The following is a 70,584-nucleotide window of genomic DNA, read 5'->3' on the forward strand; positions in this document are numbered from 1 at the left end:
TGACAATATAGTCAGAAAACTCCGACTACGCATATCACCTACAATTACAAACATACTAACATATATCCATGATTATCATGTTAATCATTAATTAATTTAAATAATAGTCAGTAAGTGACGAAAGCAACACATCATTATAATTAAGGACCCTCTTCCGTTAATACAAGAGTTTTCACTTCACTTAAGAATTAAGAAACATTAATTAATACTAATATGCAAAATCAAGAAACGTCTCTTCTAATTAATTGATGAATTAACTATACATAAAAAGTATTTCAATTTTTTTTTTATAATGATTGCATTGAGATTTAAATATATGATCTTATGTATTCAACACACTACACCAATCCTAATGGGTTGGAAGTATTGCTAAATGTCGAAGAGAATGAATTTTTTTTTTCCGCAAAAAAGTGATATTATTTTTTTAATAACACGCATAAGTAGATATTATGAACTTGAATTTTTTCAACTGATATTTTTAACAAAATTAATAAATTAATATTTATTGATAAAAAAAAACATACATAAGTGTTGTTTGAGTTATTGTCATAAAATTAATTGACTGAGATAGAACTAAAGAAGTGGACTAACAGAAACAAATTAATGAATGCACAACAAAATGGTGTTTCTTTCACGTTTCTCATGCCTTTCTTGAACGTTTTTAAGTCGTCTTGAGATCCACGTACATCTTAAATTATTTCCCATGAGTTTTTTCTTTGGAGATTACTTAAATCATTAATTAGTTTGTTTCTTGGGAAGGTAGTAGTGGTACAATATTGAAGAAACTGACTTATGCTGCTTTTCCATTCTAAAAAGGCAAAGCAAACGCAAGAAAGAGCTAATTCATCCATATTTACCTCCCGTACGCAAAGGACACAAATTCCTTTGATCTTATCGAAGCCTCTGCATCTTTCTTGAGTTTCTTCCCCTCAGATTTTGTAAAGGTGTACGTGGATCATGCCTTGTAGTTAACGTGGCTTCACACAATGGGAAAGCAGTTTAATTTATTTATACTCAAATCATGATTTAAGACTTAATTAAAATCATTTTCAAATGCAAATTAACTTGACTTTGTCAAATATGTTATTTATGCAAGAAACTCGGTTTTTATTCCCCAAAATAATTTCAGGATATGCAAATTATATATAATATTCAAATTAACATGCGCTACTTAATCCATGCAACAAGGTTATCCTTCAAGTTTTGTCATGTTCATGTATACCCTCTGGTATATCCACTATGATAAGGAATATTATACATGTTGCTTTTGAAACTTTCTTCCTTTAAATACATTGGCAGCCTTTATAATGATCCTATATATTATTTATTTACTCTTTCATTCTAAAACAAAAGAAAAGAAACGAAATAAGAAAAAGAAAGCAACCTTTTAAAAAATTTCGTCACAAAGAGATTGCTCCGTTTTCCTGAATTTTATTTTCAATTGCTATTTGGATGAGATTTAATTTATTTAGGATTTTTGAAGGGTTATGTCAACCCTTAAAAGTCTTCTCCCATTCCAATTGGAAGGGTATAAATTAATTAAGAGAACGTGTTTATTTTAAATTAAAATTTGCAAGTTATATTTATAAGCATTATAAAATTACAATAGATAAAACAATTAATTATTGTAAGGATTTAATTTTGTGATTTTTTTCTTAATTACTTTTCTATTTTATTTTTACATTATTTTGATTAACAGGAGCATAATTCTGTAGCTCTATATTTTTAAAATTTCGATTAAAACAATTAATCTCTCAATCTCCTTTCCTTCGTTCAAAAGCTTTCAGAACAATAAAATAAAATAAAAATTGAGTGTCAAAAGCAGTACTACTAATGTGCACTCAAGCTTCTTCGCATAAACGATTAAGGACATTCTACTTCAATTAATTTGCATGCAAATTTACTTATGGAAGGCTCAATAACGTATGTGTCTGGACTAGCATACAGTATAAAATATGTTAGAGAAAGAAGACCGTGTTTGGAGGAACCGACCTTGACAACACGACACGCATGGCATAGGATTCACACTCCTTCAAGTCACAAACTTCTTAATGTTAGTTTTTTCACAATTTTATAAGTATCCCATGTCTTCAGAATAAGCATATGTAATTTATTATCTGAATATTTAGTTTAGTTAAGATACTGAGTTGTTATCATGTGATTCATATTCTATTCAAGTTTAACTCTAATATTTGAAAACTGTTATAACTATGAAAAATCTGTTTCTGATTGTTTAAACCTTTTTTATTATACTTTATATTCTTAATTGAAGCCCATCATATTCATCTGGCTTGTAATATATCCACATATAGAATAACGCATAAGGCTACTTTCTCATCCAAAAAAGCTTTGGAAAATTATATATATACTTGCTCACAACTCAATTAACGTAGCTTAGTTGAATGCATTATTAGTACACTGTACCACACGCGCGTTGTTGAAGCATTCCCCACACGTCTTGCCAGATACAACTCGGTCATGAGATAACTACTTACAATTTAGCTAGAAGAGCTTATTGTACTCATTCCTTCGTAAAGTGTTAATTAATAACGTACCCACCCGGCCAAACAGATTAAGAGTGGTGATCTGGCTACATTTGGTTGAATATTAGGATTACTTTTTAGTTAATTAATACATTATTACTAGCACTAAATTATATTTAAGAATGAAAGAAAAGTTACGGACCTGTAAAAAACTGAGAAAGATTTGGGATTTTTGCATTGACTTTAAAAAAAAAAAAAAAAAGTAAAGGAGTATTTGGATCCACCCTAACTTTGATATCTCAAACCTTATAGTATTAATTATAAAAGAATTAGAAAGTAGAGTTTAGGGGTAAGTACTTTTCCCTGTTACTTACAAGGCTGTGGTAAAAATTAACATCTCTTGTCTAATACAAGATTCTGGATAGTGGATACGTACAAAGACTTGTTATTAATTAGTGGGTAGATAGATTTGCCAACCCAATAACAAGTGTCCTTAGCCACAAAATAAAGCGGTTGCAAATTTGGTATAATGATACCAACATGTGCATTAAAGGCAGGAACCACATGGCAAGGATTTCGGTTCAACCCACCTTAATTACCCATTGCCCTAACATGACATTGCACAACTAATTGTGTGTAGCCTTTCATTAGCACTTTTTTTTTTCTCTCATTTAAATTCTAGATCTTTATGCGAGATATAGTGGACTTGCAACGGATTAATTATCAAAAATTAAAAATAACAATCAGTGGGACTTTCAAATATGCTGAAATTTTTTTAATAAACTCCATTAATGAATACAGTTCATTTAAGCTGTCAAAAAATAACCTAATTAAACAATAATAATTAAGCAAGCAAATTTTGTTCCTGCTGTCCCTGCGTTGTTCACGCGGCATGCAGTGGATGTTTTTGGGCCCAAGTAAAACCCCACCATGCTGATTATTTTTATTGGAGAAAGACCTTGACTTAATCCATCCTTAAGTGGTCAATTAATTTGGGTCTCAGTATACCACCCACCATTATTAATAGACTTCTCATATATTAATTATATGTTTTATGATGGTGGGTTATTTGGTAGTATTAGATTCGACTCTCTTTTAAGGTGCAAATTGGTAATATAATCATAATCCATTCTAAATATATGAATTGGAAAAACAAAAATTGTGTAGAAGATGTCAAAATTTTAAATTCAGACACGTGTCTTTTACCACATTTAACGTGGTCTAAATTCAGTTTTCCATTTGTTTTTTTTTTGCTTTCTCTCATTTCCTTCGGAATTGTATGTATTCTGCAACTTGTACTTGAATCTGACCACTAGAAAGCGAAACCAATTTAATGAAGAATCTTATTAATTTTCTTATTACTCAAAGTAACATACATATGACCAGTAAAAGAGAGACAGTCAAGTTCAATTGAGTAAAAAATAGATTAATAATTTTCCTTGTAATTAATACAAGAAATAAAAAGTATTTAATTTCAGATATACTTTCCTTTTCACGTAAAAAAAATCATTAGTTAAATCAGAAACCATAAATCAGTAAATTTTAATGATCAATATTTGAATGGTTGATAAAAAAAAACAATTTAAATTTAAAGATAATATATAAATTAAATTCACGCACCAAGTTCTGAACAAGCCAAGAAATAAATTTATATAGGAATCTGTATATGATGGGAATTAACTTATATTTATCTTTGGCATAAACATTACTGATGAAAGCAATTGTTAGATTGAATCAATGACAAAGAAGAGTCCAAAAGCAATGAACAAAATTTGTCTGTACAGAGTAGCAGAAACAAAATCCCAATCCCACCTATATACTAAAAAAAAACATAAAATGAAAATTAAACTAACTGGTTTGAATTCATAATCATATTCGCGATATACCAGCAACAAATTCAATTTCAATCAATTTAAAATAAAATTCTGCAAACAAATCTACGCGGTTTCATCATCTTCCCCTGTAAACAAACGCGGCCTCTTGGCGGTTACCGGCAACGGGCTTTCCACCTCTTGTTCACCGCCTACCTTCTTCTTCCCGAAATCAAACCCCATCGGCGACCAGAACTCCGTCAGCGGCGCCGGAAGGTTCAGGTCAAACCCACGGAGCGTGTGGGAGGAGGAGGCAGCGCCGCCGTCGGAGGTAGTGGCGCCGCTGCTGTTGTTTCCGTTGGCGTTGCTGTTATTGTGGTTGTTCCCGCCGTCGTAGTGGCAGCGCTTGTGGCCACCCAGGGCCTGACCGGTAGGGAAACTCTTGTGACAGATGGAACACTCGTGCATCCTTCCGCCGCCGACGGTGGAAGCAGAAACGCTGTCGTTGGCTAGGGCAGAGACGGAGGCGGTGGGGTTGGATTCCGACGAGGCCTTGCGGTGGCTGGCCTTGTGTCCACCGAGTGCTTGATAAGAACCAAAGGCCTTGTTGCAAACGGTGCACCTGTGTGTTAGTTTCACCGGCGGCGACGCTTCTTTGTCTGACAGTGAAGAAGACGGTAATTGGGTGTTGTTGTTGTGGATGTTTCTGGTGGTACCGCTTTGTGCGAGCATGATGAGGCAAAGAGCGAGGTACTCTTCCTCCGTCTCAAAACGCGGTCGTTTGGAGCGTTTCCTTTTAGCCCAAGGCTCACGTAAGTGAAGGTCAGCCTCCTCCTCCTCCTCCTCTTCTTGGTAGCCACGGAACGGAGTGGTGGCTGCTGTTGGTGAATTCAAAGCCTCCAAAGCCATTCAAAGAGAATTGAGCCAACTAGTTTGGTGTTTGGTGTTTGGTGTGTTTGCCTAACTAGGTGTACACTATGACCATGTAATTTGAGTGTCTTGTGTGGAGTTAGTGGATGTGAGCATAGAGCCTTTATATAGGGATGTTATGATGAAAAGAGTGAAGTCGGTCAACTAAAGAGCGAGTGAATGAAATGGATGACTTAGAAAAAGTCAAAACTACGTTACGTAAGTACGTCTGCCCTATCTTTACCCTTTTTTTTCTCTCTCTCTCTCTCTATATATGTATGTACATCAATTAACCCCACACCACACCTAGGTAATGGTTGTGGTTATGAAGACTGAAATTGAGGGAATCTAAATCATCGTGTGTGTGGGTGTGGGTGTGGTTGTGCCAGTCATAGTTTTCTCGTTGCCCTGCGTGTAAAACACGATATTCATTTTTATTATGAGATGCTGTAATGTAACTCGAATTTTCTTCCCTCAATTTGGATTATAATTTATAAAACGTGTCAATCTTGGGGCGTGCTCTTTTACCCTTCTTTAGATTGGAGCTTTGGATTGGAATTAGTACCTTTTTTTTTCTTATTAAAAAAAAACCAAGTTGTCCGGGATTATAATGCCAGCTTGGTCTTTTGAATGTCAACCAAATGCGCCATGACTTATTCAGAAGAAGAATACTAGTTAGTGATTTAGTATTTACTTCTTTTAACATATTATTATTATTATTTGCACATAAATGGTAACGCGGCCATGTTTAATCTTGTTAAAAATAAATTTGTTGTTTTTTTAAACCTCTTTAGACATTTTATTCGTGCAATATCTTTCTTTATTCACAATAATGTTTTTGGTCAATTGTGAATCATTTAAGATTTTAATTATTCTGGTAAGTGGTAACCGTCAGTAAAATTATTTATTTTATATTCAATTTTCAATAACTAAGAAAACGTTTAAAATATTTATTAAATTGATGTATGAATTCTCTTTACGCATGAGTTTTGCATCCTTATATCCTATTTGATGTAGGTAGAACATTATAAAGGAACCATGCTAAATTAGATATTTAACTGTTTGTTTTTGAAAAAGAAAAATTGAAGATGTGAACTGGGAGGTAGATTTAGACGCCTCGTGGCGATAAATGGAAAGGTCTCCTTCCCTTGGGCCTTGGCGTCATGGCTTTGATCACTGTGGTGCCTTTAGACTTTCGTGGTTTAGGCAACCACTTCCACTGCTATGCTAATGCTATCAGTGATCGTTTATACGTTAGTTGGCACACTACAACTACAACTAAGCAAACAACTACACCACCACCACGTGCCACCTCTATCTATGACTTTTCAAGTACTTTTATTTCCGTGATCGCTTGAATTTAATACTCTCTTGTTTCATTATAATTATTAACGTAATAATTTATCTTACAAATAATTATCATTTTAATTTTTTAATATAATATAAATCATTTTTTATTTATATCTCTTATAATTTTAATGATAAAAAACAAAATTTATAAATAAATTATTAATAATATAAAATTAATTTTATAAAATTATCATTCTCTTTTATTTATTTATTGTATGATGAAATGTCAATTATTTTGTGATGGAAGAAATATTTATCAATTCTTTTTTTTATTGACTAAGAATGAGAATAAGAAACATATTTTTTATATATAGAATATTTTTTTTCGGAAGTATTCAAAAATTAAAATTTTGAAGGTATCTGAAATATTTTAATCTAAAAATTATAAAATACCGGAACATTTTACAATAACAGTATATTCCAATAAACTCATAAAAAATATCAAAATTGTTATTAACAGATGAGAAGATCAATTAGAAGACGTATTTAAAGTAATTTTAGAATAATAGAACCTTAATTCTTTCTTTGCTAGTTTTCTTAATTATTTAATCTATTATCTCATTTAATTTGAGGTTAATTGTAAATATTAAATAATTAAAGTCAAATTAAAAAAGATATACAACACTTCCTAATAATGAACTACTATGGACGAGGAGAATCATAAATGTTGTGAAACCGATTTTGTCAAAATGAGATCAACGTGATTCTGCCAAATCACAATTTTATATTTTAGATTTTTAATTAATAACTTTTTTATAAAAATATTTACAGTTGACACACATTTTATGCATATTAATTTGTGCAACTCCTTTTCATGACAAACAGAAGTGCCGTTTGAGTGAAAATAAAATCAGATAAAAGAGAGGGGAAAAAATGTCTTCAGAAACACTCCAAGAAGGTAAATATTGATTTACGTGGAAAAAAACATAATTAGACTTTTTATTAATGACTCTTGTTTTAAAATTTAAACTTCAATGGAAGTTTAGTTTTTAAATTTTTTTACTAACGATGGAGTTTTCGTTTTAAAAACGTTTTTCATTTTTTTATAAAATGAAAATATATATTCAACTGATAAAAAACTTGAAACAAATGGTAAGTATTAATATTTTAAAAGTTAGAATGATCATTAAAATAATAAATACAGATTTTATAAGGTATTAATTTTAACATGATTACTAGTAACAATTAAATATATCTTATATATTATATAACGTGTTATATTTAGTTTCATGTCATATATATATATAGATATAGATATATCTAATTAGAGGAGTATTTTATTATAAAAAATAAAAGGATTAAATAATAATTTTTAAATGTATTTATAATTTAATATTAAGAATGAAAGAATTAATATTAAATACACTTGTCCATATATATATATATATATATATATATATATATATATATATATATATATAAAAGTTTACTTTAACAAAAACTCGTGTCTATATGAACTGCATCGGTTAAATTCTCAGTTCTCACCAGTAACTAATGACTACATATGATTAAACAATTATCACATCATGAGGTTGGAAAAGAAAAATATCACATCATATATATTTTCCATTATTAGAATTTACGTACATTATAAAATTGATTGTGTGCATTCTAGAACGATAACGGAAAAATATGGAAAGGCGTGTGTGTGTGTGATTTATTTTAACGTGTCAAGCGAGAGAGTGAGTGAAGACTGGAGTGTGGCATATGGTGAGAGAGAGAGTAGCTGCTTCACCGACGCAACAAAAAAGCGTTTGGTATATTGACACGCAACGCATATAAGTTCTTCCAATTGGTGACACGTTGCACCTTCAAGTCTCAATAGCTTGCTTCCACGTGTTCTGGATAACCGACAAACATCATCATATCATTCATACTAATCACCAAATACTAAGCACTGTCGTTGTTTAATGTATTTCAACTGCGCCCATAGAAGAGTGAGCTAATATAGAATAAATAAAAAAATAATACCATTTATTTATAACTAACTGATTAGATTTTGTTTTTGGTTACACATAATATATTAATATTAATGTTGTACTTGTTATTGGGGTGTTACAGTTTACGATTTTTAAAGATTAGATTGAATATATGCATTGTCGTGAGTGGGGATGGATGAATGGTTACTACTTGCATTGGCATACTGTTTTCCTTTTGTTGCATTGCATATGTATCGCATCAATACTGTTCTTTTACACTTGGCATCGTTCACTGACAAGAGCTGCTGAAAGCTCTCCTAAACCCCACGGATATGAACCACTGAGTACTGAAAACAGGTGGAAGTGGGATGAAGAAGAATTGACTATACCATGCCTAACACAACACCAAACCAAACACTTGTATTATCACGATCGAAAAAGAAATGTACTACATCATATTTTTTATTTTAATATTTAAACTTAAACATTTTTTAGTCTCTATAAAATAAACTAGCTATAAATTTAATCATAGTCTTTATAAATTATAAAAAATTAAAAATAATTATTCTATTTCTCTACTATTATGTGGCATTTGTTATATAACTACTTCCGTGTTTGATAGAAAGTTAAGTGAACATTCCAAAAATGATACCTATTAATATCTAACACTTGTTAACTACTTATTTAGCAGTGAACTCTCACAACGATAATAAGACTCATGGCAATTGAGGGGTGGGGGGTTCTATATGTGTAGGAAGGGGACGAGGAAAGAGGAAAAAAGACACAAAGAATGTGAGAGAAGAAGAGAAACACAAAGAATGAGAGAGACAAAGAGGATTATATGTAGTAATGGAATTAATAATAAGATATCATGACGACAATATTTTGTACACAAAAAGATGAGGGTCGAGGAAAGAAATAAAAAAAATTGGAAAAACTTGACACGGGAAACATAATATTCAAACTTAGTGTCAGTCTAGCTAATGCTAATTAACTATAATTAACTCAAAAAGATTAATATTAAGCAAAATGTTTTGTTAGAGTCAACTTAGTGTGAATCTCTCTAGCATTAACCTCAATATTCTTTACTATTTTTAATGCATTTTATTGTACCATTAAAATTAGCATGATGAACAAGACCAACACTAACTTAAATACCTTGATTAGATTCAACATGGGCTTTGAGCTGGCACTATTTTCAAATTTAATGTCGGCCTAGTTAATGCTATGTATTTTAATATTAGAAAATTAAATAAAATGAGATTTAAAAGTTTGCATCCACTTAGCGTCAGCTAGAACGACATTAGTATAATCAATGTTGTGGTAAACCCTAACCTTTTGACTCTAATATGCACATTTCTCGTAGTGTCACATAAAAAAAAACAATTAAAGCATAAATATATAATTTTACAAATTTTGACAAAATATTTTAAAGTATATGAAGTTAGTAAAAAAGGCTAAAATAAAATATAATATTTGAATAGGCCGGTTAAAATAAATAAAAAATATGTCACTGTATAGCAAATAATAATAGATTATAACAATAGTTTTTTAACATACACTAATTTGTACTAAAGTAATATCAAATAATTGATATACATAATATATATTAAGCACATATGAATATTAAATATACAAGTTTTAACACCTTTTATCTGAAGAAAATATGAGAATAAAAATGCAAAATTACATCACTTGGTAAGAAATAATAGTTAAAATTTAAATAATTCTATAATTTATTATACATATATAGATTTTGTTACTTAATTATTTATAATTTATATTTTAATTTTCTCCTTAAAATATATTTATTATTTTACAAGATTTAAATTACTCATGCATCAATTAGGGAAAAAAATTCTAGATGGGCTTGCAAACTTAGACTCCCTATCCCATTGGGCTTCCTTTGATATGTAACCCAACATTGGTGATTCCTACCAACCAAAAATAAGATAGGTAAAATTGTATTTTTGGTCTCCAAATTTGTCTCCATTTTTTATTTTGGTCCCCTTTTAGAATTATTGACGAATTTTATCCACGTGCTAGTCATGTTCTGATAATTGACACGTGTCATATTCTGATTGACGAATGACAACAACAATCCATTTCATCTTCAATGGATTCAATATTCAATCAGAACATGACGCGTATTCAATAAGAACATGACACGTGATAATCAACATTCTTTTATAATAGTCCACGTCCAATTCTGGACTGGAGAACCAAGATTGCGTGATTGGATAAAATAGGAGGACAAAATTCGTCAATGATTTTTAAAAGGGGACCAAAATTAAAATTGGAGACAAATTGAGAAACAAAATATGTAATTTTGCCAATAAGATAAGACAAACATTGGTGGACTTCTGCGAGAGACTGAGATAGAGATTTTTTTTTTGGATAAAATTGAGATAGAGATTTTGTGTCTGTATTTGGTTAAAAGAGTAAATCTACATCTGACTTTAAAATATTTTAGTTTGTTTAGTTTGCAAACTAAATTTCAATTGAATTTGAGTTTGAAAGTTACGTACGTTTTTCACTTATAATAAATTAAGGAAAATGTTAAGAGGTATTATAAGGACATTGATTAAAAAACTTAAAATATAAATGTTTTTATTGGGAGATAAAAAGTTATACTGCCTTGTGATCTTTTTTATATTTTTTTATGATTTATATAATAAATATTTTCTCAATTTAATTTTATAACTAATGTTCCAAGAATGCTTATTAACAAGATATATAAATTAATAATTAAATGCTCAAAAGTTATATTCTTTTATTCATAGTTAAATGCGCTTTTAAGAAGAAACAAAAACTTTGAAATAAGCCAGCATTAGCTAAGCAAGATATCGATAGTAAATAGTAATTTTTTTTTGGTAGAGTAGTAAATAGTAATTTGAAATCTTCTTATTTTTCTTTTTACTTACTGAATGGAAAAAGAATAAATCTATTTTATATTTTTAAGATATAAAAAGTGCTAGTGGTAGAGAATTTGCTTATGAATGAGGTAATGTCCTATATTGTCTTGTATAGACTAGTTTGAACAAGTGTGTGCACAGGTGGAACTATCAGCGGTGGGGTCTGAAAGGTTTGGTTACACTTGGCAGGTTATGTGCCTTGAATTGACATGAAGGTTGGCCACGAGCCCTGAGTGTTATTGTCCCAACGGAAATGCAACCAAGGAATATTTGATTTGGTATTTTATTTTCATTGAAAAAGAAAAGATGAAGATTAACGAATGTAACTCAATTAGTAATATACGTTTAAGTTTGTGACAAGAATTTTTTATTTTCACATGTAGATTCTTTGAAGATTCTCTGAGAGATGAAGAGTTATTTAAGTATAATTCAATTCCGAATCGAGTGATTATGATTTTTGTTAATAAAAGTTAACAATAATATTGATGATATATCATATTTCAGTCTTGGCCTTTAAAACACGCATGCAGAAGATATTTGCAGAATGAAGATTGGGAACACGTGTAAATTATGTCTTTTGAACAGAATGCATGGCTTTGGCAGTACCAAGGTTTGGAAAGAAAGAAAGGGTTTTTCACATGCTTCAGACTCTTCTTTATTCGAGTGGATGATTATCATTTATCGGTCAACCTGGCCTATCCCTCTTTTCTATTGTTCGTCACTACTAATCATCAGCCCTATCACAAAATTTAAAATAGAAAGAAAAACAAGCATACCAGTAGATATTTTAGAACATATATATATATATATATATATATATATATATATATATTTTTTTTTTTTTTGGAGTGAGAATATGAGAATAATTAATATTATATTGATGAAATGGTCATGTATGCAACTGTGTCTTTGATGGCCAATGTTGTGCAATTTATGTTGGTTTTATCTCTACTCTAGCATTCTTGGTGAAATGTAATTTCATTGTATTATAAAGTTTAATTTAAGCATTTATACAACTCTAGAACGGTTTTGCACATAGACTTTGGGCATGTGTAACAACTCAAGACTAGGTGTAGCGGATACAGTACTGATTTTTTTTAAAAGTAAAAATACATGTTCATATATGAATTCTAAGTTTCTAACAAATTACAATTCCTCACAAACTTAGCCTTGAGGTGTATTTTATTTTAAAAAAAATATTTTAGGATATAAAACAAAAAAATACAATAATAAAAATTAGATATAAACATAGTTTCAAACTAACTATATTAATAAGCTTATAAAAGTAAAAGAATAAGATGTAATTTAAATATTAAGATTATAAAAAATAGTATAGCACCTTTTAAATATTTAGTGAAATAAATATGATTAGTATAATGATTTCATAAATTACATATACGTACATATGAATTTATTTCAGATTATTTTGAATTTATTTCATAATTATATATAAAATCATCAGAAAAAAGTTTATCTTTTTGCTGCATGATAAAAATAGTTTACTCACTCACAATACAAAGAGTTTTCTCATGATTATTCAGTAACAAATGGTCACTTATAATAAATTTGTTAATTTTTATCATAATTATCTTTAAATTTATATTTAATCATGATTTTTAATTAGTTGATAGTATATTTTTTATACTGTACAAAAATTAAACTCTAAAATCATATCCAATTAAATAATAAATTTAATAATTTTATATTGTTTGATATTTTTATTTTTTTTATTTCTTATCCAAATTTATGACTTATATTAAACTGATCGAACCCATTTATAAATAAAAATTAAAAAATAATTTATAATACATGCCAATCTATCTATCTATACATAATAATGTATAACACTACATTATTATTATGCATGCATTCTAATAATATTTTAATTAAACTCTTCAAATTATTATGCATAAATATAATATTTGATAAAATTAGTTAATAAGTTAGTGGAAAACTTATAAGCTAACAAAAAACTTATAAACAGTTAGAAACAAAAAACTCATAAACAGTTAGGAGCTGAAAAGTTAAAAGATAATTAATTTAACTGAAAGTGTGTTTTAATAAGATTAATTGATAAGTTAACTGATAAACGTCAAATGACATCAAAATATATATTTTATATTTCTAATTTTTGAATTTTATTTTTAATAACTTATCATATTAAAAAGTAGGATAATAAATTTTTAAATTTTATATTAAAAATGATAAAATTAAAATTTCATTTGTTTTGGAAAAGTAAAATAAAATTTAATAAACTTTATTAGAGTTATATTGTTTAAAATCATTTTTTAACATTTAAATACTTTATTAATAATATTAATTTAAAACAAAAAATAAAAAAAGTATTATTTATTTATAATGTTTTCTTAAATATTCATTTAAATATTTATAATGTTAACTTTTATAATAATTATCTTAAAATTCATACCAATTAATTAACCGTGTATGTTTTTTTTTTTACATTAACAATGTACAAAAATTAAACTCTAAAATCATATCCAATTAAATAAGAAATTTAATCATTTCATATTGCTTTTAGGAGAATTATTTCATATTATTTGATATTTTTATTTTTTGATTCATTTGTATGACTCATATTAAATTGAACCCATTTATAAATAAAAAAAAATTATCATACATAATACATGTATTACCCTATGCTATTATGCATGTATTTTTTTGTCTATATTACAAGGAGAAATGATAATCACAAAAGGAGAAATGATAACCATACACGATTTTGAACATATTTTTTTTTTATTAATTTATTAAAAAAAATTAAAAATAATAAATCTTACATAATGACTTTCTCTTATAATTTTTAATAAAGTATATGTTAAGAAAAATGTGTCACTAACACTTTTCTGGTGCTCATTCAACAAGTATCCTGCATGTGCTTGCTGGTATTATGCATTTATTCTAATAATATATTTTAATTAAATCCTTCAATTTGTTGTGCATATAAACTCAATAAGCTCCAATACCATACCATACCCGAACCCGCTTACCACAAGAAACTGGATAGTAGCTTCCTGCACTCCTATCTTCCTCGCCGTAGGAACCAAAACCACATTCCTCGTATCGTACCCTTCATCCATTCACATCAAATTTTGCAACTTTGTTTCCAATTGCGTGCACCCATGTCCTCTTCTCTTTCCTTATCGCTCTCTGCTCCCTCCATCCACGATTCTTCCTTCCTCCATGGAACAAAGCTCTTTCCCTTTTCTCGAAGAGTGGCACCACGCCGCTTCAATTCTTTCTCTGCCAAGTGCTCCCTCGACCACATCCCCAAACAGTTCCGAAAGGAAAATCTCAAAGATGGATGTTAGTTTTTTTCACCTTTCCTTCCTTCTCTTTTATGTCTTGCCTAATGCTTATTTACTCTGTTCGGTTTAGTTTAGGCCAAATAAATTAATGAAAAACACTTAATTATGTGGTTTCTGTGAAAATTTAGAGCAGGAAAATGAAACAAGATGAAATTTTGTAATCTGGGTATGAATGATTTTAGTGCTTTTTATTTGATTGAGGACTATACTGTCTAATTTTTTGGGCTGCAGAGTCTTTTCAATTATGTTTTTCATATGTTTGAAATTGAAGTGGCAGAAGAAGGGCATGGAACATACGTAGTGTTTTTTTTTTACTGTTTACTGTTTGCTTTTCTCATAATCATTGTTTTTGTCCCCATGAGTTTTGTTGTGGACTTGTTTTGCTTTCCGGCATTTCTTGTTGAGTGAGTGTATGCGTTTGGTTATTTGCTTCCTTTGAAAGGTTTAAAAACTTAAGTTGAGTAACACTTTACCTTCTTGAAGTTTTTGTCCAAAGCCCAAACCAAATTTAGTGCATCAACGTCTGAATTTTATAATTTATGCCGGTCAAGTTTCAAAAGCATGAATATCTCAGGTCCTTCAATTTTGAGTAACAATGCAAGTGAGAATTATTTTTCGCCTAAATTGAAATGATTTTTGACAAGATGCATATACATTTGTCTTTTGAAATGTATTAGTAGGAGAGATTGTGAATTATGTGCATAAATTGTAGGAAAATAAAATGAAGAGACACTATGAATTCTGTTAGTAAACACTAGAAAAATAGCAATATGCATCTTAGTTTTCAGTTTTGACTGATTTATTTACACTCTTGGTGTTTCTAAATGTTCTAAGAAAACAAAGGGGTAAAGTTGTTTATGAAACATAAGGCTTCAGATTGGAGCTCTTAAATTAATTTGGATGAAAGTTTTTGGAGGTTGAGTACAACTTTCCCAAATATAAAATCTTAAAAAGGTTCTTATTCGAGTTCAGTTGAAAAGTTTAAAAATTGGGTGCCTAACCGCAATTTTTATTTTCTCTATTATATGCAGTGATGGAAAACTACAAGAATGCACCTCAATCTCTATATGGCCTTTCTCCTTCACAAATGGACATGTTCATGACAGAAGATAATCCTATCCGTCAGCAATCTGAAAGAGTTACAGAGGTCTCACCACATATATCCTTGCTACTATCTAACTGGTTGTGATGTTATAATATCAAAGTTGCCTATCTATAATCTAATTATTGATTGTGGAGTTGATTTTGCAAAGCACCCAAATTTTATCACAGCATATTTGACTGTTCAAAAGTGCTCTTAATTTTAATCATTGTGACAGGAAAGCATTTCATCTGCCAAGAATTATATGGATAATGGTGGAATGTGGAGTCTATCTGGCATGGGAAAAAATGATGCTTCAAAATACAGCATGAGTGTTAGTATGTATCGAGGAGGTAGGGGAACCGGAAGGCCAAAAACTGCTCCACCAGATCTGCCTTCTTTGCTCTTGGATGCTCGAATATGCTATCTGGGTATGCCGGTAAGCATCACCCCAATGACTCATGTTTTTCCCCTGACTAGCTTCTGTATATAGGTATCTACCTGCTATCTTTTATCCCAATTTTGATGTTCCTTATTAAGTCTTTATGATTTGTACAGATTGTACCAGCTGTGACAGAACTTATTGTTGCTCAATTTATGTGGTTGGATTATGATAACCCTACCAAACCTATTTACTTGTATATTAATTCATCAGGAACTCTGGTAAGTGTTATGACAATTTTTTTTCTAAAATTTTCTCTTGTAATGTATGAGCTGTTGATTTATATGATTGCTTTTCTTTCCCTTTTTTGTTGTTTAGAATGAGAAGAATGAGACCGTGGGTTCAGAAACTGAGGCATATTCCATAGCTGATATGATGTCTGTAAGTTTTTATCATGAATCCTGCCTATCCCACCTTAAGCCTGGAATATGGCTTATCTCTTTGAACTAATCTTTTTAAACTCTTGCTTTTAATTAATCTTTTTTCTTTCTTCCTGAAGTATGTCAAAGCAGATGTCTATACTGTGAATTGTGGCATGGCATTTGGTCAAGCAGCAATGCTTCTGTCGCTTGGAACAAAGGGCTATCGTGCTGTACAGCCAAATTCATCTAGTATGAATCATATCTATGCAAACTTTTGGAGAAAAAAAGTGCTTGATTGCTTCTTGTGGCTTTTTGGAACTTCTGGCAAATGCTTCCTTCAAGAGCCTGTACTTAGTATCTGATTCATGAGTATATTTGAAGAATGGACAATGAATTACTGATTTATAATTTTCCAATTATATCTTTTGTCATCACATATTACACTTTTTGATCAAATGGCTACTAATATGCTTGCTAAGAAGTATTTTCTGGAAGATCAATTTATCAAATTCTAGTTCTTCTTGATCCCTAGGGCAAGGATGGTAGAGTTATGATCTGTGTGAACTGAGACCATTGCTCTGTTGGGTAGCCATAGTTTTGATTAAAAGAAATCCCAATTTTCAAGGAGCAAATGAAAGAATTTGGTCTTTATGGAATGCTACTGCAATACTTTGTGCACAAACATGGCCTACATATGCACAAAAAACCACATGAGACCCACTTATTAGTTATGGTTTTTTGTGTTTATGTGTGGGTTTCATATTATTTATTTCCAGAGCACAATTATATTTTTTTTTTGGTGCAATTGGCATTACTAAGCGTTCTTTATTGGCTAGAGTTTCTTGCCCGGTTGCCCCCCTTCAATGCTGAATTGCTGATGGTATTTTTATTTCGTGGCCAGAAATTTCTACATAGTTAGGGATATTTCTTCCTTGTCAGTTGATAGTTTTGATCAATTGAAAAGGTAGAAAGATAACTGGTCATATGTTTTGTATAAATTATGTGGAATAGAGGGATACATAAACTATGATTTTTTAGCATTGCCTTCTCTCTTAACATGGATTTTAAACTTTTTACTATTGCAGCAAAATTATATCTCCCAAAAGTCAATAGATCTAGTGGTGCTGTTATAGATATGTGGATTAAGGTACTCTCTACCTGTTTGTTCTCTACTCTAGTTCTCTATGTTCTCTCAATTATTTAGCCATTATATTCATATCAAGTATGTTGGCAAAACACATACAGGCAAAAGAGCTAGAGGCAAATACTGAGTATTACATTGAGCTGTTGGCAAAAGGGACAGGGAAATCAAAGGAAGAAATTGCTAAAGATGTCCAGAGGCCTAAGTATCTTCAAGCACAGGATGCTATAGACTATGGAATTGCCGACAAAATAATTGATTCAAGTTCAAGGGATGTTGCATTTGAGAAGAGGGTAATAATTAGTGCTATTTATTAGTGGTTATTCTGATATTCTCGTTAAACATGCGTAATATATAATATACTTATGATTACTGTATGGATCAGAATTATGATGAAATGCTTGCTCAATCAAGAGCTAAGAGGAGACAAGGTGGTGGCAATCCTCAAGCGGCTCCTTCAGGATTTAGGTAATCAAACAGCATAAGGCCACTTATTCGGCTCCAAATCCAATGCCTTCAAAGGATGCTCGCGGGTTAAATTTAAGTTGATGCCTAGTATAAAGGTCAAACAGCTATCTCACATCAAGGCCATATGGAAATTTTCTCTGGATAGTGTATGAAATCCGTATCTTGGCTGTGTGGCGACGTGTTCAATACTTATATTTGAAATACCTAGCTTAGTTTCAACAACTAAAGAAAATGACCTGGTTTCTTAAGTTGTAAATATCGAACCATTAGCAATCTGATGGCTGCATTCTCTTCAAATGTTTCATTTCATTTTGAATGAGATTTTCTTTGTAACCCAATAATATTGGATGGTCTTCCGATGGAAATATGCTATTCAGAGAAACATCATGTTTGCACAGTAGTCGACTTTTTTCCTTAACATTTAAAATTATGCAGTACTTGTTTTACAATTAATTGAATGCAACTATGGCCCTTAAGCTACAAAAAATTAACTGGATGATGAGATGACAAGCTTTTTCCAGTGATGAGTTGAAAAATTGTAGGAGAGGCACAACACTTGATGTTATATTATCAGTTTCATTTATACTTTACAATAATAGACCTACTTGCACGCAGTGCACAACTTGAAGGAAATCTGAACTAACATTTTTTATCTAGAAAATAAGCTAGTGCTTCACAACAATAGTACACATGTTTTTGGTGTTCACGAGAGGAAGTGAAACAGTAGAAACAATAAACGAAGAAATCCCTATTTTCTAAAAGGCCACCATCAGGAATCAAGCTGGAGGATTGGGATATACTTTGGGCTTCGGCTTGACCTCAATCTCGTTTACACTGCGTACGTAGATAGCATCTTGTTCGTCGCTGTATAAGAAAAGAGCAAGTTACATGAAACTAGCAAGTATTCCACAGATAAACACTAAACAGTGAGAGAGAGCTTACGCTTTAGTTCCTGCTTTAGGCCCTTCTTCGAATGTGTAACTTGATGCAACAGCCAAGAGGCGTCCATCTCTGCTAAACGACAGTGCAGCAATGCTGGTAGGATATTTTGAGTACTGAAAGACAGATAGAAAACGGCAAATTAGCAATTGAATTTACCATATGAAAATTCTGGTCACTACTCAATGCAAAAACGAAATAAAAACCTGGTATAGCCTCTTCTTATTGTTTCCGTCCCACACGTTGACATACCCGTCACAACCTCCTGTGGCAAATGTTCCATATCTGCAGACAGATTTTTATAAAGCATTTTGATGGTCACAATTAAGTCATCGACTTGTGTTAGTAACCCTAACATGTACAACATCTAATTCCAAATTTCATTTAGAAGGTAATTAATCATAGCATTTCATCTTTGAAGCTCTTGAAAATGTAGGGATAAGAGCAAACGAGGAATAGAGAGGGAACACAGGTGTAATTTACTAAAATTCTGGGTAGTTGTAATACAGAACCCTCATCTACAACCTCCATGTGTTTATATACTCAAACTGTGAAAAAACATCTATTCCTCTATTTTGGATGACAATATGTACTTTACCAAGAAAACTTTCTTAATAATAATTTATATTTATATTTCTCAACTGGACCCTCGAATGGTACAAACTACAGCTATTGACACTGTAAATCGTGGGGAAACAATTAAGCAAGCAATTCAAAATCTTCTTCAGAGTGCCTTTTTATTTGAGATGATATACTCAAGGTGGCACAGCATTTCTACATTCTAAAACACTTACATGGGGTGGAAAGCAATTGCATTCACAGGATAGACTATGTCCCTTCCAGCCTCTGATTTTCTATGACACTTAAAAGCATATCTGCACAAAGGTCAGAAATCATTAACAGCTAGAAGTCGATGAATATATGCTATTTTTCATATGGACTGAAACACTGTTATATGCACGGACGAGAAGTTCAAATATCCACATCACAGTAGGATTAAGAATGGAAAACATAGAGATAGTGATAGACAGAAATTTTTACTTTTTTGCTTGGCTAGCCTCTGAGAGGTCGAAGAATTCCATAGCAACCCGTCCTTCAACAGAACTAAGTGCATATCCTGCATAATGTAGTTATACAAGTATGAAGGGAAATCTTGGCTAAGAAACATGATAGAATGCCTTGTTAATCATTATAGTTGAAGTTCAGAGTCTCATCCTTGGAAAATCAATGGTTGAGTTATAACTATTAGTTAAAGTTCACCTGTTCCATTTGGGTAACAGCGCACACATCTGGTTTGGTATTTCAGTGAGGATTCTCTTCTTTGTTCCGGTTGAGACATGTTTCTCAAATCATAGATATTAACATGTCTTCCAGCTGTTGCTACAACCAGGCGATGTCCAACCAGTGAGAGAGAGTAGACACGCTCAGGTTGTGGATATGTCCCAACAAGTGTGCGCTCTTGGCCACTTGCACCTCTAGGGTCCCAACATTTCAGGGTTTTGTCCCAACTACCAGTGATCAATTGCCCTATTGTGACAGACAAGATAGAAGTAAATATCCTTTTAAGAGTAATTTCTTTAGTTCAGGAATTAAGTGCCATGGGGACGAAGATGAGATAGAAAGGAGAGACCTGCAGCATATGAATACTCAATGCAACGAACGGGTGCATCATGCCTTCCCAGAATATCCTCTTTATTAGAGCTGAAGACAAGCCTGGAGAATGATAATATAAAAGGGTGAATTACTCTATCATGTATTTTAAAGTTTAAACATGATAATATAAAGGGGAGAGGGAAAACACACTCTCTCCTCTTCCACTCAGAAAAGAATGACCTATATATCTCTGCTCATAAATGCTTCTTAAATAGCACATTCTCTACTCTTATTTTGAAAATTACACTTCATTCTCAGAATGCGTTACATTATAATCCACCATTTTTTTTTCTACACGTAACCAGCAACTATAAACAAGCCTCTGGCAAGGGGCATTTTTTTCTCTCTGCAACCTCTAATGTGGCTAACAAACAATTTAGAACTTTGGGTCATCGAATTTTGGAATCTAGAAGATAAAATGATGTTTTATACACACATAATTCTGGAACTTAAAACATCTAGGTTACAGGCTAAACAAGAAGAGAACTAAAGCAACTTAGTATTTGAAGAGGAAATGGAGTAGAGTAAGTGACCGTCTAACAGTGTTGTCGGCGGCGGCACTGAAGCCGGAGGAGTCGTCGTGGAAGCAGCAATCGAGGACGGGGCCAGCGTGCATAAACTCTCCTCTCAACACATTGGCACTCGCATCATACAAGCGCACGCTCTAAATAGAATCGTGATCACACCAATGAATGGAATTGATAGCATAGCATAGTAAGAAAGAGGAGCATATGATACATACATACCTTGTCCCATGAGGACACCAAAAGATGATCGCTGTGGTTGGAGAATCGAAGATTGGTGATGCCGTCCGATGGAGGGTTCGACAACTCTCGCCCCGTCGTGAGCACCGCCGTAGCCATGTCTTCGATTTGTTGAAATTTGAAAGTGAGAGAGGAGCAGAGACTATAACCCTATATTCAAATTTCAAAACAGGGGAGTGACTCATTCTTATAAATATTTTAAAGCAAAAAATAAATACAAATATGAGGGAGTTATTAACCCACCTACATTTTTGTTATCTAAAGTGTAATTTATCTCTTGTTATTAAATGTTCTTAACTAATAATAATGAAAAATGTCTTTAATTAAATTAATTTTGGGTTTATGTGACATACTATTTTTGTATACGTTATCTTTAACAAAAATCTATTAATTTTTTAAATAACTGTTGGATTGATTGAGAGGTTCTCTAATAAAGTGGATCAAATCATAGCAACCAATGTAATTTATGCTTCTAATATGCATCAATAAAGGTGCCTCCTAATTTGGGTAGTTGGGCTACTATTCATGTTGGAGTTTTAGCTCTTTTACGTCAGGCTTGATTTAAGTGATTATTATTTTTTATTTTATTTTCTGAAAATAATTTTTATTTTTAAATTTTAAAGATTTAACAAACATGTATCAAGAAAAAAATAGTTTAAGATATCATTGTATTTTTCATTTATTAAGAAAAGGTTGATTTGATATTTTCAGTTTTTGCTCTGTTTTTTAAAATATTTTTTAAATTTCAAATAAAGGTATTTTCACTATTGTTTTCCATTTTCTTTAAAAATAAAAATAAAAATATTCAAATCAAACACCACATTCACCTTATATTTTGATATTTCGTTTTTGTAGGTTGTCTTGTGTTTTCGACTTCACCAAAAAAAAGTGATAGTAAATTGTATGGTCAAAACATTTTTAAAATTTTAATACATGGACCAAATTAACAATGAATTACTGGGTAAAAGGGAGGGTAGGGGTATTTACCACCTACATTTATAAAGAATATGCATTTACACGTGTAAAATTCTAATTAACTTATCTTATAAATTAGTATTTGATATTGTGTAACCCTGTATTTTTTTTAATATTGTGCAACATAAATGATCAATATAAATATTTTTTTATATAGAAATCATTTGACCATTTATCTTATTTTTTTAAAAAAATTAATTTTGTTCTTTATGTTATAAAAAACTTTAATTTATTTTTTTAAATTTGGATAAGTTTGGTTCTTCCCTCGTTTTAGAATTAATCTTTAATAATAATTATAACATAAAAAGCCTCACAAAGTAATAGTAAGACTTATTAGCTTGGACGTATTTTCACATTTTTGAATAACATAGTAACAGTTTTTAATCGTAACTACAATGTTTAAGAATTATAGAAAAATAAAACATTTATTTATAATTCATACTCAAGTATCGTCTTATTCTACGAATCTTAAAATTAAATTCTGTGGTCGTCCATTGTTGGTCTACATGCAAAAAATTTGCTAGCCCAGTAGCGAATACTTTGGCCCATGTTTCTAACCCGGCCCGTAGACTTTTCTTTTTTGGATTTTTTTCTACACCTGTTCTGGAAATAATTAATTAACAGAAGAAAAAAGAAAAACTCAAACGGATCTCAATTGCAAACGTAGGATAGGGGTTTTTGTTTCGCAGTGAGCTGAGCCTATTATCAACATAAACATTCAACACAAACAATTTCAGTGAATCAGCACAATTTTTTATTTTTTTTGTCTTCGTGATTATGATTATTTGGATCATGCTCTTCGCTTCAATTTTCCTTTTCAAATCCCCCTGAATTTTTTTTTCTTTCTGAATCACATCAGATTCAATTGAATTATACCCCCTCAATGCAATGGTGGTCTGCAAATGTCGCAAGGTTCTGCTCTTTTCTCTTTCCTCTCTTACAGTTCGCGCCTTTTTCTTTTTCTTTCCAAAACCCTGATTTTCGTTTGCCCAATCACGCTTGATTTGTTAACTGGGTATGTAGATCGGATTGGTTTTGTCTATTCAGATCAACCGTGGGTAATCTACGTGCTCTTGCATTTTGCCTGATTTGTTTTTTATTTTCATTTTCTTATGCATATGGGTGATGGAAACAAGTTCTTGAACTTGAGCATAGAATTGATACAAGTTATTAGTCTTGGCGTGTTGTTGCATGTGATTTTTGTTTCTTGATTATCTTGGGGAGCTATGCTAGTTGTTTCCCATTTTATTGATTTGAATTGGAGCTAATGCTGTGTTGTGTGCTTTGTATGGTGTTTTAGGCTACTAAGTTATATTGCTTCGTGCACAAAGTTCCTGTCTGTGGGGAATGTATCTGCTTCCCGGAGCACCAAATCTGCGTGGTAATTTGTTTCTCTTCAATTCGTATCTTTTATTATTATCACTTTCAATTTATGATGCTAACCTTTCCTTCTTCATTTCCTCTTCCAGTATTATTGATTTTTGTTTTTCATTTAATCTTACTTTTTGTCATTGTTTCTTGGTCCGATACTTCAGATTCTTGTTTTGGCTTGAGTTTTATTGGGGATCATGCGGTTTTGTAATTTGTCCAAATATTGATGTGTGAAGCTATAGAGTTTCCAGGGTTAAGTTTTGTCTGTTTTGTCATTATCACAGGTCCGGACTTATTCGGAATGGGTTATAGATGGGGAGTATGATTGGCCTCCGAAATGCTGCCAATGCCAGTCTGTTTTAGAAGAGGGGGATGGATCTCAAACAACTCGACTGGGTTGTTTGCGTATGTGATTTTACTTATCTATTCCTTTGAAATAAATTCGGCTGAGCTTGCACTGGTTACATATTTTAAATTTAAATTTTGTATATAGATGTTATCCACACAAATTGCTTGGTCTCGCATATCAAGAGTTTTCCTCCACATACTGCCCCAGCAGGATATGTGTGTCCTTCATGTTCTACTACGGTAAGATTTACCTTCAAATGATTTCTTTCTTCTATAATAAAAAAAAGATTTTTGATTGAAAGTAGTTTATTAATGTATATGTTTTTGACTGAAAGCCAGCATGTGGTTTCTGTCTAGTTATGTTCAAACTTCAAAATATGGTTCAGTGTTCTATTCTGTGAGCATTATGTAGAAACAGGGAAAGAAAAGCTACATGTTTTTCTTTTCTTTCTTTCCTTTTGATTTTCATAATCAGAGAGAATATAGGAATTCCATAGAGGTGATTGTTAGTGTCTCCTATATAACCTTAAACTAATCTTAGAATTGAAATTGTCTGTTGATTTTGCCGAGCTATGTGAAAAATTTGAGTTTGATTCATGGTGTTTTAGATGCCTAGAACCATGTGTACTAACAGGGAAAAGAAAATGACATGCTATTCCCAACTTTTTTTCTCTCCTTGTTATTTATTCTTTTTTTGAACAAAATTTCTTAATTTTTGAGATGTAGATAGAAACTCCAGAAAGGTAACGATTATTAGTTCTTTTTAAAATTTCTATTTAGTGTCTTGTCTTAGGGACCTTGTCAGTTGTCATGAAAGTAGTTGCTTAGTGGAGTAGAATTATAATATGTTTTGGAAATAGATGCTCTATTATGTATTAGCTACATGCATGTGACTTGTTCAACTATTATTGTAAATATGTTTTACCTTTTAAAACTTTCTTCAAGACTCTGGTATGGAAAAATTCTCCCTTTTTTTTGTCTCATTTGATGAAATACCTCATACAGATATGGCCTCCTAAAAGTGTGAAAGATTCAGGATCACGTCTTCATTCCCAGTTGAAGGAAGCTATCATGCAGGTGATTTTTGAAATGGGCTGTATATGGTGGGCTCACTTTTATACTAGTTTGAGATTATAGTACGGTATATATCTTGACATACAAAAACTAGAACAAGTTTGCTGTCATCAACCAATTTTTTTTATAGCTATTTTTTTGAGAATGAAAGTTCCATTGCCACAGTGACAGTTATTGGTCATCAAGTATTGGATTATGAATGAATTGGGACTTGAAAATTATATTGGTAAAAACTTTATTGTTAAGAGAATCCCTGTTGTCCTAGGTCTATTCTTAGCCGAGGACAGTGAAATACCCTCCGGAAATTATATGGAATGTCACATTCTTTGGTGTCAAGACTAATTGAACTAATCAGGCAATCACAAGAATTTGTTACTTGTAAAATGCTTTGAGCATGCATATACTTTAATATTACTTGTTTCTCTTTCATGCCCATCTAATTTTTGTTCAGCGACTTCATGGTCACTGTGGAAGGGATGATGCTAAGGGTTATGAGCTACCATCTGGAAAACTCATTCAAGGCATCATGTCTGATTCTTTATTAAATGGACAGTACTGAATACTTGCACTGTACCACTGATCGATAATGATGGTGGTAAATTGTTCGTTGGTACTGCTGAAAAAAAGGCTTTTTTTAAAAATCATATAAATGCACACTTCCATTTCTTTTCTTTTTTTTTGTGGGTGATATTATCTTGGCACCTAAAGTTATTTTGCTTGTCTGTTTTCTCATTATATAAAGTTTTAATTAGTTTTAATTTGTTTTTGTGCAGTCTGGTATGGAGAAGAATGTTTTTGGAAATCATCCTGTATCAGTGACAGAATCACGAAGTCCTCCACCTGCTTTTGCTTCAGACCCATTGATTATTAGGGAAAATCATGGAAACTCAGACTCAGTTGATGGATACTCACCTGCAACTGGGTCAGAACTACCTAAACTTTCAGTGACAGATATTGTGGAGATAGATGGTGCTAATCCAGCAGGAAATTTCATGAAAAACTCAAGTCCTGTTGGTGTAAGAGGATATTTTCAGTGCACTTTTATTGTGTTTGGATTTTTCTGTCCACTTAAACTTTAATAAACAGGCCTGATTTTTCTTGTTTTATTACAATGCGAGTTGTATATTCTTTCATGCATTTGGTATTTTATCTTATATAGTTTTGTTCTTATTGCAAACAATTTAGCCTGGTGCCACCACAAGGAAGGGCCCAGTCCATGTTGAACGACAGAATTCTGAAATTTCTTACTATGCTGATGATGAAGATGCAAATCGTAAAAAGTACACAAAACGAGGTGATATTGTCTTTTTGAATGGTTTTTTAATATTTTAAAATTGTGATTAATACTTGACATATTTGTTAATTCAAACTTTCATCTTTGAAAGTGTAGGTCCATTCCACCATAAGTTTCTTAGAGCTTTGCTTCCTTTCTGGTCTACTGCTTTACCTACTCTACCAGTGACTGCACCTCCAAGGAAAGATGCATCAAATGCAGCAGCCGAAACCTCGGAAGGCCGTACACGGCATCAAAGATCATCAAGGATGGACCCCAGAAAAATTCTTCTCCTGATTGCAATTATGTATAGCTCTTGATTCTCTTCATTATATATTGTATATTAATATATAAAATAATAATCCAAACCAAAGTTGGAAGTGAAATTTGTGCAATTGAAGTTATGTTTGAGTCACTGGTGGTTCCTAATGAGGAAAGTGGGGAACGACTGGGTTAGTGAGTTGGGATTATATTGCAACAAGTAGTAAGTATATAAGTAACTTGTAGTCAGTTTTAAGGCAAGTTAATTGTTGCTCTAATTCATCTGCCGTGTTTATAAATTCAATTATATGGAGTACCAGTGGTGGTATATAGTGCTAGTCTCTTAACTAAAGAAGTTATTATGATCCATTTGCAGGGCTTGCATGGCAACTATGGGTATACTGTATTACAGACTAGCGCAACGGGGTCCAGGGGATGAGCTTCTTAATGATGAATAAATTTGTCTGCCATTGAATGAGTGCTCTTAAAGTCCGGAGATGTTCAGCGGCTCCCATTTTCCATATTGCTGGTTACTGTTGCTTCTTAAATCCGTTTGCCTTCTTTATTTGGACCAGTCGCAGTCTTGGCAAACATACAAGTAGTAGTTTGTTGATAATTTTTCATCTGGAATGCCTATGACAGTGACGTGTTACATAAAATCCTAGTCAACCATCTTTGCTCTTTGCCCTCAGTTTTGGTGTCCACTTGGAATGAAATTGCATCATATTCAGATTTTAATATTGTTCTCTTAATTGGATTAGTTGTCTCCACCATTTCAAAAATCAATTAAAGACATTGTTAGCCGGCCCGTGTTTATCTGTGGTTGTTTTATTCTCCCTCCATTCCAAATTAACAGATGTTTTAACATAAAAAAAAAAAACTCTAGTGACTGATATTTTCAGTTTTCAATGAGATATTAAAATATCCATTCCAATTTTATCTTCTAATAAATATTGTTGTCTTCAAAGAGTTAATAATACATTTATCAAAATTGAAATAGAGTAAGGATATTTTAGTAAAATTGTTTCCTAATAAATACTATTGTCTTTGAATATATGTTTTTCTTAATCATGTGTAAAATAAACCATAAACATCAAGCATTATGAAATGAAGGGTGTACAAAACAAGCTCATGCAAGTTGTTATGTTTGCATTTACAACATCTTTTTGATAGGGACTTGACAAAAGGATTCGGATCCCCTGCAATGTGATGATGGTAGTTTAGAACTACTTAACAACTGTTCCTGCAACAGGTATATGGGATGCTAACGACCTTAACTTTTTGGTTTGATTTGGTTAAGCAAAGCAATGCTAAAGCTCTGCTGCTAAAATATGCTTAGGTTGGACGATTCATTTGAGCCCCCCCTAATCATATGAAACAATGAGATAAAGTAATACGAATAGGAATGTTGTGAGGTCAACATTCAAGTATCGTTTATAACCAGGAAATCAGTCTGGCTATAACCATATGTTTGGTAACACGTTGGTTTACTAGTTGGTGTAGAACCAGCAGAAGATGCATCTTTTGATTCAAACACGCACTAAATAATGTATATGTGTACGTCCTCTAATATTATTTTGCTACGACTAATATTACCATCGTAGCCCACATGTTAAAACTTATAAGCTGGCTTAGAATCTTGTTTTGCTTATTGGAATCTCGCGCATTCTTTCTTTTCGTATACAATCAATTGATTAATTAATATGTTATTTAATTTGGATGAATTTGTCATAAAAATACTAATAATGAACGACGTAGGGGGTTGTTACAGCACAACTATAACAATCATTTTTCTTTTTTGAAGCAACAACTATAACAATCATAATAGCATCATACTGAGTACTAATAATGAAACAGTTTCGGTCTAATGGTTACCGAATGAAAAATATTTTTTTTTAAAGTCTAAAGTAAAGCTTTTTATACTAATGTTTTTTTTGGTGTACAATAATAACCCTAATAATAAAATATAAGTTGTCATATATATTCTAATCTTTCACCATTAGATCGACCTTAATAGGTTACTTTTCTTAAAAGTGTGTTTGGATAGAGAAATTTAAAATTTTGAGAAATTTAAAATTTTGAGAAATTTAAATACTTCAATTAAAATTCTTTTATTTTCAAAATTTTGTGTTTGGATAAAAAAAAGTTAAAATTATGAGGATGAAAAAAAAAGAAAAAATATGATTGGTGTATTAGTTATACGTGTTCCTCTATGCTCACATCGATATTTTAGAAATTCATACGGTGTTTCTTGGAGAAGACTGTAAGAAGAGTATTTCAATTTTTCACCTTTTAGAAGGAAATTGAAATTCCAAATTTTTAGTTATTTAAAATTCTGTTTTAAAATTCCAAAATTTTAAATTCTTCATAAAAAGCATCCAAACAATGAATTCTAAATTACAGAAATTCAAATTTTCTGATAAATTACTTTTCTCAGTTAAAATCCTCTATCCAAGCACACTCTAAGTGTTATACTTATACTTCAAGGCTTCAAAAGAAAAACTATTTCCTGATTCTTAACGGTTAGCAGAAGGGATAATAAAAGGCTTAGAAAGAATATTGCCCGTGACATTTTTTATTTTATAAGGTAGTATTAAAGCTAAGATAATGTGCATACGAGAGGACCCAAGGAAAATTACAACAAGTGTTTCTTTTAGTCATATGCTATATATCTTAAAATAAGTATTGGCTCACTTTTGTACAACCTTTCGACCTCTTTGGATGTCATTTTTTTTTTTTTAAAAAAAAAACTCTCAAAATTGACACACCGATAACTAACAGATATGTTTGTTGATCGGACCATTGGTATCACGTTTCAGTTTCATACATAATACCTTGTATAATAACATGTGCGAAAATCCATAATCAAAGCTACGAACTTCAATTTCAAAAGTCAAATCAAATACTAAATTGTAGTATTACTTCGCCTTGTAATTCAATAATGCCTTTAAAAATTCCGACCAAATATGATGCTTAGTTTACATTCCAGAAGTCAAATAGAAAGAAAGAAAGAAAGGAGCAGAGAAGAGCTCATCAAACTCAATCCGATATTAAATTGGATATTCGGGCTAGACTTCTTCCTTTTTGACTTACTGTTCATTGTAGTAGTTGAAATCATCCAATTATCTAGAGTTAAATGGTTGACAAATCAAAAGTCAATTAAAAAAAAAAAAAGAGTTCTATTATTTCAAGCTATTGAAGTCAAACATCATATTTAGATCAAAATTAATATAATTTCTGCCTTCATTGACTTGCATGCATGGCCTTCGGCAAGGAGGTTTTTCTTGGTTGATATTATGCACCATTCACTCTCAACCCCAACAAAAGATCAAATCAAAGGAAGTGTTTGTTCATTCAAATTGCATTGGGATTGGTTTTCACTTGTAGTTGGGTAATATGAACATACTTTACAATTTTGAAAAACAAGGGCGCCAATGTGTAATATTAGGGCAAGTATATCAGTAAAAAGGAAACCGACTCAAGCAAAAGAAAAGAAAAAAAAAAAAAGCTATGGTAGGATAGGAGGTGGAAACCGAGAAATTTATTAATATTTCTCTCCCAAAATTAATTGGATAAAAAATCTTAGAAAATATTTATTTTAACTTAATGTTTATCCCTCGTTTGTCATTTTGTTATATAATCCAATGGACAAACTAGCCTATTATACATTAACTAATAAAATTTGGAATAGTTGCTAAGGATGTGTTTGGATAAGTGTTAGAATCCGTTCAATGCAAAAGCTTCAATTTTATACAGTCACGGTTAGTGTTTGGAAATGTGTGAAATTTTTCAATAAAATTTATATTCACACGTGATTCTCGTCTCCGTACAATTACAAATTACATTATTCTAGTAGTTGCTTAAATAATAAAATGGGTGTATCATCTGTCAAAAAAAAAAAAAATGGGTGTATCAAGTAATAATTTAGTGGTCTAGTCTCTTCGAGATTATCGTTTGGAGAAACCACGACTTAGCAGTGGACAGCACGTTCCCATATTTATCCATGTTTCCACGCGCTTTCTTTCAATGCTAAACTAATTTAGGTTGGGGTTTATTACCAAGTATATAATTTTACTATATATATACATTTAATAAACTATATACATTTGATAAATATTATATTTAATTTAATAAATATAAATATAAAATTTCAAGTTAATTACATCGTAAATTTAATAGATACAACATTTAATATTATCATTGTAGTCAATTTTCATTTAATAATGATAGTATAAATAAATGCTCCTATGTTACACGGGTTTATTTACATTTCATATTATAAGACTAATTTGTGGCAAAATATGTGAAAGTTATTATATTTTAAATATGTGAAAAATATGATAAGAAATGTTTTTTTAATTAATTTATAGTTATTAAATATTTATATAGACAAATTTTTAGTGTAATATAAATATTTTTTGTTGTACTAAAAAAATATAAATTTTCAATTCTTTTGATGATTTTATCGTTGAAAATAAAATATTTCAAAGTAATTATGTGTATAATTTTTTTTTGAAAGAATTATGTCTAGAAAGTTGATTAAATATCTTATCATGAATTGCATATATTTAGACAAGAGTTGTAAGTAGTTTCTTAGTGGTTATTGTTGTTATTCACTATTTAAAATCGACATTTTACTTCAGTAATTTATATTGTCCTTTAATACAAACTTTTGTTATTCACAGGCTATTGAAGTAAAACTTTAAATCTAAATGAAAATACCACTAAAAATACTTAAAGAACTACATTTAAATTTTGCTTGTATATTTTCAGTTTAGTCATTATGTTTCTCTTTATTTAGAAATAAGAATTTTTAACTTGTAACATTGTTTGACATTACTCTTGATTTTTTATTGTCTAGGACATTATCCTCCGATCAACCTTAGAGACTAATCTTTCAAAAGTATGAAAATTTCTTTTAAAAAATAAAATTTTAATATATTTTTTATATATACATATCATGAATTAAACCTTTATTATATAGACACATATTTATTTATCAATTATGTCACACTATTAATAATGTAACATATACATGTAAAAAATTTATATGTTTTGAAAATTATAAACCACTGTCCGTAACTTTTAGAAGAACCTATTGTACTAGACAAACCAACTTATTTATATATAATATTATTTTAATAAAAGTATTAATATTTAATATTATATTATTATTTTAACAATTAGAATATTATTTTGTGACTTAGAATTATTTTAATGGTTAACAAATGGAATTTATTTTATGATTTTAACAATTTTTAGTGTGATAGTCTCTTATCTTAGTCTTTAAGTTTATTGGCTTTTCTTTTTTTAATTCATGAAATCAAAGATAGTGTTAAAAATATGTAATAACTCATGTATCTTATTCGATTGAAGTAAATTTCTTTAACCATTTGACTTGTTTGTTAGCTCATAAATCTATTATCTATTAGTCCTTTTTTATAAACGCATTAGCCCGTAAGCCCAGGCTTGTTTGGATAGGTTCATTAATTCATCTATTTAAATTCTTAATATGAAATAAGCTTTTACACCGAATGACGGCTCAAATCAGACTTGTATAAAGTACTAGTCTGTAAGTTTATGATGTTAAATGTAAAGAAAAATTCTATAACACGTTAACAAATCAGACATTAACGAGAGATAATAAATCAAGTCTAACTTCACTTGTACTATTTTCAGCCCTAATGATAATTCAAATATGATTTAATTTAAACAAAAATATGACTACCCAGTACCCCGTAAACAAACTTTCATTTGGTTAGTTGTTAGAAAATTGATCCTTAATTTTGTTAATAAAAGCACGTGTTCAAATATAAATATACGATTGGAATTGAATTAACTTAAACATATAATTTTTGGTAGATAATTTTTATTTTATTTTATTTATTAATTTAAACATATATTTGCATTTTAATTCTAATATTTTTTTTAGAAGGAACAGGACACATAATAAAGAGAAACTGGTAGTGGTCAGAAATAGGTGAATAAGTAACCAAATGCCAGCTGTTTCATAATATCAATCTGGCAACAAATAAATACACATACACGCGCACAAATGCCTTTTAATTAAAGTCGTGCCTGCTGGTTTATAAAATTTATATATGTAGTCCCAAATGATCAATTATACAGGCGAATACACATTTTTTTTTTCTCGATCTAAAATGCAGACGCATGCAATGCCAGAAACAGAATCTCATTTTTTAAGGCCATCCATGTATATAAATAAATAAAACCAGAAGAAATTCTCAATGATAAGTTATTTACATTTTATTTCAATACACTTCTCAATTAGAACACAGAATATACAAAAAATCAATCATTTTTTTTGTAAGTTTTTTTACTGTAATTTTTTATTTAGTTAAAATCAATTTTTATACTTCATTTTTTTTATATAAGTTTCTGGTTTAACTTCTCCAAAAACCAGGATATATTACTTGATTTTAACTTTAGAAACGGTTATAAGAAGGTGTCCTGGAATGGCAAGATTTTATTCCTTTCTTTGAGGTCGTACTTCTGCACGGAGTGTGTATTGTCTAATACTCTAATATTCCAACGGCCGAGTCTAAATACAATAATGAATAGACACATATACCCATTTCTATTATCATTGGTTGAGAACAACCTTGTCAACCAGATTATTAGTAGGAAAATAGTATGAATTTGAATAGAAAAGTATTAATTTATTCTTCAACCGATTCAAAGATAATTTTAATGATACAGGAAGAATAATATCTTCGTTTGGGAAACAACATTATTGGAGTATTGAGTGAGTCAAAAATAATATTATCATGCCAAAAAAATAGATTTATATATGCTTTTAAAATATAAAAATAGGAAAAAATGATTTACTTTTTATTGTTCGATTTTTAGAGAGTTGGACAAGGACAATCAATATAATATATAGTTAGAACTCAAAAATTAAATCAATAAAATTCACATTTCATATAAGTTATTACAATATAATTGTTGGTATTAGATACAATATTATAATTGGACCTCTTCTTATATATAATTACAAAAATAATATTAAATTATTTATTGATTAATTTCATATTTTATAAAAAAAAGTTATTATATTGTGTAAGTGTAAAGTATTAGTGTCAATTTATCATCTATTATATTAAGGGATTCTAGCTTAATTGGTTTAGTAGAATTTGTAAATTATTATAAATTTTATAATACATATCTTTAATTTGTATGGATAATTTTTTTTTATCATATCTCATATGTATAACAAAGTTTTTTGAGTTGATACTCAAGAAAAAAATTGCTATGTATAGTCATTTTACTTAGCTTGAGTAGGATTACATATCAAATTAGACTAATCTAACTCTAGTAGTGTTACACTCATTTTTACTATTGATTTTTTTTTTGTCATGTAACAATCCTAATAAACTTTCACACCAAATTCTATTCATCTATTTTTATTTAGTCCAAAGGAGAATATCAAATTTAAACTTTTATTTAATTTATCACTATTGTCATCATCATTGATAACACTCTCATGATGACGACAATGGATAGTTGTTGGTATAAGTGATGACAATCATGATAATATTATTGATCATTATAATAATGATAGTAATCGTGATGATAACATTTATAGATTAAATAAAGAGTTAATATTGATATTAATCTTTAGATTAAATAAAAATATATGAATAAATGTTGGTATCAAAGTTTAAAGTCAATAGATAATAAATCAAAAAATGAAAAATACTTGTAACAATTTTAGAATTATACTATTATAATTTGATTTCTCCCTAAATATATCATTCTCACAAATATTTACTAACGTACGCATATTTATTTTTTAGTTACAATACATTAACAAATTAAACCTAAACCGTCAATATGTTTTAAAATAATATCTATTTATAATTTGCTATAATACTCAACCTAAAAATAAGTTAGTACAATTTAACAAATCTTCTGCCCAAAAACTTTTGCAGCCTCTTGAGAAGTTAACTTGCCATTGCATCCAATTCTTGGTAGATATATAATTTGGGTTTACTTTAGATTTTATTATTTTAATGTGTAGCATAATATCGTTTTAAACACGTAATGGTAATATTACCAATTTATCATGCATACTTTAAAAATTAAATAGGAAAAATGGTCAAATATTTTATTTGGATATATAGCAGTAAATTATATAGAATTTACGTTTACAAACTTTTCACAAATTCTCGTAAAAGTCATATTTATTATGTAATCACCTCAATGTTTATGAAGAATTTATAAAGACAAAGTATGTATACAACAAAAATACACATTTGTAGGTGATAGCTGTGAATTGCAAGATGTAGTGTGTATTTTTTTTTATTTCTGATTCTGTAGAGTAAAAATTTTACGAACTTGCGTTAAAAATTGCCAATTATTTTATTTTGTTGAAACAAAAAGGTATTTTTATTTAGATATATAATTTAGAATTCAATGGCACAAGTCTAGTACCAAAGTGTTAAATGATCATAACATTTTTCAATTTGTTTTTGGTTGAATATAGTATTACTTCCTAGATGAGACCCAAATTATTAATTTGTCCGTATCATGTGTTTGGGACAATGTCACACTTATGCATGAACTACGCGTAAACTCAAGCGTAGAAACCGGCGGGGACAACGGTGATTGGTGGCATAACGACACAACTATTTTTCGAATAAATTAAAGCTTTATTTAAATAAACTTCTCCACAGGTATTTATAGGAGGAAAAAAAATGAATAAAATAAACTAAAATTCTAATATAAACTAAAATTAACTTATTCATCTTATCTTTTCTAGAAGTTAAATTAAAAAGCTTCTATAAAAATTAAGTGTATAAATTAATTTTCTCTCAATTTATTTTACATCCTTACTTTCTTATCATTGGAGCTTCTCCCCATTATTTGCCACTTAAAATATAAGCACATGCAGTTTCGGATCCATATGATAGTGCACTACTATTTTTTTAAAATTACATATAAATATGTTGAGTCTATAGATTTTGTGTATTTGATACCTTGCTCCTAATTTTGCTATCCCTTTCATAATATTAATTATTAGTTTATAATTTTTTTTATATAAATTGTCTTTCTTAGCTTAGGGTCCTAGATCTGCCATTCAACACATGATTAATCCCAAAAAATTTGTCATCCTTACAGTACAACAAAACTATTGTAATTAGTATTTCAAACCCAAGTGCTTCCCTAATTTTACGTCACAAAAACCTTTAACTTAATTAGTTCTGTAAAAAAAAAAAAACCCCTCTAATTAGAGTAACATTTGAAGTTCAGTCTTGTATAATTTTTTTTGTGAATAATTATTTTTGACATTTTAGATTATTCTTGTGTGTGAATGTAAAACAAAAAATATAAAAAGTTGGTTACTTTTTACATCAATTCTAGACGAAAAAATCAATATATAAAGCTTATTTTCTAAATTGATTGTAATCACAGTCGATAATTTATTCTCCCTTAATATACAATACAATCCAGTATGAAAAATTATAAACACATAGTTATTGCCAAATATAGAATCAACCCTGAACAACTACATTTCATCATAGTACATGCCGTATATCAAAAGGAAAATGCAATTTCCATTGCTACAATCACTAAACTAAAGATAATTAGATGTCTACCTCTTGTTTAATCCTATGAAATAAAAATTCAATTTCTTCTGCTAAGCTAACTCCTTTTCCCCCTTTTATTCCATATTTCTCTGATCAAACCTTTTACTTAAGTTATATTCATTAATTTTTGTCTAAGTTATCACCATTGCTTTGAACGTTACAACACTGTTTTCTATTGGTTTCTAGGTTTGGTCCAATAGAAAATGTATGTTCAAGTGTACAAAATTGGTAAAAGATTTGACAGAGATGGATGAATATAATTTTAAGTACAAGGTTAAAAAAATGATTACAAAAATGTGAACAAAAAGAGAGAAAGGAAATGTGATAACCTTATAATACTATATTGAAAAGTGTTTTTTTTTTTTATATACCAATTTCATCCTATATCTGCAGAAAACCACTTTTCTTTCCATAGCCATCGGTTTTCTATATCTGCCATTCCAAAAAGCCAACTTCTTTTCTTCCATAGCTATTCGTATCTGCAGCTCTTCGCGAGGCGTTTCACATGGTACGTAGGTCCATTCTATTTCGAAATAGGGGCATTGCCATTTCCATCGCATATTCCCCCAATTTTTTTTTTCAAAAAAACATTTTGAGTTAGAGTGTGAGCGACAAGTTATTTTAGACAACTTAAAATTCATTTGATTATTTTATAAGGTATTTCATCAAAATATAAAATTATATTTTTTTGGTGCAAATATAAAATTATATAAACATGTCTTTGTATGTTATTTTTTTTATTTAATAATTGGTTTAAATTTTAATTTTATTGATAATGTTTAATTCAAAAAACTAACTAAACATCTTATAATTAAAAATTAGTCTATGATTTTTCAACTTAAAAACTCATCAGCTATTTTTATCAAATATAACTTATCTACAGACTTATTATCAAAATTACTTGGAAAATTTGTAAATAAAAATGCTTTGAGACAAACCAATAAAATGACCTCAACACAGAACATGTTAGATAAATATAGGTTAAAAAAGATTAGCAAAACAGAGTCATGAGTTGAGGGAACTCGATGGGTTTTAGACTGCTTGGGAGGGTACATGAATCAAATTGGCAGACAACACAGTCACTGTCCGATTCAAATTAAATTAGGTATTTAGAATGTCTGACAGATATGAGACACCACCACGCCTAGAGCTCAATTCCTTCAATTTTCCATGTCAATGTCATTTTCGTTCGTTCTGTCTAACACAAATAATGCTTGTTATATTAATATCATATTCATGGCCAGCCTCAAAGTCTCAAAATTGACATTTTTTCATTCTCTTTATTTGTCTCTAATAATGTACCAAGTCCCACACTAGTGTCTCTTTCAGCAATAATACTTGATCATTGTATTTCTTTCTCACCTGAGAGGGGAATTATAAGCCCCATTCGAGGATTATTATTTATTATTATTTTAACAAAAATAAAGTCAATGAGCAGAGTCTTCTAAGTTATAACGGGTCCCATCAAGGCTAATGGAAATTAATTTTTGAGTATTAGTAATTTGTCAGCGCTTAATTCTTTCCAATGATGAATGGGATCTTTTTCCATACATGAATCCAATCCCTTTTTGGCATTACCTTAGGTAGTTAGGTTGTTGAGTATATATGTACCAGTAATGCTCTCACTTTCCTATCATTAGAAACAAACCAAGTTTCTTAAGTTCAGTTACATACTATCACCCTAAAAGAAGAGAACCCTTTCTTCTCACAGGTTTTAAAAGAAAGAAGAAAAAAATGGAACCTGTTCAATTGGTTTCTGAAGAATGGGGTTCTCTTTGTGGATTTCACACAACTGAAGAAGCCGACTTCATGGTTCAGTTGTTTGGTGGTAACACTTCAGTCACTGAAAAGCACAGTGGAAATACCACTTTTGGCTTTTGGCCTGGCCATGAGTCCACAATAGTGGCCATGACAGACACTAATAGCAACTCATACCTTCCTCCAAATTTTACAGATACTAATTTTTTGTGTTTCTCACAAGGGAGTAGCTCCAGCACTGATAATAGTGGTAATAATATCTTTTCCACTACAAGTAGTGGAACCTACTCCTGTGATCCAGAAACAAACTTTGATTCTGTGCCCATGGTTTTGTGCCTTGGAGATGCCAAATTTAGTCCCCATAGTTTTCAATGTGATGACTACTTAAGCCAACAGATAAATGAAAATACTGATGAAGAGTCAAGTCTTGACCCATGGAAATTGGCTATTGCTGACAACAATTTGCAGGCTAAGAGAGAGTATGAAATGATGGTTTCTGAACCTGTAGAGGAAGATAGAAGCAGAAACCTGGAGAACCTACCAAAAAGACTAAAGAGCTCAATAGAGGTAGAATGATACCAAGTTAAAAATTCTGCTAGCTAGCTAGTGCTATCATTATGTGTATTTATATATATATATATATATATATATATATATGTATGTATTTTTTTTTTCTTCAGAATGTTTGAGTTATGTTGTTTACTTATGTTGGATTATGATCATGATTTTATTATGTAGGTCCCAAAAACATCGAGGAATGCTAAATCAAGGAAAAATTCAAAATCTGCTTCAACTAGCAACGATGAAGATGATAGAAGCTTGAGCCTCCAAGTCCAAAGGAATAATAGCTGTTTTTCACAGAGTGACTCTAATGCTTATCTTGAGCCAAATGGAGGGGCATCAAAAGATCCTGCACCTCCTAATTTGCATAGAAAATCAAGAGCAACTACCAGTGCCGCCACTGATCCACAGAGCCTCTATGCAAGAGTAAGTCACCCTTTTGAAGGACATTTCTTCAATAAAATCACAATGACAACTGCACATGTATGATCACTTAATAAGGTTTTAAAATATGGTCCACCACCATGATTTCGGCTGAAGGTTAAGGTTTTTAGAGTTTTCACTACTGTAAAAACCTTTACATTTACAATATCAGTTCTATTTGTCAGCAATTTTTCACAATATCAAAGATTACAATAACACTACAACATGATTGTGACCGTAATTTAAAACCTTGATAGCAATACTGTCTTTGTCCTCAAATAAACATCTTTCGTTATGCCTAAAGGGTTCTTCCTCTCGTGTTGTGCAGAAGAGAAGAGAAAGAATAAATGAAAGGCTGAGAATACTGCAAAATCTTGTCCCCAACGGAACTAAGGTAACTCTCTCAGGAGTCAGTGGCAATTGAACTATTGCTTAACAATTGGTGAAGGTGTTCAAATTCTCAAGCTCTTTCTTCGTTAATTGTAGGTGGATATCAGCACCATGCTTGAAGAAGCTGTCCAATACGTTAAGTTTTTACAGCTCCAAATTAAGGTAACAACTTGGAAAACCTTCCCATATAAATTTAGCTGATTGCAAAGATATTTTCCATTTTGCAAAAGATAGTGATTATTGATTCATTTTTTTTCTAACATTTTTTATTTGGATGAAACAGCTTCTGAGCTCTGAAGATTTGTGGATGTATGCTCCAATTGTTTACAATGGAATAAACATTGGACTAGACCTCGGTATTTCTCCAACCAAAGGAAGATCAATGTGATAGCATAGCAATTAAAGAGGATATAATATTTCATTAACTTAAATTGCCACTTTATGATGTTTTTGTTAATTCATTTATATAATAGGGTTGAATCCTGCAAACTGTAGTCGGGATTAATTAATCAAACAAGCCCTTTCGAGAAACGGGACATTAATTTGAGTTAACTTGGTAATTCCTTAAGCAAACAATTTGGAGGAGTAGAATATCCACACATTTCAGTCTTTTACTTCTTTCGCAATATGTCATATATCAATGACTTTTAAGTTAATTACATTTGCTTTTCACTTACTTAAATTTTCTGCAAAGTTGCCGAGAAAGTTTAGATATATATCAATAATTTGAGTTAACTGGGTATTAACAATGAGTATAAATTTGGATCACGTGGCATGGTGAAACTAAAATTTGTCTACTTCTATTTCGTTTTTATTTAATAACGGGGATCATGACAATTTTGCTTGTATATGATTTATTTACATGTTTATTTTCTGTGGCGTACGTACCAGATGTACATATTTATAGTTTATGTATAGAGCTGTCTAAAATACTAATTTATCGAAACATGCTGTATATATCTCCAGCCCTTATTTAACTTTAAGAATTAATTTATTGATCCCCTGGCTCCAGGACAACTTAGCCACCATGAATAAATTTAATTAAATGTTTTTTTCAGGTAATTTAATTAAATGTTATACCAAGTTACCAACTACTTGAAGATACAAACACACGTCGTTATAGGGTGATGCTTTTTTTATGCTTGTACCATCCGTGCTACCCTATTCATTTATTGGAATGTAACTATATTATTAAGCTTATTCATTAACAGAAAAAAAACAAATTAAATTTAAATACATTTTGTTCCTATAAACTATTGAGATCAAAGTTAAAATAAAACAATTTATAGACTAAAAATATAATTAAACTAAATAAATTATGAAAACAAAAAATATATTTAAATTACATAATTACACTTAATGGCTACGAATGATAAACTGTCGAAGGTGTTGAGACAACCTTATATACAAACATGTTCCAACAAGTTCTACTAAAGATTTAGAGATATTGAGGAGACAATATACATTGAATCTAAAATATTTGATAATAACTTAATATGATACGATGTGTTAATTGTAAAATAAAAAGAAAATGTATTAATATTTAGAAAAAGAAGATTATGCACAGATAGGATAGTTTTTCACTGTATGTATGATAAGTTTATTTATTAATTTTTAAAATCATATTAACTATGATTTATAATTGAATAATAGTATTATACACATAAACATTAAACTCTAATCTTTGTTCATATTAATACTAAATCATAATTAATTAATTAATTACAATTAAATAAAAAAAAATCCTAAAACATAAGATACGTGAAAATTAGAACAATGTAATAGTAGCATTCCTGGTTCGTATGATAGTTGATGGAAGTCTGTTCCATAATGAACCGGATTCAACTGGTAAAAAAAAAAAAAAATAGAGCAATGTAATACAAAATAAAAGTACTAGCATTGAAGTAATAGCACTGTAATTCCTAGCTAAGGCTTGTAGCATCACTGATCTTACACAGAACATTCTTAAATTTGAGTGTAAGAGGAATCTTACTGCAGGTAGAATCTCTCATCTAATCAAACGGGCACTCACGTACTCACCAAGGATATACTAAAATACAACAAATCTTCTTAATCGATATCTCAGAAGGAATATATTGTTGTCCATATATTCCAATACCATAAACATAAAATACAATCGAGAATATAGAACAATGCCCTGAAACCAGAACTAATCTTCATATATAAATGCTTAATTTTTGCCTTTGTTTTCTAGCCTACTTCACTTCTGGATTAGATCTCAGCTTCCCAACTCAGCATTAACATAAAATGCTAAACTCGGTTAGGAGAATCTCGCATTATATCCATCCACGTAATGTATGCAAAATCTGTAACTGAAAACTGAGTTGAAATCATGAACAGAATGTGGTAGGTTTTTAACAGCTCTAGAGGGAACAAAAACACAGTTAGCAGATAATGCTGTCTAGATTTGAAAACAGTTTTAGAATGTCAAGACTTACCTCCACGATCTCAAGCCGTCCTTCTTGCATACGTCATTTTTATTTTGTCTAAAACATAATTCATATAAATATCATACCACGTCTATCTCACAATTTAACAGGTGTAATTCTATTTATAAAACCCTCCAAATCTCCTAATTCTCACTCAGAAATACTTAAATATTGTGCTTCTCTCTCATCTGTCGGAGGAGTTTTCAGGTCTAGGAAATCCGTATAGGGGTTAATAATGATTTTTTATCGGTAAATATTAGTTGTTAGAATGTTAATTTTGTTCGCAGAGGAGATCAAATCCATGATCTTTTTTCCCTTCACTTCTCCCTTCACCATTCCACCCACCTTATATTTCCCCAGGTTAATAATGATATGTTGATATTCTAATGAAAACCAAATACTTGGAACTGGGACCTCTTCAGTTATAAGTGGTCCCACCAAGGACTTTTGCATATTGATTTAAGGGTGTAGGACTTTGTCAGATGCTAATTATTGCCAATTATGAATTGAGATCTTTTTATATGGATGAAGTCAATCCTTAGTGGTATATGGTTTTCTGCTTGTTGGGTATAAATAGAGCACTGTTCTCATTCTAAAAGTGGGCTTCTTCTACATCAGCAATAGAAAAAGACGAGCCACACCAAAGAAGAAGAAAAAATGGATCCTGTTGAGCAAATTTCTGAAGAGTGGAGTTCTCTTAGTGGATTCTACACAGCTGAGGAAGCTGACTTTATGAGCCAGTTGCTTGGTAACTGTTCACTCCCTGAGAACCTGTGTGGAAACTTCAATTTGGGAATTCCATCTGCAATATGGCCTGGCCATGAATCAACAATAGTGAGCGTGACAGGAATCAATGAAAGTCCATATTTTCATGCAAATGCTGATAATAGTAATACTAATTATTTATGTTTTTCACAAGGAAGTAGCTTCACTGCTGATAGTAGCAATATTTTTCCTACTACAAGTGGTAATAAGTGTGATCCAGTAGCCAACATTGGCTACATGTCTGTGGGTTTTCCCTTGGGGGATGCCAAGTTTAGCCCATATAATGTTCAAGGGAGTGACAGCCAACAGATAAATGAAAACACTGATGAAGAGTTAGGTCTAGAGGTTATTGCTGACAAGAAATTGCAGGATCACCAGGAATGTGAAGTACTAGTTTCTGAAGCTGCACAAGAGGATATAAACACCAATCTGGAGAAGTCAGGAAAAAGATCTAGGGGCTCAATGCAGGTAGAATAACATAAATTATGATATTCTTTTCTAAGTAAATCACTTACTACTCCTGTTTCTTAGTCCTATAGTAATGTAGTTACATAAGAATTTCCTTTTTCGGCAGAATTTATGGCATGTGTTTGATTTTGTGTGGTTCTTCTTATCATGATTTGATAATTTTGATTTAATGATTTCATAGGTACGAAAGAGCAAGAAAAATGTTAAATCTATGAAGAAACCAAAATCTGATTCTATAAGTAACTCTGAGGAGGGTAGAAGTCCTGATCTTCAGGGTTTCTGCTCAGAGGATGATGACTCCAATGCTTCTCAGGAGCTAAATGGAGGAGGATCTTCAAGTTTGAGCCTCGAGGATTCTACATCTCTTAAGTTAAAGGGGAAAAAATCAACAGCTAATAGAGGTTCTGCTACTGATCCACAGAGTGTATATGCAAGGGTATGTCCTTTGCCAAGTGCATTTTATCAAACTAATCCTTGCCAATAATTTTATGATTTCCTTGTACTGTGAAGTGTGGAAGGATTAGATCTCAAGAGGTTTTTCCTTTTGTACAATGCAGAGAAGAAGAGAAAGAATAAATGAAAGGTTGAGAATCCTACAACACCTTGTCCCCAATGGAACCAAGGTAGCTCTCTCAATAACAATATCCAACTACTGTCAAAGTCAAACAAGTGGTTAAGATGCAGAATTTTGCTTCCTCATGAAATTGCAGGTCGATATAAGCACCATGCTGGAGGAAGCTGTCAAATATGTGAAGTTTTTGCAACTCCAAATTAAGGTAACAACAACTTGAGGATCCTCCTTCGTTCAGTGTAAAATATATTTTATACTATAAGAAATATAGTGAGACTCATTCATGTTTCATCGAATTTAACAGCTTCTGAGCTCAGATGATCTCTGGATGTACGCTCCCATTGCTTACAATGGAATGAACATTGGACTAGACCTCAATATTACCCCAACCAAACAACCATAAATATATTGCCTTTGGCTGCATAGCAATGAAAGGGAATGCAGCAATTTGAGAGCTGAGGGTGCCCTTTTGTGATGTTTATGTTCTATTATGTATTAACTGGCATTTAATTATAAGGAAGTATGAGATTAATTAATCAATTAAGCAACCCTTGTGTATTATTTTAACTATGAGACATCAATTTCAGTTGATTTATTGGCTGTTTACTCATGATTTATATATATATATATATATATATATTATGTTTGTTTCCACCGTTTTAATAGCCTCCTCGAATCATTTTCATCTTGGTCTTACCTTATAGTGTATTGGAGTTATCTAGATTCTAGAGCAATGACATTCATCCAGAATGGAATGATAGTTAACTGAATTTCAATGTGGAGTATTTGTCACGGCAAGTTGTTTGGAAAAATTAAGGGATTGTCCCAGATAAAAGTAGACGATTCCTTATTTTTCCACGTTGGAAGCAACCTGAATGAGATGTATTTTACGCAAAAAAAAAAGAAGAAAAAACACTACGTTACATTAAATTTAACTTAACTTGCTATCTGGAAGCATGTTATCAATTTACAAGATTTTAACAAAATCTATTAATTCTCCAAAACTTATCATTTATTTGTTAAAATTTGAGTATTTTTTTAAAAGAATCTATATAAAAATCTTGTACATCCATAAAATACTTTCAAATTTTATGTTATAAATACATTAAAAATCCAAATTATAACATCTTAATCATATTTTTTCAAAAAAAAATCTTAAAAATCATCCTATTCTTACAAAAAATTTCAAAATTTACAGATTTTTTTTATGTTAAAATAGTATTTTAAAAGGTATCAATACTTCTCTTCTTGCCAAATCTCCAAAATTGAATTAACTAATTTGTTTCTTTTATTATTTTTTGGCTTATTAATCTGCATTTTATGATTTATTCCTTCCTTCTAGATGCATTAAATCATTTTTCAAATTATATCCTTAACATCTAATAAATCACGATTAATTATTTTTATACTTTTTAAGATTTTATTTTAGAGTGTTAAGTGGTTGTTTCATCTCATCTTGGATGTTCAGCCAAAACGAGCATGACACAGAATAATAACAACAAATACTAAGGATTGCAATTTTCCTTTTCCAGCCATGATAAGAAGCTAGCCAGATCAAGCAAATGAATAAGACGATACATTGAGGTTTGGAGGTGTATATGATTTTGTTAATTTATTTATTGTGAATGAACCTTGAATGTTGTTGGCATTATCTAATTAATATAACATGATGTACACTAGAAATTAATTGTGACTTGAGATCTTCTACCGTGCGTTTATTTTTTCTTTCAGTTACAAAAATATTTTCTCAATTTTACTTTATTTTTTGTTTAAAAAATTTATATACTAAACCTTAAAAATAATTTTTACTATTTTCTGATATTATACGTGGATTAAGATACTGTATATGAATAGACATATTGTTCTTTATGATGGAATTAAAAGCGCCTTTTGATTTATGCTGAGACGATAAAAAAAAATGCTATTGTTACTTTTTGATATACCTGCATACATGAGCAAAACTTGTGCATCCACAAATTCTTTTTGCACGCTTCTTTTTCCTCATTTGGGAGGACATATTATAATAGAGTGGTCATCCTTTCTCTATACTCGAATCCATCGACTTGAGGAGGAAATTTGTGCTGTCACGAGAGTCAGAGATGAAAAAGATACCATTGCTGTAAGTACTTGTATTTATTTCATGTGATTTTCTATTTTCTAGTTTTGATACATTTCTACCATTTTACTATAAAACAACATTCAAAATTGGATACCTTAATTCCTAATTCTCCAATTGTCCCAAATGTCAACCAAATCACAAAATTCATTTTTGCTTAACATGCCTTGAAACATTAATAATATATTAAAATTAAATTCTAATTATTATGTTTAAAATAATACTTTATTTAAAAGTATTGTTATGTTTTTTTAATTTATTATTATCATAGGGAGTTGTAGGGCATTTGCAACAACAACGGCAGTGTAAGGAATCACCCAAATAAAAATAGGCAAGTTAATTGAGCTAGCAAACCAAGAGTTAGTGGATTTTGTCAAAGAATGTTGTGGATGCAAGGGAGGACTAATAGAGCTCGCTTATGAGTACATAATCAACAATGACATCAACACGGATAAGGATTACACGTACTGAGTTCTTCTTTAGCGTGCATGTAATCCTAAGGTCAGTTTTAGATAATTTTAATAATTGGCTTATTGCTGGTTTTAGTGTTAATTTTTTTCTTTATAGAAAAATGCTAATGTCGTTACCATTAATGACTATGAGATTGTTCCTATTTGCAATGATTAACCTTGAAAAAGAAGTTTGATAGATATAAATCGGTAAGTTCCTAAAATTCAATTTCTTTAAAAGTGAAGTTAGTATTTAAACTAAATCTAACTAATATTTGTCTCAATTTTAGCGGGGAATATTCAAAAAACAAATATATGGGACACTCAACCATGCTATTACATCAGTGGGATATGGAACTGAAGATGGTTAAACCATTGGATAGTGAAAAATTCTTATGGACCAAATTGAGGAGAAGATGGCTATATAAGAATGTTATGTAACACAAAAGCGCAATTCGTTTTCTTTATTTATTTTTTCTTTGCTTTGAGTTTTCACTTTGAAATTCCGTTGTGCAATTAAAACAAAGTACCTTGAATGCTGTGGGCATTATCTAATTAATTTAACATGATATACACTTGAAGTTAATTGTGATTTTATTTTTTCTTTCAGGTACAATTTTTTTCTCAATTTTATTTTATTTTTCGTTTAAAAAAATTATATACAAAACCTTGAAAATAATTTTTACTGTTTTCTGTTCAAATTCATAGAAGTAGGAAATAAACTGAAAGTAAGAATATTCTTAAATTAAAAAATAAAAAAAATCTTAAACCAAATAACTAATTTTGCTTCAGTAAACAAAAAACATTGTCAAGTTGATATTGATAGTGATACTTGGCGTACCTTAATTCCGAAAAACAAGTTGGATGAAAATATCAAGTCTTAATGTCTTATAGCACCATTGATTTAACTTGGATTATCAGAAATATATATTACTGAAAAATATTCTACGAAGACTGAAATGCAAAATAAGTTAATCCAAATAAGAAAAGGAGGAAGTTGTCTCGTGACTAATAGTAAGACTAGTCGACTACTACAAATTTCATGCCACATGCTACGAAAATCATTTCCATCTTACAGCTTGACCTAATAGTCATTAAGAAGAGTAAAAGAATAAGAGAAAGTATGCTCGTTCCTACTAAAAAAAGTATTTTTCCCTATAAATTCAGCATAAGTCAGCAAAGCTGATGTTCATGTATAAACCAGACATAAAATCACTAATTCCTAAATTCATTACCATTCTCATAATGGGAATGCAATTTCATGAAGCCTTCTCACATTAGAGGACAAAACTAGAATTAATTATGTTCCTTGTTATCATTTACTCAAATCAAATGATGACAAGCGCATATTTGTCCCAGTTTTAGACCATGGGTGTCATGCTGATTAGAAAGAACCAACAAACAAATTAAGAGGGGAGAGGAAGAACACCCCGCCAATCAATGGGAGAAGAAGAACAACAATGTTAACTTAAGCCTGTACTGAAAAAAACACGATAGGTTACAATCACAAGTGTGGAACTCAAGAAGTCACATAAACAGAAATCCTAGAATCTAGTGAAATGAAATAACTTAAAAAAGTCTGGCCTAAATTAAGTATACAATTTGCTACATCCCCAATAAAAAGCGTAGGATAACTATCTAATTCTGAACCTTTTATTGTCCATATGATACAGAGTCTATCAAATTCAAATGCTCAGAATCTGAACTCAAAAGGGTACACAGGGTAAGCCACACCCAGGCTTCACACACAATATCCAAAGAGACTGACAATTCACGCTCTTTCTTCGTGCACGTGATTTACAACTTCTCCTTGGCTGTCCAAGGGCATATACTGTGCCATGATGGCTCTGATTTCAGAATCCATATATGACTGCAAAAACACCAACAAAAATACCGGTAAATTGCAAATTTCATGTTCTCATATTTGAGTTTCTAACAAGTCTCAGATGATACCGAATTTAATGCTTCTCGTTGCATGCCACAATGCTATATAAAATTTAGAATTGAATAAAAAAAGGCATCTAAATATCTAATAGCATCACCAAACTGAAAATGTGACAAAGCTTACCCTTATTCTGTATTTGTACACAAGGTATGCCCCTGCAGCAGCCACAACTAAGCCAACTAAAATAACCCAAAAAGCAGCCCAGGCTGATCTTCCCTCCTGACTGGCAGTTTTACCTGCAGGATACCCAGTTGGAAATAAATGAAACCAAGCAATTCAAATGCCATGCAAGTAAAAGGATATCAAGTGTATTTAACTCACTTATGCAAGTATCGTGGTCCCTTATATACAAAAGATCCCCACTGCAAGTGCAGTCATAGCTTCCCCAAGTATTCTTGCAGCTACATTCAGGGCACTGACAAGCTTTCTTCTCTTTGCATTCATCAATGTCTGAAAGGTGAAGCAAAAGGAGTTCAGATATTTGGCTTTTAGTTATGATGAAAACATTCAAAGATATCATCAATTAACAATGCCAAGGCAAAGGATTAATACAAGTACACAACTACTTTAACAGTGAGATGAAGTTAAAATATGAAGTATCTGAGTATAATTTACATAAAAGCCAGTTTCAATTACTGAGACAGCTATACGTCTTCCTATTTTGAGACATTTTTATCATCCTCAGGTCTTGATTTAGTTCAAAATGTTTTACACTAGAAGTTTATGTATGTATGTGCATGTACAACAATATTAAAAACAGGATCCAGGATTCAATCTGGGGAAAAAATAATAATGTAAGACAACATAAATATATCTCACCTTCACAGTTTTTGACACCATCACCTTTAAAGCCTGCAGGACACTGGCATTTAACCCCTCCATCATCCTGTCCATGAAGCAATGGCAATTTATGTCACAGTTCAGTTTCCATTATAGATTTACAAACCATGCAGAGTAAAGTGTCAACATTTCAAGAACTTAGTAATTACTAACCGAACAAGCAGAATATGCATGTCCATTCCTAGCTTCATGCCAACAACCTCCATTGTTTATCTTGCAACGCCCAGGTCCACTAGCTGCAAACCCAGAAGACACTAGTTGAATAAAAACTATGAATACATAAAAAAAAAAAAGGAAGGTTAAATTATTCTCTAGTCTATATTATAGGTACTTATAATTTTATTAAATTTTAAACCAGGTCCCTATAATGTAAAGCTAAAAGCTTCCAACAGTATCCCAACATGTGTAAAAACTAAGTAGTGAATCCTGGATAGTAGCGTGGAGCAACCACCCCCAAAAATTATAGCAGATAGTGGGATGGCCGCTATTGTGAACTCTAGAAAACAATATTCATAGTGAAGAACCAAGAAGATATAAAAGAAGAAAGGGGAACACGAAGTTTTCATGTCTTATAAAAAAGAGGAACTTAATAGGGGGGACATATTACATTTTGGCAAAAAAGTGGAGAATTAAAGTGGGAAGAAAGAAGCATTATTAGGGGCAGTTAAGTAAAACCCTTATAATAGGAAAAGCATTAGCGACAAATGGGGAACTTAATTGAAATGGCTTAAAAGATTAAAAAAAAATAAAAATAAAGGTAAAAACAAATAGAATAGGAAAAAGTGAGCGAAAAGTGGGCTTAATCAAACAGGCATAAAAGATTAAAAACAGTTTAAAAGAAGTTTAAAAAAAATTGGAAAAAGTAACCGACAACAATTAATAGGTGGGCTTATTTGAACAGGCTTAAAAGACAAGTAATTGTTAGTTTTTTGTTAGTGGGAAAATTCGAACCCACGACCTCCCCCCCCCCCCCCCCCCCCCCACCTTCTCCCTTTACCACCAAGCCAACCTTATAACCCCTACTAAAACTAAATTATCATCACACCGTTTTACCCAATGCACCTAATTGATGGCAATAAGTAAACATTTAACTCAGGAACCACTAAATTTCATTAAGCATAACATTTTCAAAATAAAAAATTATGACAGTGACTTTTATGCACAGGGTGATCATGGATTACTGTTCATAATGTTAAATATGCATCCTTATAATTTCATCCTTTTTTTCAATTACAAATAACATGCACGAAATTAGATATAGCTTAAATGAAATTTATGAAAATAGATATGTTTATATTTTAACCTGCACAGGTTGTATAACCATCTCCTTTAAATTGCACACCATCCACCAGGGGGCATTCACATACTCTCCCACGGAACGTATCCTGAGAAATTATTCACATATATAATCAGAAATACAGAAAAATGGAACCAGGAATGCTCTTTTGCTATATAATTATTTTATTGAAGTACAAATACCTTGCATGCGGTGATGTTAGCTACTTTATCCTGCCAACAACCACCATTATTCTCCAAACACTCATTTGTCTCCACATCTGCCAAGAGAAGATTTGCAACCCAAAAAACAATTCAGGTTCAAAACTAACAAGTAAACAAAAATAGATCCCCCCACAACCAAAAGAAAGTCAGCATTTACCACTGCTCAAACAAACAGCTGGTTCAGTAGTTTCTTCAAAACCAGCACAGATAGCTTTCATAACAGCACCTTTCTCCAATTTTCCTGGAACAAAAAATGAATGCTTAAGAATTGGAAATCCAGATCAATATCTATCAGAGAAGCACACAGTACAAACCTCGATACTGCCTATTATTGACAACTAGAGTAGGCAATATGGTAACATCACCTCGTGACCCCTTACCAACCTACAAACACTAGTTTGTTAAAAATCTATATATAACAATCTGATGTGCAACCAATTAAATGGTAACATAAAATAAAAAACTAATTAATGAAATAGAGGAGTACTTGGGCATCTTGCTCTTCTTTCAAGACAGGATTTTCAGAATCAGCATTTGGGTCTCCCATGCACCTTTCAATCTTTTTAATATCAAGGCCTGCAGATATTGAACAAACATATTTGAGATACTGAATAATCATATTTGAGAAGTCATCATCAACTACTAACAGAAAACATAATAAGCAAATAACAGATTCACTTGCCAAGTGATTCAATGACAGCATCAGCACATTTCTTGTTATATTTTTTCTCCTTCATTGGGCATCTAATTTGAAAATCAGTGACATAGTCCCACCACACCCAAGGCTTTTTGGTTTCATTTGCCACCTTGAAAACACATAGCTGCCTTAAATTTTCAATAACCACATCTTTCCCATCATAACCAGTGCTGAAATCTTGCTCAGGATCCGGAGCACAATATCTTCCATGATTTATGCACTGGGACTTGCACTGTTTGCTCATTGTGAATGCCTGAGGACAGTACCAAGTTATATAATGGGGTGTGAATTGAGTATAACCACCTTTCTCCAATATCTGTGCTGCACCTTTAAAATCTTTCACAAATTCCATCAACATATCACATTTAACTCCACACTCGTCATTGCTGTTGGTCCACAATTCATACTCCACACGGTCATCCGGGTGGGGGACAGCCTCTCTCCAATCAAGATTGACATTGACCATATCCCCATTACTTATGGCATCTTTCAACTTTTCACCAAAACTTTTCTCAATGAGAGCAGAAGGTATTGTTATGTTCTCTATGTATTTTGCAGATGACACATCCTCCTCAGGAGTGTCCATGGTTATCAACTTTTCCACAATATCATCCGCAACAAGAACAGCAGAAGCTCCAGCCTTCTGTGCATTCCATACCTTCAAAGCAAAGAAGCAATCTGCGAAAGGAACACATAAAAAACACTTAGAATACACCCAAGCAACATATTGAGACCTGTTCATACTTACAGCATGTCACTTGTGCAAAAGCACACCACAAATTTGAACTCATAGATAACTGTGTGTTGGGACGAGTGTTTGTAAAATTACCTTTGAATGGAATTAATTTTGAAGTGATTAATTTTGGTTAAAATTGATTTTAAGGTGAAGTGATTAACGTTTGGATGTTTTTATTCTAAAAGCAGGTTAGCAATAAAACTCAGTATAATGCTACCTAGATTGTTTCAACTCATAACCAATTCTAGACTGAGAATCAATTCCTCAACACAGAACCAAATGTATGAGCATTTACCTAAAATCACGTTAGTCGCTATTTTTACGTAATTTTGCACGATCAAACATGAATTCAAACTTCCGAAATAAAACCTAAGACCCGTGTTTATCTATCAATTATTCTACCCAAAGATACATGAACAAGCAATAGCAAAACCCCATGAACCAAACATCAAGGCAGTGCACCTAAGCCGACAAAAGAAGAAGCGAAACATGCAACCAAGGAACCAAAAACACTTCTCAAGCAAAGCAAAACCAGCTGCAAAACCTCACAACCACAAAAACAAAATTACAACCTAAAATCAGACCAGCAGAACCAGAAACCTTGAAATCAGACACGAAAAGAGTAGAGGTAAGAGAATCTTACTTCCTCGATCGAGCAAAACGATAGTGGGAAGAGCACCGGGTTTGGATTTGAAGGAAATCCCATACTCATCGAACTCCTTGCAACCCTTTTTGTTGTCCTTTGGGTACAACACGTTCCCAGCCATGCTGCCTCCGTATTGGGGTATCCCGAAGTTCCCAATCGCGCTATCGTGCGTGCCCTTGATGTTGTCCGGCGACGTCACCGTCAAGCTGTTCTTCTCCACCACGAATTTCGCCATTGACGGCGGCGGCGAAAGGAACAGCGCCAGAAACCCTAGAAAGACGCACAGCGAAGATCTCCGAAGCTTCATTTTGGGAACACCCAGAGAGCGATCAGCACTGGGTTTTCCGAATTCCGAAATGGGTCGGCTTTAGAGATCGCTTCTGGGAAGAAAGAAGGGTAAAAACGAACCTTTTACTTTCTTCTCGCGGTTTCTTATTAAAGAAAAAAAAAAAGAAAAAGGAAGTGGGATTTTTGTTGTTGTTGCTGTTGAAGAAAAGAAAGTTGGGTTGGGTAATTGAGTTGCGTATTTATAATCACAAAATGAAATGAAGTCTCGCGCAGCAATGTAAAACAGAAGACTTGGAGACTCGGAAACGCAAAGATGGTTCTCTCTGTTGAGTCCAAGGAGACAACAACTCTTCTTAAGTCTTAACCATTAAGCATATACTAAACTTATTTATTTTCTTACTTGAATATTAAAGGAAAGAATAAACAAAATATATACAGTTGATGAGGTAGAAGTTTTGAGGGTTAGGTTTTCTTAAATCGTATCCCACTGTTTTTTTTTTCTTTCACATAATCTTATTCCACTATTAATCTTATCTACGTACCGTATACAGCGTCCATTCAAAAAAAGAAAACATACCGTGTACAGGATAGATACCCCCGTATATCAACGCCCATAGAGGTTGTTTGTGCTTAAAAAAATAGCAAAAAATAAGATTATAAACTTAATCATCATTAGATAAATTATAATAAAAAAAATAGGTTTAATATAATTTGATATAAAAAAGAAGGTAAAATTCCTAAATAATAACTCAAAGACTTTTTTATTTATCTAGAGGCATATTATATCTTATTTTATTTTAACTAGTATTTTATCTTAGAATGCACATGATAACTATTTATTTGATATAATTAAAATATAAAATAAATATTTTTAATATGTAAATTATGTTATAGTTAAAATTTATAATAAATAAATATTTTTAATATATAAATTATTTTAGATTTATAATAAATAATTTATATTATCATACAACTTATACAAAGTTATTTTTAATTATTGATAATTTTTAAAATAAAGATGAAAATGATAGATTAAAAAACATCTGAAAATACTTTTTGATTTCTTGTTGAAGAAAATTTTTAAAAACGCTTTCATTGAAAAATAGCTCCTAATAAAAACACTCTAATTCAATATAATTATTCTAATTTATAAAAAGAAAGGATGACTAAAATAAATCACTAGTCCTAATTTTATCTTAAGTAGAGTCTATTTAATTGTTGTTTTATAAGACAAAAACTTCTTTTTTTATCATTATGATAATTATATACCGTTCTAAGAACAATAAATATTTGAAAATAATTATTTTCCCTTAAGAGGAAAGGAATAAATTTTGAAATAAAATATATCATTAATTTTTAAATTCATTTAAAAACACTCTTAATTTTTTTTATAATTTTGTATCTAACATCAGTTTTTATAATTTTACTTATATGAATTTTAAACCTTGAATGCCAATGCCTTTAATTAGATTGTTCATGAGATTCAGATTTAGAATAAAATAAAATTAAAAACAAATCCTATTTAAGTAGCTAGGTTGCTTTGGTTTGGATTTTTTTGGATTAATCCAAATCATCAAACCAATTAATATTGAATTGGGTAAATTCGAGTCGCCAAATTATGATAGCAAAAAATAGTTAACTAGGTCATCGGAATAAATAAGGTTAAAAAAACGATAATAAAATCAGTTGTAAATTGTGGAAAACCCTGTAAGAAAGCTTTCCGGCAAAAATAAACCCAAGAAAATTAGCAGGTATGATTTTTACCATAAACCTTAATATAAGTTAAGTCAATATAGTTAAATTTATTCAATTAAGCCTGTCACTTTAAATCAAGCAATTAGTAACAAGTAGTTAAAATTGAATCATTTATATAATATTTGAGTTTGGTTTTTCAAAAAAATAAAAAAAAAATATTAGTCGGACTATATTTACTTTCTTACCAAACTCAAAATTAATCAGAAGGTCTATTTTCCATAAAGAATGAAGGATTTAAGAAAACAAAATCTTCACTTTAAGTTATTTGGGAGGCTTGTTTTAATGATTAAGTAGGAGAATTTTTTTTTAACTCAAGATCATAATTATTCTAGTGAATAACTAAAGAAACTAGATTAAGTTAAAAAAAAATATAAGATAGATAACTATGAGATAGAAGAGAATATAACTCAATAGAAATCTCTCTAATAAGTTCACAGAATTTTATTTCGCGCCGCGCCATGTGTGGTTATAAGTCAAACTAAACTAAGATCAACAAAAGTTATTATGCACCATCATTTTGTATTTTATTTATTTATTTATTTATTTATTATCTTTAAATTCAAATAGCCAAAAGTCTACTTTTTAGTAAATGTTATTCACTTTTTTCCTTTATGATGAAAAATATATTTTAAATAAGCACCAATAACTATGAAATATAATTTAATGTAATTCTTTAATTATTAACATTTCTTGTTAAAATTATGTATATATTTAAGTTATATACAAGTGTGAATTTTTTTTCAGACTAATATTTTTAAAAACACTTTTTATAAATTAGAATGATATTAGATATTTATGCATATAAAACTATTTAGATGTGTAATAAATATTATATATATATATATATATATATATATGCATATCTATTAATATGTAAATTTATAAAAGGAAAAGTATTAAAAAATACATTAAAAATAAAAATAATATAAAATATATAAATTTTAAACTTAACATATAGAGAATTTAGTACACTAGTTTATGAATTTAATTAAAATATATTTACTATATAAAAAATTTACTTTATTATTCAATTATAAATTATCACATATATAATAAATTTATTGACTGACTTCTGGAATAATTTTCTTAACAATCGTCTCAAAAGAAATTTTTATTTACTTTACGGGTCATGGTAATTAAAATCCTATTGATATTTAGTTGCACGCAGAAAACGTTTCCTATTAAAATATGAGCATGTACATAACGTGTCGCAGTTCTTTATAACCGTTATTTGACATTGATAGTGTTCCTTGCTGACACGTGGACCAATACTATATAGCCTATTAATAGGAGCAGCTCATTTTTGCGTCGCTTTTAGACACGATGCATATTAGCAATGTGTTCCTCACATATGATAATAGTGCATATGAAAAAAAAATTATTAGAAGAGATGGAATTTATTTTGGTTATATTTATAAATCGAAAGTTAATTTTATGGCTTTTGACTATATGAATACTAACAAAATTCTATGCATGAAAGAATCATGAAAATATTAATGTATAAGTAATTAGTTATAAATTTTTTCACCTTCATAAATGAAAAATAAATCTGACAGCTTTTAAGCTTTTCTATAATAACTAATGCTAAATATATTATTTAAAAAAAAAGAATAACTAAGCATATTTTGAACCTTTCCTTTACCCCATTGAGCTTTTGAACTTTAACTATCTTCTTGATCATTAACCATTGGTCCACCAAACATAGAAAACCTTAATATTGAGGAAAAGGAGGTTGATCTTGAAATCAACTTTGAGCCATATGCTGAATAAGGAATTGATTTATCCTTGTGCTTAGTTGGGCATTTCTTGACTAACAAGTTCATTAGAGTCAATATTAGGAAGGAACATTTATTTATTGTATGGAGTCCGGTTAAAGGTGTCGTCATCTCTAAACTACAATATAGAATCTTCTTTTTCTAGTTCTATCACCATATGGATGTCCAATGTATATTGGAGTATGGTCCTTGGAGTTTTGACAAGCATTTGTTGATCCTAGGAGTTATCAAACTAGGTGAGAGTTCAGGTCAAGTTCCTCTTTTCACAGTCCCATTTTGAGTTAGATTGTAAACCTGTAGCTGATAACCTCCAATGATTACATCTTTGTGTAACCAACATCTCTCAAAAATAGTCCAAACTCAAAGGTGAGTTTTGTTAGGAGGCGATTTAATCATGTCGCTCTTACTCTAGCTAGAGCGTCAAAATTATTTGCAATGATGATGTCGAGAATAGCATCATCATTGTATGCTAAGACTAGTACTCTGGCAATCAGCTCTTTAATTGTATTCTTCTTGTATTTACGTTTCTCAACTAGTTTTAATGAAACAAGTTTGCTTTATGTAAAAAGAAAGCATATTTTATAAAAAAATTATAAATTTCTAAGATGTGAATGTGTGATGCAAAAAACGAACTGTTCTTTACACCAAAAGTTATCTAAGGAGCAATTAACCTCTCGAAGCCTCAAACTAGAAAATCAAGTACCGAAAATTCAAATTTAGTTGACTAATCAAAGCATGCGTTCAAACTTTGTCAAAGGACTTGGATGATTAGTGGTGCATACAAGTGTCTTGGATGGCTTATCCTTAATAGAAGCGTGCACTTTATGTGTTTTGTCTTCAAAGGCACCCTACCATGACATGAGTACCTCTTTCACTTATACATCTGAGATTCATATGTACTAGTAGCTTATTTACCAAGAAACATTTAGATCGTTAATTATTTGGCATCACATTGACACTAGATTCGTTAGCTATTCATATTTAGCAACGTCATATCATCAATCCAATCACATTCCTATGTGAAGCATCATGTTCATAATTTAAGTGGCAAACCATCATTCCACATTAATTGTTGTTGTTACCCAACAATTATCGCTGTCACTATCTAATTTGACGGTCAAGATAGAGATATGTTGGACCATGTAGAACACTAGTGATGCCATGCCACAACCAGAGATGCTTGTGTTTTGTTTAAGCATCTCAGTATCATTACTGCCAAAATAATCTAGACCATGTAACTCAATCCACAAGCAAGAACCTTTTAGCATGAAAAAGGAAAAAAGAGCACACAAACTTGGGCTCAAACTTGTGGTATATAAATCAAGAAGAGAGGTTACAACTCTCGAACTCCAACATAACATATATACACAACTGCATAAAGTCAAGGCAAACCATATCATGAAAAACCAACTTATGTTCTTATCCATGTTCCTTTCGTTTCTGATTCTTCCAACCGCTAGCCAAAAACATGCATGTGGCTCTGCCAAGACTAGCAACTTTCCATTTTGTGACACTTCACTATCTTATGAGGACAGGGCAAAGGACTTGGTGTCACGTTTAACACTTCAAGAAAAGACACAACAACTAGTAAACCCTTCTGCAGGTATTTCGCGGCTTGGTGTTCCTGCTTATGAATGGTGGTCAGAGGCTCTTCATGGTGTCTCAAACTTGGGGCCAGGAACACGTTTTGACAAGAAGGTGCCAGGTGCCACTAGCTTCCCAGCAGTGATACTATCAGCTGCAAGCTTCAATGCAAGTTTGTGGCAGAAGATGGGGCAGGTTGTGTCAACCGAGGCTAGAGCCATGTACAATGTGGATTTGGCTGGCTTGACATTTTGGAGTCCTAATGTGAATGTGTTCCGTGACCCTAGGTGGGGGCGTGGCCAAGAAACTCCAGGGGAGGATCCCTTGGTGGTGTCTAGATATGCTGTTATGTATGTTCGTGGCTTACAAGAAGTGGAGGATGAAGCAAGTGCTAAAGCTGATAGGCTTAAGGTTTCAAGTTGTTGTAAGCATTACACTGCTTATGACCTTGACAATTGGAAAGGCATTGATCGCTTCCATTTCGATGCAAAGGTAAAGAGGGAAATATACCAATGTGCTATAAATATGACAAATGATGCTCTCTCCTTCCTAATTATAAGACATAGTTGATTAATTTAAGCTTATTAACAAAGTTAGTTAATTTAGCTATTAACATTAAATTTGTCTATAATTATAATATTTTTTCAAATTTATTCTTAATTTCATTGGAAATCTATTCATTTTTTCTAATCTTCATAGGAGAGAGAAAGAGACAATTAAGAGTATTTTAGTTAAAAAATAATTAATGAAAAGAGAGATGAAATGAAATCTTATTGATAAGGAACAAAAAAATTTGTTGACTATGTCTTATAAATAAAGACAGAAGGAATATAATATGACAAAAGATAGAGAGAAATAAAAAATGTCAATTAAGTATATGCATTATGCAGGTATTCTTGTATCATTACTCTAACTTTGACAGTGATTGTTGTCACATATAATTGGGCTTGTTGCAGGTGACAAAGCAAGACTTGGAGGACTCGTACCAGCCTCCGTTCAAGAGTTGTGTGGTGGAGGGCCATGTTAGCAGTGTTATGTGTTCTTATAATAGGGTGAATGGGATTCCTACATGTGCTGACCCAGACCTTCTCAAAGGGATAATCAGAGGCCAGTGGGGTCTAGACGGGTTTGTCTTACATCCCTAACAAGTCATTTGATTTGGTTTATAGATAACAATTCCTACCTTTTCCTGGCCATCGAGAACTATATATTGATATGGCACAGTTTAAGGTTGTCAATTTTTTGAATTTTTAGTTTGAGATAACCAAGTGAAGCTGCCTGATGTTTCCTGCTTTCCTTACAGATATATTGTTTCAGATTGTGATTCAGTGGAAGTCTATTACAATGCAATTCATTACACTGCTACTCCTGAAGATGCAGTGGCTCTTGCGCTGAAAGCAGGTAGAACTAAGGTTACAGCTGCACAAAGTTCTACAATTTTCTGATAAAGAGGAATAAAAAATTGAGTAGTTTTGGATAATTGAATGGTATCTTATCATGCAGGTTTAAACATGAACTGTGGCGATTTTCTTAAAAAATACACTGCAAATGCTGTAAACTTGAAAAAAGTAGATGTAGCAACTGTAGACCAGGCCTTGGTGTACAACTACATAGTCCTGATGAGATTGGGCTTCTTTGATGACCCCAAGTCACTTCCATTTGCAAACCTTGGACCATCCGATGTATGTACTAAAGACAATCAGCAACTGGCTCTAGATGCTGCAAAGCAGGGAATAGTTTTGCTGGAAAATAATAATGGAGCTCTTCCCTTGTCCCAAACTAACATTAAAAAATTGGCTGTGATTGGACCAAATGCCAATGCCACCACAGTTATGATTAGCAACTATGCCGGCATACCTTGCCGCTACACTAGCCCTTTACAAGGACTACAGAAGTACATTTCTTCTGTAAATTATGCACCTGGTTGTAGCAATGTTAAATGTGGCAACCAGAGCCTCATTGCAGCAGCGGTTAAGGCAGCAGCCTCTGCTGATGCAGTGGTGTTGGTTGTGGGATTAGACCAATCTATTGAAGCAGAGGGCCTGGATAGAGAGAACTTGACATTACCTGGTTTTCAAGAGAAGCTTGTGAAAGATGTGGCTGGTGCTACCAAAGGAAAAGTGATTTTAGTCATAATGGCAGCTGGTCCAATTGACATTTCTTCCACTAAAAGTGTTAGTAACATAGGGGGGATATTGTGGGTTGGTTATCCTGGTCAAGCTGGAGGGGATGCCATAGCCCAAGTGATATTTGGAGACTACAACCCAGGTACTGTTTTATTAACTTTGTTAATTGATCGTGTAAAATCTTTTGTGTTGATAGTACATTGCTAATAAACTCTTATTTTAAATGCCTTTATTTTTTTTTTAACACTTTGTTAATGGATACTGCCAACAAAAATTTTAGATACCAATAGTGAAGTATTATTTTTTAGGTGGTAGGTCTCCTTTTACATGGTATCCACAATCTTATGTTGATCAAGTGCCCATGACAGACATGAACATGAGAGCCAACAGAAGCAGAAATTTCCCCGGAAGAACCTACAGGTTTTATAATGGGAATTCCCTCTATGAATTTGGTCATGGATTAAGCTACTCCACATTCTCCATGTATGTTGCATCTGCTCCCTCCAGCATAATGATAGAAAACACATCCATTTCTGAACCACATAACATGCTCTCTTCCAACAACTCAGGCACCCAAGTTGAGTCTCTCTCTGATGGTCAAGCCATTGATATTTCCACCATAAACTGCCAGGACTTGACATTTTTGCTTGTCATTGGTGTGAAGAACAATGGACCCTTAAATGGATCTCATGTGGTCCTAGTGTTCTGGGAGCCAGCAACTTCAGAGTTTGTGATTGGTGCTCCAATTAAACAACTTATAGGATTTGAAAGAGTACAAGTTGTGGTGGGGGTGACAGAGTTTGTAACAGTGAAAATTGATATATGCCAACTGATAAGTAATGTGGATAGTGATGGCAAAAGAAAGCTGGTCATTGGACAGCACACCATTTTGGTTGGATCTTCCAGTGAAACTCAGGTTAGACACCACATTGATGTCAAACTTTCTGGGAGTATGAATGGAAAAGAATTCATGTCTGAATGAATCCAGTAAGAGAACTTTGCTAGCAGCTACAAGTCATAGCAATAATACGATGAGTTTGATAACAGTATGTGGAAGTGGAAGATATGAGATATCATATGTATGATGGATCATATACTATGTATTAGATATTACTAATAAAAATACTATGTATTAGACATAACAAATACAAATCATAATGGCAAAAAATAAATTTTAATTTAATTGCTTTGAGTATATATATAATAATTATAATTAGTTATAGACTTTATAGTTGATGCATGCTTATACATTAGCAAAATACAAAGCCTAGAAGAAGGGGTTAAACCTTCAACCTTGTGGTTAATAATCACGTGCTCTAATCAATTGAGCTATTCTAGCTTTTGACACAAATATCAAAACAGTAAAGTATTATTTCGTTCTTGGTCACAATCACTGTTCAATTTTGTGGTGGGATGTATTGTATGTTTAGGTATTTGGATTGTTACGAATTTGTCTATATACAAAGTATCTCAGTAGGTTTAAGAGAGGAAAGTGTCTTTATAAATAATTTTTGGTCTCAACTTTCAAGTAATGTGGGATTTTGTGACTCCTGGAACAAGTTCCCTAATTGAGGCTAAGAGGCAAGAGTAGTCTAAGCCCCGTTAATGTTTTAACTTCAAATTCACAAGTATTATTAATGTCACCATATGAGGTATTGTTTGTTTAGACACTTAGTGAACCGTCATGATTTTGTTTTTGTAAAAGATGTATAGGTGGATTTGACAGAAAAAAGTAAATGAGGGTGGATAAAATAACTGCCTTATTGGTCATTGAGGGTGAGGGTATTTTCTTACTTGGTGGACCGTCGCAAGCATTGGATACTTACATGGAGATATACAGAAGGGGTGCCTAATGAGGGTGAGGGTATTTTCTCGCTAGTCATTTTGCTTTTCTATATGGTGCGTGAAGTAACTTTCCAGGATCAAAGGTATGAAGGAATTAAAAGTGAATCAAAGTGGATAAAATAACCGCCTTATTGGTCATTGAGCTCTACCAAATGACAATCGAGGTGTTCACTTGTAAAATTAAACCTTTTTTTTTCCTTGACATCTTTTAGTTGAATGGATTAAAGATTAATTTTGCTTATGATAATATGATTGTCCTTGACCAAAAAAATTTTCACACACAATAGGAATCAAATACTGGATTATCTAATAAATAGATCATCCCCATAACACATCATTTTATAAAATTGAACCTTTTTTTTTTAAATGACCTGAACTATCAACTAGGGAAAAAAAGAATGCTGGAGAGTCCACAGCTCTGATTCAATTGAATGCATATTGCCAATCCTCTCCTAAGTCATTCTTACAGTAGCTTAAATTCAAATGCCTCTGTAAAATTAATGCGTTATATATTTCGGTCCTTTAACTGCAGATTTTGGTTCCTATATAGGATTAGTACTCTTTTCATGTGATTTTTTTACCGGAATATTATTAATCCTTTCATCATAGCTAACTATTGTAACAGAATGTTATAGTCATTGTCATCCTTGTTATAATTTAGTGAGAGGCAAATCAAATTGTCTGTCTTTTAGCAGATTATGGTATACGGAGATTTATAATTATTTCCAGACATTAGCTAAATAACTTTTTTTAAGATTTAAGGTACGCTGAAGTGATACTTGCCGGAATGTAAATGTTTCTTTTTTTTTATTAGTGGCCAATATTTTTATCTTTGATATAATATTTATTAATATTATTTAGCTATAAACAACAGAGTTGCAGGACATGGCTGCTGTTTTGATGTGTGATTCTTCTTCCAATTTCATAATTGTCAAAAGCTCAATCTTCTCTAGTTTTGTTTTACTAGGCCTAATGTCTATCATAGCCGCCTGAGGAAATTCCACATAGTCAAAAGCTCTAACGAACTAATCAATAATCATTATTTTTAAGATAAGAATAAACCGGGGAGCTTTCAAATATCGACCGTATCAAGCAAAAGTCATAGTCAGAGTTGTCATCCAGACAACAATTGCTACCTAAAAGCCAATTAGCGTGTGAAGATATTCAAACACCCCTCAAAAGTCAAAATAACTTTTCTTTTGTTGGAAGCGACATTCATCCATCAATTCCATATAATTTTAAGGGATAATGATGATGTTGTTAATATTACTATGTTATTATTCTGTATAATTAAGATGACATTTATTTTTAATCCTGTGAAAAAATAAAAATAAAATTTAATTTTTTTTAAATAAGGAATTTAAAAATGATATTTTTGGTAAAATCTGAAAATAAATATTTCTATTTTTATATAAACTAAAAGCATATTTAATCTTGACAAGAATTGCTACTCGTTAGTTTAAGTTTTGAAAAAATTACCAAGGAAGAAGTATTTAAAACACACTTTACTTCTAATACTCGTGAAAGAATATGAATGGAATAATCTGCGTTGACAATTTGCGCGTCAAAATCTCATAGCAAACTACACCAATATAAATACGGCCTTCCGTGTAACCTTCTGCTACACACAACACCAAACATTACTTGAAGGCTTTCAACAATATTCATAGTCAAAGATTGTATTTTTGAGAGAGAAAGAAGAAAAAGGAAGATCAAGTTAATCAATAATGGAAGGTTTGATTCCATATCTGATTCATGCAATCAAGAAGCAAAAGCCTCACCACCACAACTACAGGAGCTACTCTCATTCTGAAAGCTCAAACCGCAGCTACCACATGCTATTGGCGTCTGAATCCTTCACAGGATCTTCTCACAGAAGAACAAGGTCTGATTTTCAGCCCCCCACAAGTGAGTTCTTAGAGCAGAGATATGGTGTTGATGGATTCTTGGTCAGCCCCAGAGGCCAATTTACTGCTGCTGCTCCTCCTCCCACTGTCAATGTTAATGCTGCCCAACACTCTAACAATATCACCAACATGCGCAATCGCAAGTGATATATATCGTCAAGATCATAGGGGATGATCAACTTTTCTTTTAATTTTTTGGACCTTTAGATGTTATTATATGTCTCTTCTAAGGTTTGATTCATTTGTTTAAGATGATGATTGATGGGTGATTATCAATTGTAATCTTATTGTGTATACTTCTGATCTTGTAACCTAATCTGTAGGGGATCAATTGTAATGGTGTGCTTCAGTGAATGTTATAAAATTTGTAGACAAACAATTCTCTTCCCTTCAGTGACAGCCCGATATTGAGTAATCAGTACAAAGAACTTACCCAAAATTACGGTTGCATTTTTTATTTATTTGTGGTTCTTTTGTTGGTATTTTCATTTTTTTGCTTCGTTATTTTGGCTATAAAACTCTTTGCTTAAAAAGTAACCACCGTAATGTTGATGGTCTAAACTCATAGCATTACCACTTAGGGAAGATAGATCAAAATAAAAAGTAAAAAGATAATGAAACATTTGTGCATGTGTTTACAAGTAGAAACTCAATAATTCTGGCCATCACCGGTGTTACGTGGTCTTGTAAAATTCATTTGGTCTTTTTTTTTTTAATGGAAACCTTCAGTTAAAAAATTAATTATTTAATAGTGATAAAATATACGCTTTCCAGTTCAAGTACACGTAATCCTCGCTCCTTAGACAGGAGCAGCTATGGAGTAGGTAGACGAGGGGGAATAAACAGAAAGAAACATAATACTTTAAAAATTGCTCTTACCAAAAAAATGTTTACGATAGTTAAAGAAAGCACAGGTAATACAAGCTTGTAGATTGCATATTGCATACTGCTCTTATGCCCAATGAAGCCAAGAGCTATTCCACTTCTAAAATCTGTTCCTCCTATACCCTTGGGATTCGAATCCTGTCCGAGTTAGCAGAAACTGGCAATCGTTGCGCTAAAGAGACTGATTAGCTATGCTTTAGTAATAACTTGATAACATAATGAACAAATTCGGTAACTCTTTAACTCATGCCAAAAAAACTTAAAACATGTAAACCAGAGAGGAAAAGAAATCACAAAATTGGTAAATTAAGTAAAAATCATCTCTGGAAATTGTCCGACAAGCCACGAGTTGATTTTTTTAAAATAAATAAAAAGGCTTAGCAAATACTTGTTTTTGTTTGATATTATGAAGCCAATAGTGCTTCTAACTTTGCAATCTGGTCATCCTCATTCTTTGGAATAGGATCCTTGTTAACCTCTTGATACAAATCATGTTTCCACTTCTCCATTCGTGTCTTAATAGGACGATAACCTTGCTTTCCATTAAATTTATCTCTTCCCCTGTAATTGTTATTGCCTCCACTGCCCCCATACCTTGCTCTTGATGAAAAACCATCCCTTCTAGCTTCAATCTTATTGGGTGCTCTGCCCTCTGCATTTTGCTTCTCAGGTCTATCCAGATGATGAGGATTGCTGCTTCTTTCATCCTTCCTTTCATTCCTTTCCGGAGGATGGTCAGTATGGCTTGGCTTTACTTCCACTATCGAAGCTGGATTAGCATCTGCTGAATCCGCAGGGATCTTCTTCTCCCTAAATGCACGTCTTTTCCTCATAGTAGGTGGATCATCTTTTCTTGCAGTGAAACCATCTCTTTTCTGTAAACTGTCATCCAGTTTCACCGGTGATCTCTCATCTCTTTGCTCTCTACTTTGACTTTCATTATTCTCTTTACTCTGAGTAAAGACTTTTCCTGCATGGAAAGGAATAATTGTGTGCTTTAGCGTATTGAGTCAATCTACAAAACATCCATGCACAATAAAGCCAACGGAAAAGAATATGTATAAAGGAAGCTTACCACCAGCTTCCCTTTGACCATTGCTTCGACCAACCTGCCCAGTACTACCCCGTTCATCATGCTGTTATACAACAAGCATAGGCAAGCCTAAGAGGGTTATATATTATGCCACTTCAAGGCATGGGATTGAACAAGAATCCGCTACATCAGCCCAGAAAAATAGTTTGCATATACTGAATAACAATAAAGCATATAAAAGGGATTTTCAATCTATAATTCAAAATGAATCTCCACGTCATCTTGAAAGTGATAATTTAGACATTTCCTTTTCAATATAGCATTTAAAAAGATAAGGGATGATAAAGATTGCAACTTCTTATCAATGAAGTGTGGTAAGAATAAGAACTATTTTCAACAACTCTGGCAAAGCAAAATATCTGATATTATACAGATTGCACAATCAATTATGCAAGTATAAACTATTCATACAATGTTTAACCCTCAAAGCAGATGAAGGTTGTTTTCTTTTCATTACATTTCTTATAGTTTATACAATTGAATTTGCATTACAAGTTTGTACCTGACAGCTAATGGCACAAAACAAAGAGAAAAGATTGGCTTATCATGTTTTTCTCCCAGTCCCCCCTCCCTTCCAAAAACAACATAAACCATTGTAAATAGTTTACTAGCCACAAGATAACTGATTGTACGCAATTGCAATCCAGGGCCATACAATGACTGTGAACTCAAGTTCACTACTTAATCTTGGGGAATGAGTTAGCTAGTGGGAAGTGTATAATGCACATGCAACCCTCCTCTCTGAGAATGTACAAATTATGAATCTTCAAAGGTTAAACTATATTCACTTGGTTCTTATAGTTGTCCAACTTTTAGTTCCTAGAGGAGAAAACTGTAAATTTTAGTCCTTATACATGCACATAAGATAAGTTTTGGTACCTATTGTTAACATTAGACAAAACTTTTTGGTGGTGATAAATTGCTAAAAAAAATGTGCAGGGACTAAAAGTTACAACTTTTCTGATAGAGACTAAAACTTAAACTGAGAACAACTATAGGTAGTATATATTTAACCTCTTAAAGCAACGAAGGGGAGTGATATATATATATATATATATATATATATATATATATATATATATATATATATATATATTTTTTTTTTTTTTTTTCTTTCTTTTTCCAACTAGTTTGAGTGTTTGACGCATTCACTAGGAACTTAGAAAGGGTTTTAAAGAGAATCTAAACAAGATACAATTCAATATGCAAAGTTGAATACTATTGGGAGCAGAACTTGGTTCAGAGTTAAACAAGAACAGCTCATGCATTCAATTATTTATTTTTCTAAAAATTGGTATGACCTGGTGATAAGAGCGAGATCTCGGTGGTTGAGACGAATGTTTGGGCTGCTGCTCATGATGATCATTTGAATTCGATTTCTTGGGAGCAGCATCGAAGGGTTCACGCCTAAAATGATGTGGTGGGTTTCTCTGATCTCCTCCATCTGAGGTTACTCTGTTCCTGTCCCTTTCTCTTTCTTGTTTACCATCCCTTCTATATCTCTTGGGACTGCAACCCCAAAATCAACAAGGAAACCATCTCAGTGTTTTCCTATAACTATAATGAATGCATTCAAAATTAAACTAACCCTAGTTTAATAGAAAAAGACGCGATTGTAATTCTGAAACCTTGTAGAGTAAGAAGGGTTGTAGTGAATAACCCTAACTCAATGCACTCCGTTACGTGTTAGGTTAAATTGAAAAGCATGCGAATAGGGATAAGAATAGAAGCATTGGGAGAGTAGAGAGCACCTTGGTTCTCGATCGAACTTGGAGTGGCGACGCTTGGAATCAGAGTCTCGATGAGACATTAGGTTTTTCTGTTGACAAATTGAAATCTCAATTCGATCGGATTAGGGCTAAGCTTGTTTCAGCTATAGTATTTCAGTATTTCTATTTCTACATGTCACTGTCACTATCCAATCCATCCAACAAGCATCACACACTAGTACCCGCAAGATCAATATTTATTTCTTGAATATTGAATAAACAACCAAAATTTATAAACAAAAAAAATTGAAGAATAATCAGAGAAAGTATATAAATATAGTTTTAACTTGAGATTAATCATATTTGTCTTTTTTCATTTTTTTATAGAGTTTTTTTTTTTTTACTCGTGTATAATGCACCCTACATGATATAATACGGAATAACAATCGTTGGTAATTTCATGATATCTTCTACAAGTATATAAAATAAAAAAAAATCACTTTAAATAAAATTATTTTATTAATAGTAAAAATGTAAATTAAACTATTTACATAAATATGTTTTTTTGAAGTCTTGAGTTTCCTCATCACTGCAGTAAAAAAAAAGGTTCCTCGTCACTAAGGTAAATTTATGTTTTTTTATCTTAATTTTTTTTCATAAAAATAAAATATAATATAAAAAAATTTATAATAACTCATTTATTCTGAGATGCAGCATTATGTCAAAGGTTCCTCATTTTTTCTTTTATTTATATATGTATAATAGAAAAAATATTTTGCCGTATAAAAAATAAAGATTGTCCACACAGGATATATTATTTATAAATGAATGCAAAAAAATATATACTGATTTATCTTTTTAGTTTTTATAATATTGATAATTAAAAAATACCTTTAAAATATAAAATACGTAAAAGATTGTAATTTATAAAAATTTAAATATTTATTTTGGATTTTTTTCATCACATTTTTGTAAGAGTTTGTGATAAGTTTCTTTTGCAAAATCTACTGTATATTTATCTTAAATACCTTGAAATCATTTTTGGGACAGATTTTGACACGTGTCATCTTCTTATACCCTTGACAAAATTTTCCTTTTTTACAAAACTTATTATGAGTATTTGACATGTAAATGTGTAAAGGAGTTTACGAAAATAACTAATGGGAATGTTTATAAGTTATTTTTAACTTGTTTCAATAATCTATCTATATTATATTAATGCAATTTAAATTTATATTATATTAATAAAATTTAAAGTGTATTTGATAAGTTACTCAAAATCTATCTATCTAACTTATTCGTGTCCCCGTTAATTATTTGCAAGCATATTTACTAACATGTGAAAGAAACATATAAAAAAATTGAAGGAAGATAATTGAACAAGAGATTTACGAAAAAATAAAAAATAGATGCTACTCATTGATTAAGATCTTTTTATTATAATCATGTATGAGCATTATCTCTCCTAGCAACATTTTTCTTCAATATTCTTGTAACATATTTTTACTTGTTTTAGTACTCTTGCAAGCAAGAATCTAATGTAATGATCAGCATCCAAGGAAATAAAGTCAATGATAAAAAACATGTAAAAATATAATTAATTCAATTATAAAAATAATAATTACAAAACTTTAAAAAGTGGTAAGAGAATGAATATCATTCTTATGGGACTTTTTATGACATTTTTCCATACACATGCAAAAACACACTTGATATGAAAAAATGGAAATTGAATGTAGACATTTTTCTCAACATTTGGAATCACAATCAAATTTAATAGGTACATTGTTAACTTGTGCAAAGCTCGACATAATCATAATGATAACTCCAATACTTTTCATCTCATTCTTTGTTATAATTCTTCTCTTAGTCTTTATAGTTTATCTCAAAATTTTATATACATGTTAAATTCTTAGTCTTTATAGTTTATCTCAAAATTTTATATACATGTTAAATTCTTATTGTAATATTTTTGAACAAAATAAACATCAATTTATAGATAAAAGATAATGCTTGTAAAATAGTTTTGTCTCTACAATGAAATTGTGCATCAAGCTTTTCCAAGATTTTGCATCACATCAAAAGTTGACTTATTTTTATTTTAGCAATTAAATATATACATATATATGTAAAGTCTATGTCTTAATTTATATCGCGAGTAACAATGTGCTTTAACATAATAAATTGACTCAGTTAGAAATAATAATAAATCGACTAAAATTTTAATAAAAAAGTAAATATGTTAAGTAAATATAGAAAATATAATATCATATAGAAGTAAAAAATATGAATTGTATTAATTCAGAACTTCAATAAGATAGGAAAATTTCAAACTAACTAATGTATAAGTCAAAAGAATATACAGTAGATAATGTAATATAACAAAAAAAAAGTAATCAAGTTTTCATTTATTCATTGGTAAAATTTATATAAGATTGAAACTAAACAGTTTATTAGTATAATTTTTTGCCACAAGTAATATTACGTGTGTTAGTTTTTTTTTTCAACTGGTTAATGCAATTGCATATTCGTCAAACTCAAAGTTAAGCTAAAACAATCTCATATTAATGATGGTAATTAATCATTATAATATTTTAAATAAATGAAATTTATCCCATAAAATAAGCAATAAAAATTTATAGTTGTTGACTAAATAAAATTAATCACAATTTTAAAACGTATAAATAAAAGTAAATTAATTACATTTAAATAAAGTTACAATGTGAATCAAATATTTACATACATATCATAAAAAATGATATAATAAATATAAATAATTGATATATTAAATTTACAAGTTTGATATTATACAAAATAATGTTGAAA

At 31.2% G+C, this 70,584-nt stretch overlaps 10 protein-coding genes across 11 annotated transcripts; 6 read left to right on the top strand and 4 right to left on the bottom strand.

Annotated features, from left to right (window-relative positions):
• Positions 1-4,150: 4,150 nt before the first annotated feature.
• LOC114403872 (zinc finger protein ZAT10-like) lies at positions 4,151-5,321 on the bottom strand. The gene has a single exon (XM_028367080.1). The coding sequence runs from the start codon at positions 5,201-5,203 to the stop codon at positions 4,421-4,423; it is 783 nt and encodes a 260-aa protein (XP_028222881.1). The 5' UTR covers positions 5,204-5,321; the 3' UTR covers positions 4,151-4,420.
• A 9,050-nt stretch (positions 5,322-14,371) lies between these two features.
• LOC114402781 (ATP-dependent Clp protease proteolytic subunit-related protein 1, chloroplastic-like) lies at positions 14,372-18,607 on the top strand. The gene is made up of 9 exons (XM_028365454.1): positions 14,372-14,711; positions 15,745-15,860; positions 16,033-16,233; positions 16,353-16,457; positions 16,555-16,617; positions 16,736-16,847; positions 17,684-17,745; positions 17,844-18,032; positions 18,125-18,607. Exons 1-9 carry the CDS (start codon positions 14,528-14,530, stop codon positions 18,209-18,211), a joined length of 1,119 nt encoding a protein of 372 aa, XP_028221255.1. The 5' UTR covers positions 14,372-14,527; the 3' UTR covers positions 18,212-18,607.
• A 106-nt stretch (positions 18,608-18,713) lies between these two features.
• LOC114402782 (mitotic checkpoint protein BUB3.1-like) lies at positions 18,714-21,741 on the bottom strand. Its single transcript, XM_028365455.1, has 9 exons — positions 21,546-21,741; positions 21,333-21,463; positions 20,777-20,859; positions 20,407-20,673; positions 20,188-20,263; positions 19,941-20,021; positions 19,353-19,431; positions 19,150-19,262; positions 18,714-19,071 (listed from the first exon to the last, which is right to left on the bottom strand). The coding sequence occupies exons 1-9, from the start codon at positions 21,660-21,662 to the stop codon at positions 18,984-18,986; spliced, it is 1,035 nt and encodes a 344-aa protein (XP_028221256.1). The 5' UTR covers positions 21,663-21,741; the 3' UTR covers positions 18,714-18,983.
• A 1,425-nt stretch (positions 21,742-23,166) lies between these two features.
• LOC114403719 (zinc finger protein-like 1) lies at positions 23,167-27,681 on the top strand. Its single transcript, XM_028366837.1, has 9 exons — positions 23,167-23,450; positions 23,839-23,919; positions 24,194-24,314; positions 24,403-24,497; positions 25,263-25,334; positions 26,105-26,347; positions 26,517-26,625; positions 26,722-26,911; positions 27,242-27,681. Exons 1-9 carry the CDS (start codon positions 23,427-23,429, stop codon positions 27,321-27,323), a joined length of 1,017 nt encoding a protein of 338 aa, XP_028222638.1. The 5' UTR covers positions 23,167-23,426; the 3' UTR covers positions 27,324-27,681.
• A 10,449-nt stretch (positions 27,682-38,130) lies between these two features.
• LOC114401424 (transcription factor bHLH84-like) lies at positions 38,131-40,139 on the top strand. The gene is made up of 5 exons (XM_028363939.1): positions 38,131-38,801; positions 38,973-39,221; positions 39,547-39,612; positions 39,705-39,770; positions 39,892-40,139. The coding sequence occupies exons 1-5, from the start codon at positions 38,211-38,213 to the stop codon at positions 39,994-39,996; spliced, it is 1,077 nt and encodes a 358-aa protein (XP_028219740.1). The 5' UTR covers positions 38,131-38,210; the 3' UTR covers positions 39,997-40,139.
• Positions 40,140-42,594: 2,455 nt separating this feature from the next.
• Positions 42,595-44,453, top strand: LOC114403032 (transcription factor bHLH84-like). Its single transcript, XM_028365747.1, has 5 exons — positions 42,595-43,291; positions 43,473-43,727; positions 43,849-43,914; positions 44,002-44,067; positions 44,167-44,453. The coding sequence occupies exons 1-5, from the start codon at positions 42,716-42,718 to the stop codon at positions 44,263-44,265; spliced, it is 1,062 nt and encodes a 353-aa protein (XP_028221548.1). The 5' UTR covers positions 42,595-42,715; the 3' UTR covers positions 44,266-44,453.
• A 3,415-nt stretch (positions 44,454-47,868) lies between these two features.
• LOC114402652 (vacuolar-sorting receptor 1-like) lies at positions 47,869-53,476 on the bottom strand. The gene is made up of 12 exons (XM_028365304.1): positions 52,789-53,476; positions 51,395-52,087; positions 51,200-51,288; positions 51,027-51,096; positions 50,870-50,953; positions 50,692-50,768; positions 50,516-50,597; positions 49,366-49,448; positions 49,192-49,258; positions 48,694-48,822; positions 48,496-48,608; positions 47,869-48,297 (listed from the first exon to the last, which is right to left on the bottom strand). Exons 1-12 carry the CDS (start codon positions 53,096-53,098, stop codon positions 48,199-48,201), a joined length of 1,896 nt encoding a protein of 631 aa, XP_028221105.1. The 5' UTR covers positions 53,099-53,476; the 3' UTR covers positions 47,869-48,198.
• Positions 53,477-57,945: 4,469 nt separating this feature from the next.
• Positions 57,946-61,502, top strand: LOC114403437 (probable beta-D-xylosidase 5). Of its 2 annotated transcripts, none has more exons than XM_028366416.1 (5): positions 57,946-58,685; positions 59,150-59,319; positions 59,497-59,594; positions 59,697-60,461; positions 60,628-61,502. In XM_028366416.1, the coding sequence occupies exons 1-5, from the start codon at positions 58,008-58,010 to the stop codon at positions 61,299-61,301; spliced, it is 2,385 nt and encodes a 794-aa protein (XP_028222217.1). In that variant the 5' UTR covers positions 57,946-58,007; the 3' UTR covers positions 61,302-61,502. The 2 variants fall into 2 exon arrangements, with proteins under 2 accessions (XP_028222217.1, XP_028222218.1); XM_028366417.1 differs by having other exon boundaries at positions 60,688-61,502.
• A 2,271-nt stretch (positions 61,503-63,773) lies between these two features.
• On the top strand, positions 63,774-64,496 carry LOC114403441. The gene has a single exon (XM_028366423.1). The coding sequence runs from the start codon at positions 63,892-63,894 to the stop codon at positions 64,216-64,218; it is 327 nt and encodes a 108-aa protein (XP_028222224.1). The 5' UTR covers positions 63,774-63,891; the 3' UTR covers positions 64,219-64,496.
• A 679-nt stretch (positions 64,497-65,175) lies between these two features.
• Positions 65,176-67,975, bottom strand: LOC114403440 (serine/arginine repetitive matrix protein 1-like). Its single transcript, XM_028366422.1, has 4 exons — positions 67,801-67,975; positions 67,351-67,558; positions 66,032-66,092; positions 65,176-65,926 (listed from the first exon to the last, which is right to left on the bottom strand). The coding sequence occupies exons 1-4, from the start codon at positions 67,857-67,859 to the stop codon at positions 65,361-65,363; spliced, it is 894 nt and encodes a 297-aa protein (XP_028222223.1). The 5' UTR covers positions 67,860-67,975; the 3' UTR covers positions 65,176-65,360.
• Between the last annotated feature and the right edge of the window lie 2,609 nt (positions 67,976-70,584).

This window comes from Glycine soja, chromosome 20 (assembly GCF_004193775.1).
Source record: "Glycine soja cultivar W05 chromosome 20, ASM419377v2, whole genome shotgun sequence".
Taxonomy (NCBI): Eukaryota; Viridiplantae; Streptophyta; class Magnoliopsida; order Fabales; family Fabaceae; genus Glycine; species Glycine soja.

Bases quoted from the DNA above. Each gene is read 5' to 3' on its own strand.
- LOC114403872 (XM_028367080.1), bottom strand. From the start codon at position 5,203: ATGGCTTTGGAGGCTTTGAATTCACCAACAGCAGCCACCACTCCGTTC.
- LOC114402781 (XM_028365454.1), top strand. From the start codon at position 14,528: ATGTCCTCTTCTCTTTCCTTATCGCTCTCTGCTCCCTCCATCCACGAT. The intron at 15,861-16,032 runs GTCTCACCACAT...TCATTGTGACAG, and splicing joins AATCTGAAAGAGTTACAGAG to GAAAGCATTTCATCTGCCAA. The intron at 16,234-16,352 runs GTAAGCATCACC...TGATTTGTACAG, and splicing joins TATGCTATCTGGGTATGCCG to ATTGTACCAGCTGTGACAGA.
- LOC114402782 (XM_028365455.1), bottom strand. From the start codon at position 21,662: ATGGCTACGGCGGTGCTCACGACGGGGCGAGAGTTGTCGAACCCTCCA. The intron at 20,674-20,776 runs GTCTCTCCTTTC...CTGTCACAATAG, and splicing joins TGAGTATTCATATGCTGCAG to GGCAATTGATCACTGGTAGT. The intron at 20,022-20,187 runs GTAAAAATTTCT...ACCTTTGTGCAG, and splicing joins GAGGCTAGCCAAGCAAAAAA to ATATGCTTTTAAGTGTCATA.
- LOC114403719 (XM_028366837.1), top strand. From the start codon at position 23,427: ATGGTGGTCTGCAAATGTCGCAAG. The intron at 23,920-24,193 runs GTAATTTGTTTC...TCATTATCACAG, and splicing joins CGGAGCACCAAATCTGCGTG to GTCCGGACTTATTCGGAATG. The intron at 24,498-25,262 runs GTAAGATTTACC...TACCTCATACAG, and splicing joins GTCCTTCATGTTCTACTACG to ATATGGCCTCCTAAAAGTGT.
- LOC114401424 (XM_028363939.1), top strand. From the start codon at position 38,211: ATGGAACCTGTTCAATTGGTTTCTGAAGAATGGGGTTCTCTTTGTGGA. The intron at 38,802-38,972 runs GTAGAATGATAC...TTTATTATGTAG, and splicing joins GACTAAAGAGCTCAATAGAG to GTCCCAAAAACATCGAGGAA. The intron at 39,613-39,704 runs GTAACTCTCTCA...CGTTAATTGTAG, and splicing joins TTGTCCCCAACGGAACTAAG to GTGGATATCAGCACCATGCT.
- LOC114403032 (XM_028365747.1), top strand. From the start codon at position 42,716: ATGGATCCTGTTGAGCAAATTTCTGAAGAGTGGAGTTCTCTTAGTGGA. The intron at 43,728-43,848 runs GTATGTCCTTTG...TGTACAATGCAG, and splicing joins CACAGAGTGTATATGCAAGG to AGAAGAAGAGAAAGAATAAA. The intron at 43,915-44,001 runs GTAGCTCTCTCA...ATGAAATTGCAG, and splicing joins TTGTCCCCAATGGAACCAAG to GTCGATATAAGCACCATGCT.
- LOC114402652 (XM_028365304.1), bottom strand. From the start codon at position 53,098: ATGAAGCTTCGGAGATCTTCGCTGTGCGTCTTTCTAGGGTTTCTGGCG. The intron at 49,259-49,365 runs GTTAGTAATTAC...CTTCATGGACAG, and splicing joins ATGCATATTCTGCTTGTTCG to GATGATGGAGGGGTTAAATG. The intron at 48,298-48,495 runs GTAAGCTTTGTC...GTGTTTTTGCAG, and splicing joins TGTACAAATACAGAATAAGG to TCATATATGGATTCTGAAAT.
- LOC114403437 (XM_028366416.1), top strand. From the start codon at position 58,008: ATGAAAAACCAACTTATGTTCTTATCCATGTTCCTTTCGTTTCTGATT. The intron at 58,686-59,149 runs GTAAAGAGGGAA...GGCTTGTTGCAG, and splicing joins GCTTCCATTTCGATGCAAAG to GTGACAAAGCAAGACTTGGA. The intron at 59,595-59,696 runs GTAGAACTAAGG...CTTATCATGCAG, and splicing joins GGCTCTTGCGCTGAAAGCAG to GTTTAAACATGAACTGTGGC.
- LOC114403441 (XM_028366423.1), top strand. From the start codon at position 63,892: ATGGAAGGTTTGATTCCATATCTGATTCATGCAATCAAGAAGCAAAAG.
- LOC114403440 (XM_028366422.1), bottom strand. From the start codon at position 67,859: ATGTCTCATCGAGACTCTGATTCCAAGCGTCGCCACTCCAAGTTCGAT. The intron at 67,559-67,800 runs GTGCTCTCTACT...TTGGGGTTGCAG, and splicing joins AAGTTCGATCGAGAACCAAG to TCCCAAGAGATATAGAAGGG. The intron at 65,927-66,031 runs GTAAGCTTCCTT...CTTTCCATGCAG, and splicing joins TGGTCAAAGGGAAGCTGGTG to GAAAAGTCTTTACTCAGAGT.